Source organism: Aplidium turbinatum, chromosome 1, assembly GCF_918807975.1.
Source record: "Aplidium turbinatum chromosome 1, kaAplTurb1.1, whole genome shotgun sequence".
Taxonomy (NCBI): Eukaryota; Metazoa; Chordata; class Ascidiacea; order Aplousobranchia; family Polyclinidae; genus Aplidium; species Aplidium turbinatum.
Window position 1 is genome coordinate 36,340,485 of NC_137472.1, and position 72,089 is coordinate 36,412,573.

The 72,089-nt window shown below is 37.2% G+C and overlaps 2 protein-coding genes across 2 annotated transcripts; one reads left to right on the forward strand and one right to left on the reverse strand.

Annotated features, from left to right (window-relative positions):
* Positions 1-14,666: 14,666 nt before the first annotated feature.
* LOC145768551 (uncharacterized) lies at positions 14,667-18,183 on the reverse strand. Its single transcript, XM_082580071.1, has 4 exons — positions 18,009-18,183; positions 17,407-17,455; positions 16,499-16,605; positions 14,667-14,999 (listed from the first exon to the last, which is right to left on the reverse strand). The coding sequence occupies exons 1-4, from the start codon at positions 18,165-18,167 to the stop codon at positions 14,886-14,888; spliced, it is 429 nt and encodes a 142-aa protein (XP_082436197.1). The 5' UTR covers positions 18,168-18,183; the 3' UTR covers positions 14,667-14,885.
* Positions 18,184-21,060: 2,877 nt separating this feature from the next.
* On the forward strand, positions 21,061-48,667 carry LOC145774528 (uncharacterized). Its single transcript, XM_082585793.1, has 8 exons — positions 21,061-21,191; positions 23,155-23,309; positions 29,731-29,804; positions 34,142-34,296; positions 34,737-34,865; positions 35,736-35,833; positions 45,471-45,587; positions 47,348-48,667. The coding sequence occupies exons 1-8, from the start codon at positions 21,087-21,089 to the stop codon at positions 47,499-47,501; spliced, it is 987 nt and encodes a 328-aa protein (XP_082441919.1). The 5' UTR covers positions 21,061-21,086; the 3' UTR covers positions 47,502-48,667.
* Positions 48,668-72,089: the final 23,422 nt, after the last annotated feature.

Below are 72,089 nucleotides of genomic sequence, written 5' to 3' on the forward strand. Positions count from 1 at the left end.
TTCCTCTTTTTCTTTAGTATTTCCACATAAAAAAAAGTTTAAAAGTTTTACACAAACTTTATAATCAGGCGTTAAAAATCACATGTCAAAGTGGGGCACTGTTGGATCCTACCCGGAGCACTGTTGGATACCATATCCAACAGTGCCCCTATCAAAGTAATTGGTGTCTTTAGTTGCAATGTTGAGCCACTCTTTTTGCAATGATTAACGTAGGTGTGAAACTTGTGTTAGTACCGGTAATGTTTCACATGATGGATGTCACTGAGCTGGTCAGGTCAAGACAAAACCTTTTAAAAGTGGTACATATGCTACACAATTATCACAGACACAAAATATAACAGCAACAATTATCATAACATGTAGGACACGCTATCTGCCCGTCGTGGTGACTGTGCTTAAACGAAAAAATGCGAATAGGTTCCAAGGAACCATGCGAACACACTGAGCTGTAGTTTATAGAACGCCCAAGTTGATTTAATTAGAGCTGTAATTACCTTTTTAAAAGCTTCGGTGTTATGACCTAACTACCAATTGCAATGACAAGGAAGGTGTTCCAAGGTGGAATTCAACAGTCAATCAGTGGAAGAACATGCAATGCAGGCGATTAAAGACATCATTGATTCGGCCACATGGAAGGTATGATTAACACAAGATACAGACACAACACACTTTAGTAGGCCTATAATGACATGTGTTTCGCAAGAAATGGCTTGGTTTATGGAGCAAAATAACCAAATTTGGCAGACAAAATTACTAAACAATAGGCCCACATATAGTTCAGGCACGAAGCTTCTTCCACAGCCGAAACTTAGGCTACCAAAAACTCCCCAACACCGATAATATTGTTGATATAACATAAAATGTTGATAATCATTTTGGCACTGCATAGGATAAAACTTCCATCAACAAAAAATACATCAACCTCTTGAAAGCAACGTACGACGACTCTAAAGCACAAATCAAAACAGACATCGGAACAACCAGACGAATTGATATTATAAAAGGTGTTAAGCAAGGAGATGTCTTGTCTGCTATCCTGTTTTGCATCGTACCGGCTGCAATAATCTCAGAAACAGAAAATAAGTGTACAACTGGATTCACCATCGGCGGTCATGTAATATCCAACTTAAGCTACGCAGACGATATGGCCATTTTGAATAATTCTAAACTGAAAATGCAGGAATACCTAGATGCTCTGTCAAAAAATGCTGCTAAATTCGGCCTCCAAATAAATGTGTCCAAAACCAAATGTATGACAACCGACAAAACTAACAACACACTCAATCTCACTCTCTATGGAAAACAAATAGAACAAGTACCAGAATTCATATATCTTGGCCACCGACTATCCGCAACCAACGATGGAAAGACTGCAGTGCAACACCGAATTGGCTTAGGCTGGGCAGCATTTGAAAAGAACAAAAAGATTCTAACATCCAATAGACTCCCAATCAAACTGAAAGCAAAAATTTTCAACACCTACGTTTTACCAGTCGTGCTGTGCAGTCTAGAATGCGTAAATTGGACATCATCAACAATGAAAAAACTCACTACCTTCCAAAATCACATCATGAGAAGCATGACCAACAAAAGGTTACTTGATCACACAAAAATAGAAGATCTTCTAACTATGACAAAACTACATCCAATTGCAGCAATAATAAAATCAAAAGTTTTAAAACTGTTTGGCCACACTAAAAGATCACAATTCGGAATCAGCAAAATTTGCACAGAAGGCAAAGTAGAAGGAAAAAGAAAACGTGGCAGACAACCAAAACGATGGCAAGACAACATTCAATCATTGACCGGACTCCACTTGACGACACTGGGCGAGTTGGCTCAAAATCGCCACTCTTGGAAGCAAATAAGCCATGTTGATGCGCAATCTACCGCAGGCGGAGATAACGACTGATGATGAGTGCATATTGATTAATAGAATCTCATGGCTTCCAACATTGCTCCATCGGGGCACTGTAGGATACCTCAGGGTGGGGCACTGTTGGAACCACGGGCCTACAAGATAAAATGGCGTCAGTTTTTTTTACCGAGGCCTACGATCTGAAACGTTATTACTAAAACCTAGTCTAGTGACTGACAAAGCATGAAAAACTTGTGAAGCATCCCTGAAGCCACCGTAAAAACTGCAACAAAAAAAGTTATAAAGTTCTGAAAATTTACTTTTTACCCCCTAAAACAAACTTTCACTTCTGCCAACAACAAGCAATGACTTATTTCTGCCTAACTTAGTTTTAGCAGCTTCTACGGACTACGTGACCACGGTAATGTACGGTTGAGTGAATAATTTGTCACGGATTGCGAAAAACGATGGGAGGGGCACTGTAGGCACCCGGGCACTGTTGGGCACTCTCCCCTAAGCTATGCAAAAGGTTTTACAGATTACCATGCTACGGCCTGCTAGAAGTTAGCTGTGGCTTTTAAACGTGTTCACGGCAGCCTACTCATCATGTTCACTATGCTTCAACAGTATGCCTACCATGAATCTCTCACATTCAATACAATGCATTGAGTTTTCCAGTAAAGAAGATAATTATCAACGGAACTGATAATCCCATAGCTTTGCATGTTATTCCACACAATATGAAAGCTTCAAACAGTCCCTAACTTCAAGCAACCGCTCCATGGATTTTACCAAAAAATTACATTTTCTTAGCCTACCATCTAAGACTCTCTGTGAAGCAGCAAGTCTGTATGTCATAGGATTCTGGTTTAACTGAGCATAGAAAAGTAGGCTATCTTTAAAAGTATAATCCTCCTTTCATGCAGAGTAATAATGGTAGATCTTGGCTCGTTTCTGTTCAGCCACGTTAACGTCTCGGAATGTTTAGCTACTGAGATTTCTAGCTGCCAGTAGCGATGCTTGAAAAATCAAAAATTCTCTCTTCTCGTTGTCCTTCTCAACTTTAAATTAAGACAACCTGTTGATCAACGAAATCACAAAAGATGAATGCTTTTGTGCTATTAAAAAAACTGCAAAAATAAATACCCTGATTCAAATGGGTTTTCTATCGAGTTCTACAATGTGTTTTGGCCCGAAATAAAGAACGTGTTCATGACAACCAATACCCATTCCGAAGGAATAATAGCACTTTTGCTCAAGCCAAACAACAACCCACTATCGCCAGACAGTTACTGACCTATTACCTTCCTGAATGCTGATTATACATAATTCTCAGCAACGTAATCGCTAATCAGTAACAGATTTAAACGGCATCTTATAAATGCACTTGACGTTCGTGACCACTGACCAGTCAGGCTTCATTCCTGGTAGATATATTGGAGATAATATTTGTATATTATTTAATATAATGGATAACGCTGAACACAAACCTAGGGCCCATTCGAAACAGTATCCTTAATAGATTTTATATAGCGTTTGATACCATAGAATGTTATTTTATATTCGAATTTTTGAAAGCGTTTGAATTTGAAAACGAAGTAATAGAGACAGAGTTGAACAAAATCTTTTACGAAAATCCTACATGCGTTATTACCAACAATGGTTTTATCTCAGAAAAGTTTGACGTCCAACGAGGCCTGAGACAAGGCCTTCCTTTATTCGTTTTTATTTATTCCAAATCAACTTGAATTTCCCTTGACAACCACCTTATCAGGTGCAAATCCTTACCAGATCATGTACCAATCTGACCAGATCTTTTCCAGATCTGGACCAGATAAAGTGGTTGTCTGGGTCGGAGCCATTGTGATCAACGATGCGTTGTTTGCGTTTGGTTTGAAGAACAATCTCTGGTAAGCTACATTTTGCAAATTGCTATACAAAGACTGGTTTCCACTTAGTTTGCCAATGTTATGTTGTACAACATTATGGAATGTCGTGTAATTTGCCTTGTAGCCTACAGTAGACACTCCTGCTGCGCTTCACGCACACCGCTTTTGACCATTCTGTTACTTGCTTATGTTGAGGTGCGGTTCAGGTTGATAATCTTGTATGTCCGAAGTACTAATTCATTTGTTCACATTTATTTAGACGTTCCATTTAGTTTGTTAAAGCAAACATAATCTTGCGTTATAAATAGGCTTGACATTTTTTAGAAATGCAAATCCGGGACGCATATTGAAAACTGCAAATGAATTTAATGTAGGCCTAATACAAAAGAAATTAATGCAACTAATTAATTAATATGGACAAATTACCAATATATGTATTATGTAGGCCTATTTCACCAACGAAAACAAAAGAACTTAATGATATTTATGAGCAAATGAATCAGGCCTAATAATATTTTTCTGTGCTAAGCACCTTTTTTAAAAGTAGCCTACAGTGTTCGATTTTATCTTTTTATAAAATTCACTACATGTCAAATCAACATTAATTTTGCAAGTGAGGAGAGCTTTGACATTCTGTTCTAGCATTTGGTCTCTGAGCCAATAGTGTTTGAAAATTTGTTATAATCATGGAAATGATTTTATTTTGTAACATTTAGAGATGTATGATGACAACATGACCATTGGAGTGACCGACCTATCTTCAGAAGGTACACTAGTCAGAAGGCCCCCTAGCTAGATGGTCCACTGGTCAAAAAAGTCACCTAGACCTTCTGGCTAGTCGACCATCTGTCTATGGTAGACCATCTAACTGATGTACCTTCTGAGAACTGTCCATAAACCACCCCTTACAGGCAGGGCCTCCGAGAGAAATCAGCACTGGTCGGGAAACAATAAGAAAAATGGGCCCCATAATATTTTTTAGCAAATATACAACTAATTTGTATCTTGCGTTGCATGTTCCTGTTAAGCTGAAATTAGCCTAGCCTACTTTCCTCAGCATGAAAAGAACTTCCTTCAATGTAAAAATCAACAATAATCACTGGATTACACTTGCAGCAAAAATGCCATTGAGGCAAACTATTTTGTCTAGAAAGCTTTGTAAACCACAATACAGGCAACGAAAATAGTCAGCCAAGCTTTTAATTCAGGAGTGTCCAAACTTTTTCCCACACGGAGTTGGCCCGTGGGCTGGACTTTGGACATCCCTGATTTAATTCAACCCTTTTTGGACTTTTTGCAATGCAAAGTTACGGATCACAGCATCAAATAATAAAATTTTGCGACGTCTGAATTGATGCACAACATGTATAGTTAGGCTTTTCAATCCGTTTCGAGTCATAGGCCTACTGGAGCACAAACAATTCTTTACAAATTTCAGTAATTGCTAAAACCACGTTCTCAAAGCGCAACCGTTGGAGGTAGCTACCGGAACACAAAAAAATCATAACAAAACTATTTGGAAAAACCTTTCGAAATTTGCAATCAATAATTCCTTGTGTAGAGATTATGGGGTGGTTCGTTCTGGTTTGCAGCTGAAGTTTGCTGTGTGGCTTTCTGTCAAAAGTACCAACTCATCCAAAATGTCTTGAAAAATGTCATTGTTGTAGCCTACAAATGGTTTAAATTTGTCCCACATGCCCGCAACTGCACAACAGACATACGATGAAATTTTCATGGAATTTCAAACTCATCGACGATATGTTTGAGTTTGTTGATACATTTGTCAATTCCAACAACTATCGAATCCTTTACAATGTACGGTAGAATACATTTCCTTCGAATGATTCAGCTAGTTTAGTGGAGTTATGAAAGCGTTCTGTCCTCAGGAAAAGAAAATCATTTTCTTTTAAATTTATAATTGCCAAGGCAACTTTAGCTTGCGAGAAGCCTACTCTTCTCAGCTTTCTCTTATATAGAATACATCTTCCTTTAATGTCATTAAATTCATCAGTGAATCTTGTTTAGGACCGTAATCCACATAATGCAAAGCAGTCACAAATTTAAAACTGCTAGTTGTAGGCTACTTTAGCATTGACTTAGCTTCCGATCAAGCTCTTGTTGGTTCCAACTTGATGCATTTAAGGAACGTCTTTAGAGCTTCAATTGCAAAAGGGTAATGTAAAGCATTGGGTTTGACTGCACCACGTCTTGATTACCCTCTCGAAGTCAATTTTCTTTGCAAGATGATAGGACAGCTTTCTTTAGATTTTTCAGAATTTTTTCTCTGACTGGGCTATAACTTTAAAGATGCCACAATCTTACAGATAATCAATTAGTCCAAAAATGATAAAACATTTGAACAACGCTGTCTGTAGGCAACATTATCAATTCCAATTAGATTTAGCCAAACAATAACATCCATAAACAAAAAACTCAAATAAAGAAAAAACTCACTATACCTTCCAAAATCACATCATGTAAAGCATGACCACCAAAAGGCTACTTGACCACACGAAAACAGAAGATCTTTTAACTATGACAAAATTACATCCAATTGCAGCAATAATAAAATCAAAAGTTTTAAAACTGTTCGGCCACACAAAAAGATCACAATTCGGAATCGGCAAAGTTTGCACAGAAGGAAAAGTAGAAGAAAAAAGAAAACGTGGCAGACAACCAAAACGATGGCAAGACAACATCCAATCGTGGACCGGACTCAACTTGGCGACAATGGGAGAGCTGGCTCAAAATCGCCACTCTTGGAAGCAAATAACTCATGATGATGCGCAATCTGCTGCAGGCAGAGATGACGACTGATGATGATCCATAAACAAAAAATATACAGGATTTACTTTCTTTAATCGTGCTTGGACTGATACCTTTAATTTTCCCAGATAACTTATGTTGGATACAACATCCTATGCCTGGCCAACGCAGATTTTGAAGTTAAGGTTCAGGTGTCAAGCAAAAATAGTTCCCGCTTAGCTAAAACAGCACCAGTTTTCAAGTTGAAACTATCAATACAATCGAAACCGTTCAGTGATACAGAAATCATTTCAGTTTCAGATTTTACGTCTTGAAGCTGTTCAACATCGCCTACCATAACACGAAAATAATTTGTTCTTGATGAGAAGCATCGAGAGTGACATTTACAATGAGTGAGAAATACTTGGAACTACGCACTTCATTTAAGAATTTGTTGATTATTTAGTTGGTACATTTTTACTTTAGTACTAAAAATGGGCCCCCCTCAAAAGTGCAAAAACAAAAACTACTCGTTTTTCCTTTACAATGTTTTGCTAGGGGGGAAACTGGCCCGACTTCCCCCCCCTCTCGGAGCCACTGCTTACAGGCAGGGTTACATTCACTTTCGCCTGAATGTTTAGTGCCACTCCACTTTTTGATATATAACATCGGTTTTATCTTTTTTTCTGAACGTGGAGATTTAAGTTTATGTGAAACTTGTTTATAACTCATTCTTATTTGAATATTCATGTACTGTATTCATATTTTATCATGTTAGCAAGGTGTTAATTCTGTTTGTGGTGTGAATAAGTAGCAGGATGGCATCTTCAAGGAGAAAGTGTGAAAATGACCCTGATGTTTTTTGTTACATGTGCGGCAGTTATACTGCTCCTAACCAAAGGCAAACCATAACAAGTGTTGTGAAACAAGCATATCTTGCATACTTTAAAATTCGCCTAGGTGATCAGGACAAATCATGGGCTCCACATACTGCATGTAAAGCTTGTGGGGAAAACCTAAGACGATAGATCAATGGAAATCTTAAATCCACTCACAACATTCACGAAAATCATGCAAGCAAAAGTTTGTCCCAGACGAGAAGCGTTTCCCAAATGTGCATGTGAATTTCCTTTTTTCTGTAGAATTGAACCTATTTTTAAGTGTCTATTGTATTCAATTTCTTCAATTTTATTTTTCTTTGCTGGCACAAACATATAACGAATGACATTACAAACACACAACTGTAGCACCAACAAAAGGAAAAGATGGCAAAACCAAAAGGTTTAAAATATGCATTGGGGATTTGCACAGCCACCAAACCTACTTCTTAACACAAAAAAATAACAATGTAGCCTACTCTTGTAAAAAAAAAAAAGGACGTTGAACGTTTAGTGTTAGCAGATAAACTTTGACGAATTGGGTTCAAGTTACCAGACTTCAATAAAATTAAAAAAAATAAAACAGGTCTTGAAATACCTCAATGTTTTCATTAATATTATATTTGTATCTCTTGTGTAGACTTCAGACTTTTTCGTGATGAATATAGACTTTATCGGAGACCTTGTTGACAAAAAAGGGTTCAAATTCCATGAAACGCCATAGTCTACCAATATAGATCAGGAGTCGATTTTACCAATTTTTACTAAAACAGCATTCAGATATCATAAAATCCTGATGTGATACAAAAAATCTGATGGGATTTTTGAATTCAGCACCCAAAATATACCTTAGAATGACATTTACTATGCTAACACAAAAAGTGTGTTGGCTTGTGTAATCCGTTTCAGTTCAGTTGTTGTTTTTGGCGGGCCGCAACATGTTCTTGAAATTCGTTATTCAATTGCGCACGCTAAAAGTTAAACTTACTCCACTTAATCTTGCCATTTTTAGTTACATGTAGCCTAGCCCTACACTATAGCCTAATCTGATAGTATAATCTAGCAGATTAGTTAAGGAATTTCTAAAGAACTGGTCTGTGAGACTTGCAAGTTTCCAGGGTTTAAAGAGCTTCAACATAGTCATAACTATTCTATTTTAGTGCAAACGTTTAGCAGAAGGCCTGTCATAGTGTCCAAGCAAAAAAGTAATACAGCATTCCAGTAACTACAATAAACTGATAATCTACATCTTGTTCCTCACAATCAGATTATTGACAGCATTTCTGTCTGTTGTAGGCTACTGCATACGATTGACAATCATTAGGCCCACACAAAGGCTAATCTATAGAAAATTTTTAAGTAAAAAAATAAATAGCATGTAGCCTATATAGGACAAGGTTATAGGCCATAAGCCATCTATAATCCAAACCATTGATAAGTAATTTTTAACAAAAATACAAGTTTTTCAGCAAATAAGCTTTAAACATAATTATTTTCAATAGCTTTTAACCTTGAAGTATCTTGTTATAAAAATTCATAAAGCAACATGCAGAAATGAAAACTGTGTTTCCATCTGATAACTTTCATTGCATATTTATAGGCTATCCCCTTTCCAAATCTATAAAATGTTATATCCGGACTATGAGTTCAACATGATATCATGGAAATGCGTTTAACTGAGCACAAGCCACAAAAAGGAGATATTCGACTTGATTAAATGTGATCAATCAAGCTATCGTCGACATGAAAATGACGTGGTAGCCTATCTACTGATGCGGAGTTAATGATAAATATTCAAGTGAACAAGAGTTTCCAGAACACAATAATTCACGGTTTCGATCATCTTGGTAGACGACCAAAGTCCGTTTCTTATCATTCTAATAAATGCAAAATGAATGATTTTTACTCAAGCCAGCTCAATCATATTCAGCTAGAAGTCGATTGCGATCTGTTAGATCATCTTCAATCAACCTTATTTAAATTTCTCACACTAGGCCTAATTGATGGTTATTTTTGTTTGTTTAAAGAAGAAATCCGATAGTTTAAAAATAAAACATTTATTTGTTAAACAACTAATTAAGTAGCCTAATTGGCATTTTCGACGGTTTGTCAAGCATTGACATTGGATGCGAATATTCGGCGTTGAATGCGATTAAAGCATCTGAATAAAGTTTAGGGTTTGAAATGTTCATGTATCAATGCAACTATTTCAAACAATAAAGCAATTTTTTTCATACTTTAGTGCAACAGAAAGTCGATAAATTATTCAGATTACATCGCATTGTTTTGACTCCATTGGATCTGGTGCAGAAATTTTTCTGCACTTTGTTGCCACCATGTGGTCATCGAATAGATTTTCATTGCCCACGGTATGGATGACGAGCCACAGACCGCGAGATAAGAAGTGACCCATCATAGATTTTCAGTGACTCATTTGTCTTTTCAAAAATCACGAAATGTAAATCTATATTTCAGCAAGGAAAGAATGTTTCATTAAATATTTGTAATAAGGCTCTAATCTGTTTTAATTTAGTAGGCTACTGCCAGTGTCGTACGCAGGATTTCCTCAAGGGGGCGCATTCGAATTTTTTTTTTTCAAATCGAAATAAAGGCGAATCGAAAACACGCCTATTTGCTAATCACAACCAGTAAGATATATTGTGTAAGATTCGTCGACAAGACTCAGCTTGCATTGACGATAATTTTTTAATTTGCAGCAACTAGTTTAGGCCTCCTCGTTTAGATAGATTTTGTATTAAAAACTAAAAAATCTGATATAACACTCGACGTCGCAAATAACGTTTTACGTAGACGACGTAGTTAGCTAGCTCAACCTAATGAACCACGCGCGTTGAGGGTACGTTCAGTGGCGTACGCAGGGTTTTATTACTGGGAGAGGGGAGCGTTCGATATAGCCTAACTTTTTTTATAAAGAGTAGCCTAATGCTACTTTATAGTCTGACCAAGGTTTAAGGCTGGCCGGGCTATCTGTTGGTAACATATAAACTCTCACGGTCTTTGCGTATGTCACTGTACTTTTGGATTGAATTATTAGATATGTGAATATCAAAAGCATAATAGTAGGCCTAAACGGATAAGTGAAAACTGTAACAGCTCAATTAACAAGCAAAGTTTTCAGATTAAAGCATAAATAGAACCTCTCTGCAAAAGTTTGAAAATCGAATGCAATTTATTACGGTACTTCAAACAAAAATTATCGCACTCTGAACATATATAGCGAAAAATAAGAACTACCCTACAGGGGTGTGTGAGCACCATCTCGCCCCCCCCTCCTTTCGAAATTCACTGGCGGTCTTGACTTTTCAGTAAAGGTTCCTAAAATGTTTTACAAACCATAAATTATGACTTCGGATCAAAACTATCAAACTGACCACAATCTGTTGGGACTCTATCTTGACACATGACAATGCAAAGGGCTATGGAGTTTAACTAAAATAACTAAAATATTTTCGTTGTCATCATTTTCAGCCTGTGGTATCCCACAGCTGAAAGAAGGTCTTCCCCTTTTCTTGCCAATCTAGTCGATCGTGTGTTACTTTATACCAGTTTGTTGTTCCACATTCCAAAAAAAAAACATAAAAAGTAAGGAAAAGAATGACGCAGCGTTTGTTTTGAGAAAAAAATGAGACGCTGGGTTGAATGCGAAACAGTCCACTTCAACAAGGTAGCTACAAAAATTTAGCGAGTTGAAGTTTCCTTCCGTATGCAAGACCACCCTCCTCCTAATAAGTTTTTAAATTTAAAAAATCATCTTGAATGCAAAAGTATACGCTGAATAATCCCTAAACGCTTCTAAATGCCACTATTGAACATCTTTGTCGTTTCAATAGCATTTAATTTTGGACAAGTCTTATGCTATCATTGGGTGATTTAAGGTGTAGTGATCAACGATGAAACATTACACAAACTGAAAGGAGTGGGCCCTAAACAGCCGTGCCCAGTGGCGTAGCCAGGGGGGGGGGGGGGTGGGGTTACAACCCCCCTTTGGCACGCGTGTGACGTCACGATATTGAGAATGATGCTTTCAGTCTAAAAAAAAATTGCCTAATTTTATACAAAACTGTATTAAAAGAGTGAGTTTTGCCAATACCAAACATTCAAACATCTCAGCCAGGAATTAGCAACAAGAAAACATAGAGACTTATAGCTTTATTTCCGAAAAATGCCGAAGAAAACATGATCTTATCCTTTTGCTATGCCACTGGACAGCACCATTTTACAGTAATATTCATACTCACATTTTTGTTGAAAATGCTCTCAGAATGCACCAAATTCAAAGTAATTTTTCAAAATTTTCTGGGGGAAGCCCCCAGACCCCCCCGCCGCTGGGTGTCGTCTTAGGCGAAACCCCCCCCCTTTCAAAATTCCTGGCTACGCTACTGGCCGTGCCCCTCTATCCCTGTAGGTTACGAAGGACGGTTAATACGGCTCTGCCACCCCAAGACCACTCTTGAACAATAACATGCTTACACAACACAACCACAGCAACGATAAAACAATCAACAGTTTTTAAAGGGGAGGGGGGTATGGCTCAATGCGCCTCTCCTCACGTACGCCACTGGCTACTGCAGCTATTTGGAAAAAGAAGTCTGACAAAGCTAAGACTATAGTAGTGCATTGTTACAGCAAGTAACTGGGTGCTTATAAAGTAATAAAAATATTGTGCTTTTGATTATATTAGCAAATCATTTTACTTGTTTCTATACTTTGGTACAAATAGTGGCTGCATGAGTCTTTGGCTGTTTAGGATAGGTGCGGTCTGATTATAAAATTTAAATAAAAATCGACGTGGATGGTTGTGGCTTTCTTGCTGTTAAAACTCATGCTGAAAATGTAATCCTTGCATAGTGGAACGCCCTGCCAAAATCATATGAAACCATGAAAGATTTACAATAGCTTCGTTGACGTTTTATTTGATTCTTCATTTTTGTGCGAATCTGTAATGTTTGTTTGTGCGAAGCTCAACGAATCGTCTCAGCTCTATATGTATGAGTGCTGTATGTGTGAACCTAAAGACTACGCATTACCAGCTAAGTATCCATGATAAGACTTGCTAAGAAAATGCATCATTGTTTATTCTTAATCAAACCATAAATAACACAAGCACTTGTACGTAAACAAAAGGTTAAATGAGACTAACCTAATAGGCCAAACTAGAAAACATTAAAGCCTATATACTAGCCTTCTGTTTGTTATATTCAGTTAGCGATTTATTAAAAGTATGTAATCTCTGCAGCGTTATTCTTCCCATTAGTATCTTAGCTGGAAAGCGCAAACAATTTGTACGCTGTGGGATAGGCCTACCAGATAGATCGGTTAGCTAAACTCTTAACTTAATGAACGAACATCGGCAAGATCAAGTGGCGTAAACTCGAATCTCTGGGTATGCGCTTGAGCAACGCATTTCAAGTAGGCTACAGTTTTCAATACAGTATCACCAAGTCGATGGAATATTTTACAAACTGCAACAAGCAGAAACTTTATAGGCTACTTTGTCGATCTCGGTGACCACGACAGCGTCAGTGGTTCAAAGCCTCTGTAAGATGCGAAACCGCTATGATAAAGCTTTGAAGCTTTGTGCTCCGAAAATAAGATTCTCACAGTCAATCAATCATTGTGTTAAGAGTTTCATGACATGTAACGCTGTCTGAGTTTTTGGGTTTGTTATTTTGAATCTAGTCGTGCGTGATAAAATTATATTCTAAAAGAGAACAATTTGGTTTATAATGCAGGCTCATATTTTCAAGAATTTAAAACAGTAAGCTATGTGTCTATTTATCATGTAGCCATAAATAAAAAATACTTTACCAAATTAAAATTCTAAATTTATGAATCAATTATATTTTCAACGGTGGTATAGGCCTATGCTCTAAAAAGATAACTGTAAGCCTAGACCTGGAAATGCTTGTGGACTAAGGTTTCCAAACTTGGCTTCTTTAGAAATAATCAAAATTTTTATTCAAAACTAATTGCTGGAATTGTTAAAGAGTTTTATTTTATTTTTATTTAAATCCTCAAACCAAGTTAGTAGGTTACATGGTTGTCGAGCGTCACGAAATGAAGAACACCATTGTACCTTTTTTTAGACCTCTGCTATGTTGACGTGTATTGTTTTCTCTGTGATGGTCTGAAATAAAAACAACTGAACTGATCTACGTAGGATAGGTATTTTTTTATCATGGCTGCTTTTCCTGCACCAACTACTCCCAAACACTATAACTCTGACTAGAGGTGACCTTTGTTCCGAACATCAAACCAAGTTGCTTAAGAGTAGAGCCCTTCATTTCGGCCATCCCATTATCAAGCATATCTCATGACCTAGCTACCAGGCAATATTATATTAATTCTAAGAAAAACAATCAAACGATTTGAGAAAGAAGTGAGAGCAGATTTTCTATAAACATGATCAAAACTCCTTGAAGAAACACAAATTTTGCCATGAAAGCACAGTGGAGAATACTCTGCTTTATAAACATTTTGTAGAAAAGTGTTCCAGGCGTAGGGCTAAGTTATTACTGAAACCACAAACCGAGGCTAGCAAAAACATTGGAAACGGGTTATCCAAAGTTTTACTGAAAAGTTATTTTTATTTTGTATGAAACAAAGCAAAGCAATTAAAAAACGATTTTTTTTGTTACGGGATTAGTAGTTTACCGCCCCAAACCTAACTGCCCCTTTGATCTATCTGTTATTTTCATCGTCTTTTATACTGTACTCTCATACTTAGTTCCAAACTCCGGAAACGGGGCTGGATGAAATTGAACCTTCCCTCCTCGAGAGAATGGGTTTCCGTTTTAACTCCTTATAGACACGAGGGGGAAGGAGAATTTTGCTACGAGCCAGTGATGCAGTTGAGTAAACGATCAATCACATCAATATTTCCTTCCCACTGGAGTAATTGATTTATTTCATACGGTAAGGACTGTTTATTTCATACGGTAATGACTGTTTATTTCATACGGTAATGACTCACAGACGTTCTCTTCGCTGATAACAAGCTTACGCATTCTTATCATCCACGGCATAGCGGCCTTTCCTATGTGACAAACTTTAGTTTAAGAAATACTGAAAAGTTTGATTTTTTGTCATATGGCAGGCTGTGTGAGTCGGAGTCTTAGATCATTAAAAACATAATGCGAGCGACAGAAGATTAAGTCGATCTTGGTTCTGGAAATATTAAAATCTTAGCACGATTGACAAAACTAAATAACGCAGATGATTTTTCCCATCTGACGAAACTATTTATTGATCATGTACAACACATCCACGCAACGACAAAACTGTGGTTATTAGTTCATTGAAACAACACGAAGATGAAGGGGACTTCAAATTGGAAAATTATGAGTTATTCCAAACGCATCACAAAAGAATAATATTTTTTTCAATACTGAAATATTTAACATTTAAACTTCATGATGAAAAACATTTATATGAAACAACAGATTTCCTTTTATATGATAAAGTTTCGTAAAGAGCAGACAGAAGAGGTTGCTCTTATATGCATCTGAAGCTTCGTCCGACTCTCAAGCAAGAGGAACCATCAACACACTCGCAGTGTTGCCAAACTCGACGTCCTTTAGATTTCATGCACACGTCTCTGGCAGAACACTGGAAGAAATTTATAATCACATGTTAAGAAATATAGAAAATATTCTTAATGTTGAAATTGGCTTACAACGAGCGATGTGTGGTTTTCTAGGGGTCTACATTTGATGAAATTCCACTGTACTGTATGTGCCTAGTGCTATACCAACTAGCAATGTGCGAGTGCTATACCTTTACAGATACAATATAAGAAAAGAAGGAGCGCAAAAATTTCTCTTAGCGGTAGCCTATACCATAGAAACAATTTCATAAAAGCTGCAAGCCTGCAGAGTAGCAGCTAAGTAGGCTACAGTAAGCTGATTCTTTTCAGTTCAGTTCAGTAAGTGGCAACTAAGACCAAGGAAAGTTAATGAAGTCATATCGTATCAGTGACCCAGAACGTTTTCGAACCAATAACAGTGAAAAACTTAACTTACATCATGGAGAAGTCTTTTAGTTATAAAAAGTTATTAAAGAAGAAGTAAAGAAGAATTATAAAAAAACAGGTTTTCTGTTCTGCCGTAGGCCTAGGTCATAAAAAATAAGAACAAATTACACTGGTCTACACGATTTTTGCTCTGTGAACTTTGAAGACTGATTCAGAGTAATTTTGGGGTGCTGAATCCGAATATGACCTCAGATTTATGCTATCACGTCAGGTTTGTGAGATATGATAACAGCATATTGTTACTTTTGTCAAAAGTAGAAGATTTGACGTTGCGTTTTTTGCACATACATATTGTGCAAGATCCGGAAATCCAGGCCATGTGGTGCATAAGTAGCTGAAATACACCTACCAATTATAATTTTGATACCAATTTGTTTTCTAAGCAACATTATTAACAAGGCAGTAATAACAAGCTAAAAGGGAGGCTATAAGTGTAACTGACCCCCTCCCCCGTCAATGTTTTGCATGAAACCACAAAGATTTAAGCAAGCCTATGGCAATGCTTGTTCAGTAACCATATTTAGGCTGTTTTGGCCTGTCTAACACTTCCCTTTCGTTACAGCACTGCATATGTTGGTGGTAAACGCAACGCCAAATCTTCCACTTTTGACGAAAGTAGCAATTTGTTGTTATCATATTTCACAAACCTGACGTGATAGGATAAATCTGAGGTCAGATTCGGATTCAGCACCCCAAAGTTACTCTAAATCAGTCTTCAAAGTTCATGGAGCAAAAAAAAATTCTTTTTTTGTAGACCAGTGTTATCATTTAATTGGTGACGCTAAACTTGATGCTTTAAAAACGAAGTATTATTGTCATGTATTTCAAACAAGTAAAATCATGCTTTTTGATTGTTTTTTAATTCGTAAAAAATCTTTAACCCCTGCAACAATTTAAGTTTTTTGAAATTGCGTTGAATCCTGGCAGTCACTCTTTCATTCTTTGACCACTGTTTTATATTCAAGGTGCGAAGACATTCTTTAACGCCCTGTTCAAATAATCACTTTCACATCGATTGACTTTCGTGTGAGAGAATATACTGGTAGAATAAAAATATCCATCAATCTCAACTTACTGGCTTTCTTTGAGCTGTGACAAGATAACGACGTTTATCAACGTCAGTCGGGACGCTATTCTTCGGAAAGATAGTATCCATCCAATGTTCGCTTGTGTCATCTGTGGCTATAATCATTATTTAATGTTTAGCAAATACTTTAAATTGTTCCACTTCATTTGCTTTTAAGAAGCATTTTTAGAAACTGTAAGAACAAAGCAAAAACTGGTGCTTTAGAATCGCCATGAAAGTTTTTGGGAAGTTTTGTTATCTTGATACATTGAAGTTTTCTAAGTTACTGAAAGTATTGTGAAACACCAATGATTGGTTCAGGGATTCATTGTATAAATCCCTGGGTTGGTTGGTTTTGAATCTTTATCCTCGGACTGACAAAGCCTTGATAGGTTATTCCTGGTTGTTTCACATACTTGTCGAGGTTTTTGACGCAGGAGTGGTTAACGAGACTGACAGAGTGAAGTTTTTCGATTGTTGAATTGTTGTTGCTGGGAAATTATTCCATCCACTAGTTGTCGCTGTATTGAGAGCAGTCCTGAAATGCATTGCTCAAGCGCACACCCCGAGAGCCAAACCAGCGCCGCGTGATCTTGAGTCGGGCGCGTAACCACTGAGCTAACGGGGCAGGCGATATAACATAACATAAACGTAATTCTAAAAGTGTTGAAGTCTTTATAAGTGTACATTCTGTCTCCCTTCTTTCCGGTATATGTTTGTTATATTTGTTCCATACAACCAAAAAAGTACGTTAAACTTTTCTACCACATTTCTACTTTAGCAGTCGATTGCCACTGGATTCAATCTTGTGAAACAAGTTTTATTTAAAGTCAACAACCCACAAAAAAATGCTTTAAACGATTTGTTTAACAGACCGAACAAGATTTTAAAACGTCATTGATTTCATCACAAGTTACCCTTTTCGCTCTTTCTCGATTTGATGTCAGCTGATAGATACCCATCATCCTGTTATACAAATAATAATAATGTATTTCAAACTACACGATGCCAAATATAATAAAATGGCTTTTTTCAAGCTTTCGCTCATAACAAGATGTAAGTATGTAACTGTCAATTATTTAAAAAATAATAATAATAAAAACCTTCTAACAAACGTATGTAGCCTATTCGTGTTTTTTGTATTTTGAGTTATACCTTATATTACCTAGTGTAGCAGTGGTTCTCAAACCTTTTTAACTTACAAAGCACTATAAAAATAAAACAATTTGCATCAGATTCTTTTGAGCAGTAAATATTATTTTTCAAAGATCTTTGAATTTTCGTAACAATGAGTGTAATCGTCCTAAAGTGAATCTTTGAAAGTGAAAAGCGCAAAGCTCAAGCGACACAACATATTTTAACAGCAATTATTGGTCTGAAACCTTGTAAATCTTAAATTATTTAAATCTTTTAAAATGCACAAAATTAAATCTAACCGTAAAAAATAACAATAGTCTTGTGTTTTCCCACATAAATTTATACTAAATACACGTTAAACATTCTCAGATCTTTATTTTACCTTCATTGCAACTCCATTCAATCTTTGTCGAAGAATGTTGATAGCTTTTTCGACAAAGTCATCAGTGTTGTCGTCATTGTTAGCTTCAATGGCATTGATGACGTTGTATGGAAGAATCAAAAGAAAAAGTGCAAACACATAAAACAAAGACTTAACCATTTTTTGCAAAGAAAAGATGAAATCTTATAAATCTATGCAAAAATGACTAGTTAAAAATTGCTGCCGTGACTCTCTAAGCAATTTTTATTATTAGGCCTATGCTTTACATAAACCTGAAGTATTATGCTGTACATAAACACAAAAAATACCTTTTTTTTCTGCAAATTTTAAAAAATCTGAAATTTATAATACAGCAAGACACTTACAGTGTACAATATTCTAAACTTTTCCAGGTAACTGATTTTCTTGTTTTGTATTTATAAAACTGTTTTACATTTCTTTTTTTCACTGAAATTGCAGAAAAACTCACAGTTTGCTGCAATAGAGTAATAATCCGACTTTGCAACTCATTTATAATTTATTGAAAACCTTTGGCAAAGAAACTTCTACCATAAAGCTTATTATGTATTTATGAATTTTATTAATGAACGAATGCGCTTGTGTTTAGAAAAAAATGATTTGTTTGTGTTCAATAACGTTGGAAAAACTGCTTTTTTCAACTTGGCGTGAACTAGCCAAATATAAAATATTTGTAGGTTCATTTTAACCCAAACAACAGTGATAGGCCTATGCTTCCAAAATCACTTTTAATAAAATCTCATGTAAACAAAGAAAATATGAGATGCCAAAGGCGAGTAGATGAAAAGAAATAATCGAAAACTAAAAAATGTAAATCTAACGATAGTAATATATCCTGCAATACGAAGAAATATAAGCTGCATTAGTCCTATAATTATACTGACATTTATATTCCCAAAAGAAACTAGCCAAATCGTATTAGTTCGTTTAGAGTTACTTTCTGTTTTCTGCTTTCCTTCTATCTATAAATACCTCATTTACAGTAGATTTATTTTATTCTGACAAGCTTCTGAAAAACGTCAGATGCAAAAAACTACAGCTTCGAGCTATGAAATACCTTCTTCTCGCAATATCAAAAAAGGTTGAGGTTAATTAATATGTAAATAGTTTGGTACAGTAGCGCACCCAGAAAAAAATTTAGGGGGGGGCTAATTCAGAAATGTCGGCCGAGTGATTTGCGACAATAGTGACAGTGACAATAGGCCAAAGCCCATCCCATTTGATTATTTAAAGGCACTCACGGCTCACAACCCACCGGTTGGCGATAGCCTTCATCAGGATTTGTTCTCTCAATCAGATTACAAATTGGCCTAGTGAACCCCATACTACTAGCATCTTCAGCATCCTCATTCCTACGTCTACTCTCGCAATCTTCTATAGATCTCGACTTTTTCCTCATGTAGGCTGTGACAAAATAAAATTAGCTTTATGTTTGCCAACACAAACAAGTGCGAAAACAACAACTTGCACGAAAACAGTTCGAAACAAAACATTAATTTTGTAAACAGTAAATTTGATGTGGACGTTTTTCCTACTTCCAAAACATTCAAAATTAGTTCGTATTTTCAACTAAAGTCCCAGATGTTTTCGTCTCTCTGCTCAAATTTCGTATACAGTTTTACATGTCCGTGTGATTCGGCATTGACGTACGGTAGCCTACATCGGTGTCCATCAGACATTTAATCACGAGAGCATCTGAACTTTAAAAGTGCCATCAAAGACCATATCATGGAGTGTTCTTTTTGTACAGATCGAAAATTCTCTGCTGACTCAATTCAAATTTTTACACAAAGGCACCAAAATTCAGAAAGCAGACAAGCTTAATCAAATGCTACAACCCAAATTTAAACAAACGATTAACTTATTTGCCGGAGGCGCGTCTATTCTTTTCAACATTTAGGCTACTTGATGTAGCCTACTGTAGAGTGTAGGTATCACGTTCCCTGTGGTGCAATTTTTTTTTGTAGTTATTCATGTACTGTAGTTGCTTTTTCCTAATGTAGGCTAATTTTACCTTCAAGAAGTTAAAATTTATTGCATTTTTATAAATATTTTTAAGTTCCTGATGAGGGCTTAAGTTAAGCCGAAAACGTCCGACTGTTAAAACTATTTGTAAATATGTAAAATATATTGTTAGAATGCTCAGCCCTGTTGTATTGTTGTGTCTTATTCATATCTAACCTGTAAGAAAAAGGTAAGTTATAAATGGGGAACATACAAAAACTTCATTTTTGGTGGCCGGTTTGGGGGGGCTTGAGCCCCCTTAGCCCCATGCTGGGTGCGCTACAGGTTGGTAGAGGATTGGGTGCTTGATCCCAGAGAATTTAGACAGATTTTATCCCTTTTCGTGGCTCAATTGCCTACACGACTAATCGACTACACTGCCTTCTAGTTGAAGACGCACACTTTATATTTGACCAAAATCATTTATTAAAAACCAGGAGTCTGTAGATGTAAAGTAACAAGCTTTGAGTTAAACTTGAAGTTAAATTTCAATTATTCTTTTTATAAACACAAAAGAGTTTTAATAACTTATTTTTTGACTAAGTTGTGTATGGTCTTTTAGGCTTTTGTGTTGCATGATAAAGAAATTTCGAAAATCGGCCCGAACATTTTCAATTTGTATCTTATTGTGTAACTTCGCTACAATATAAAAAAATAATAATTTAGGCTACATGTAATTCAATTTTTATAAATCAAATTTATCGCTTGATGTAACGTGGTAGCAAATTGATTTCATCGGTCAAGTGATCAACAAAACTCCAGAAAACTTTAGTGCCAAGTAACAGTTTGCTTTCTGTGTCAAAATGCAAAATTTTCGTAGGCTATATCTTCGGTTACAATGGAATGCAACCAAGTGGCGAAAATAAAAGCATCCCAGCGCAGGCACTTGAAAATTAGCATGCCATTGAAATGAAAGCTTTGCATTTTTTGTGATATACAGGTTTTGGGGTTTTTGGTGATTTTGTGACGTCACAAAAACATTTGTCAAAAATCAACCAGATTTAAAAACAAGATGAAATCTCGTCATGCTCTCTGATCGGACGTGGACTGCTCGAAATGTTGACAGTGGCTAGAACTGGAGAGGATCTTTACAGATCAACGTATACGAGTTTATACAATAAGGTCTCAAGTGATACCAAGAAAAGAAAACAATATCATGAGGTAAAAAGTTTATTTTTATTGTTTTTTTGATGAACAATGTGCAGTAGGAAGAATCTTAACTATCCGCCCGTCAGTTCAGTAGTTACGCGCCTGGCTCAAAATCACGCGGCGCTTATTCGACTCTCGGGGTGTGCGCTTGAGCAACGCATTTCAGGACTGCTCTCTATGATTCAGCGGCACCTAATGAATAGAATAATTCCTTGGCAGCAATACTTCAACAATCGAAAAACTTCACTCTGTCAATCTCGGTAACCAGCCCTGCGTCAAGAGCCTCTACAAGTCTACAAGTATGCGAAACTACCAGAAATAACCTATCAAGGCTTTGTCAGTCCGAGGATATAGATTCAAAACAAACCAACTATGTCTCAAAATTATACTAAAATTTAAAAGCAATGTTGGACCTGTCAAAATACAGTTTTAGGTGATTTTTAAAGAGAATTTTGTCGGAAAGATAAGGTCAAATTAACCACAGCCAAACCACTAAAAGCCCAACTTTTTATTGAGTAAAAATTGATTTGTACGGCTATGCTTGCGAAATTTTACTCGAATTGCACCATGGCTGCCTAAAGATTTGTCACATTTTTGCAGAACTTTCCAAATTTTGAAAACTTTGGGCGACTGTTCAAATGAATTTTTCTAAAAATTATATTTTTACGCTTTCTTCACTTTTTTCTCCAGATGACACAATATGTTTTAACATTATCAGATGTTGAAAAACAAAGACAATTTGATTTCGAAGATTTTAGTCCAGTGGTTCTCAACCTTTTTTCTTTCGTGGCCCATTTTTGTTTGCATGAAAGCTCTGTGGCCCATTCAGTTTTTATGTAAGAAAAAAATTACAAAAATGGTTTATTAACAAAAAGCAGCGGAATATTGCCTTTGGATGTTGCTGGAATCCCCCTGTTGAATCCAGGCGTTGACGCTTGACACTGTCTTCTTTTCGTTAAAAAAAATCATATCTTCATCCTTGTAATTAGGATGAACTTTTTCTAGGTGAAGTTTCAGTTTTGATGGCCTCAATGAATGGTGACTAAGAACTTAACAACATAATACACATTGTCCTTTTTTTTCTCTGTTATCAAAGATTGATGTACGGTACACACTGAATGTAATTTTTATCAAACTTAAAGCTTCAAGTATTGTCAATTCCTCCCCAAAATAATCTACAAAATAAAATGCTGCACGTGCTAAAAAGCGGATCTACAGAAGTTCAACAAAGCTACCGCTTAGCCTATAAAGATGGCTTAATTGTAACCACAAACTAGTCTATTACAATTATATCTTAAAGTGTTGTAAAAACTGAGTTGATGTAAAACTGCATGTTGCAATAATTAGAACGATGATTGCCACTTTGTAGCTAAAAACAGCAGCATCATTCATTGCAACTAAACAAACACATAAGTGTAAAATTGACCATAGTGACAAAAATGAAACAAAATGCTTCAATTTTTTAAATTTGTCTGTGGCCCACCTCAAAATGCTTCTATGGCCCACCAGTGAGCCATGGCCCACTGGTTGAGAACCGCTGTTTTAGTCACACTGTTAATTTTTCAATAACAGTCTGATGGAGCATTTTTCAACTTATTTTTTCTCATTTGCTACTGCTTCACCAAGGTAACAAAAGGCTTTTGCATCATTGAGACAGCAAAAAATAAAAACATCTCAGAAAATATCAGTCAAACGCTAGCAGTATAGCGGTAATTAAAATGTGCAAAATGTGACAAATTAGGCCACATCTCCAGGTGGTCATGCTTGCACCTTCGACGTTTATCAATAAAAAATCTTTATTAACTTGGTTATAGCCAAACCTTTTTAGATTATTGTAGTCGCAACTAGCTGGACATCTAACAAGACAACTGATAGGTTTCCTACCTGAATGTACAGCATTAGGGAATGAGCAAACACGTTCCATGTGAACTTTCTATTTATTATCTAACTGATTGCTCTCAACATCTTAATGCAGTATCCAAGGCTGGGTGAAAGCGACTCGGGGTGCGTCACTTCAAAAGAGCATCAGGACCACATCAAAAATCGAAAATTTGTTCGACCTCCAGGACTGTCTAAGGACATTCCAGCTTGCTTGGGCTTAGGGGCTTTTGGCGACCATGGCTTGGCTAAGTGAGTGCTGCTTTCTGTATAAATTTTGGCTTTTATCAAAGACAAGTACATATATCATCTGTTGCAGTCACTTTCGCCATACTGTGGTTGGTACAGAGAAAGAATTGATTTATATACACCTGCTTTATCATGCAAATAATTAATACTCTTGGGCATTGATACTGCAGCTTTCTGCGAATTATGCTTGGAAAATAACCATCGAAGGCAACCGCAAAAATAAAAGCTGCATATAGATTGCATACGGAGTGTACGACATGTGGCTTATTTTACAAGTAATTATTGCAACAACCAGTATTCTTTAAAATCTACAATCAAGTTGTGAGCACTGATCAGCCTACAGTCAAACAGATTATTTCACTTGCACGCACGTGATGAAGCATGTGCTCTTAATATTGACATTTGTTATTTAAATCAATCTTTGATTTGAATTGTGCACTGGTCGAGAACAAAATTTTGTTTTAATCAAGTTTTGGTGAACGCTCATTTCAATAAGATTATAATAATCCTTGCATGATGGGCTGAAGTCGTGTGGCTTGGTAATTTTGAACATATGCAATGCAAAGTCATATTTAAAGCACCTGTGAATATGGTTTGGAATCTTTCAACGCTGTTCAAACAATGGAATGTTTCCCATTAATGGTCTGAAGCTTGGTTGTGGACTTCCGAAAAACTTAGTTAGGCTCCCTGAAAATCCGCCTGATCCAATTACCTTAAGCTTATATTATTACATCAGCTTATATTGTTATATTGTCCACCCCTTAGGCTCAGTGGTTAAGCAATCGACTCAAGATCATGCGGCGCTGGTTCGGCTCTCGGGGTGTGCGATTGACCAACGCATTTCAAGGAGTGCTCTCCATTCAGCGGCACCTAGTGAATGGAATAATTCTCCGGCAACAACAATTCAACAATCGGAAACTTCTACCAATCTCGGTATCCTGCGCTGCGTCAAAAACCTCTACAAGTGTGCGAAAGTACCAGGAATAACCTATCAAGGCTGTCAGTCCGAGAATAAAAGTTTAAAACCAACCATGTTTTGTAAGTTGTAAGGTTACATGCAGTGATGGGCATTATCGGCGATAATTTATCGGCGATAATTATCGGCGATAAATTTTTATCGCTTATCGTTATCGCTTAATTATTTTTTCAGTTATCGTTTATCGTTATCGCCAAAGGCAATATTTGATTATCGCCGATAATTAATCGCCGATAAATTTTATTTCGGATCAACACACAAGTGGAAAGATCATGAAAAGTAATATTTTTACTAGCCACCTACTGTAGTCAGTGTTGGGCGCGATAACTCATTTTTCAGTTAAGCGATAACGATAATCGATAAACGAAAAATGCCTAAAGCGATAACGATAAACGATAAATCAAAAAAAAGTTAAGCGATAACGATAAACGATAAATTATCGCCGATGATGTCCGATAACGATAATTTTTTTTTTTCTTGATTAGCGCTGCCTCATCCCATGCAGCATGAACTGTTTTCATCAACATGCCGAAAAATCGAACATAATATACTGTAAAGGGACAAAATATTTTGTAAGTTATGCATAAATAGAATCGCAATAGCGGCAGTGGGTATCGAATCTTCAACCTCTTGATCCAGAATCAAACCACTGAGGTAACCGCCGTGCTTATAATTATACCTTCAGATACCAGTTGGATGCTTTTATCAATTGAGTTACACTGCCGCTTATGTGCAGTAGGCAAAATAATTAAATCAAATGAAAATACCATAAAAAATTCCAAACTTTGTATTTTGCTTTCTGCTTAAAGAGTTGTTTACAGCAAAGTCAGCAATAATTGAAAAAATTTCCAAAAACGCAAAATGCTTGAAAATTTATCAGTAATCTTAAGCGTTATTGGTAGTAATAATGTGGATACTGTGAAATCCATCAAGCTTGTCAAATTAGTCGTGTTTGTTTAAGAACAATAACATAATTATCGTAATTTACTGATAATTTCAGATATTTTTTTTTTGTTTTCTTTGTGAACACCATCATTAAAGCAATGGCAGAACGCTGAGTTGTTGAGATAAGAATTACAATGTAGGCACTGTATTATTGGGAATAAAAATATTTGATTGAGGTAGGCTATGTCGCATAGGTAGGTTACAGTAAATGAGAAAGGTTATACTGTATTTAGCATAATTTTACTACGCAACTCAATCCGCCTATTGTCATGCAAAAACTACTACAAGATGCAAAAAATGTGATGTCGGTCTGCATGTTAAATGCTTCAAGCAATATCATATTCCGCAATGACTTGTTTCAGTGATGTTGTGTTACTTTGCTAATTTTCATCTTCATATTTTTTGAACTTTCATTTCAATAAAATGCTCGATGACAATAATGACATGACAAGACATGAACAAGACATTTCCCATTTATCACTTTGAGCGATAAGTAAAACGTAATAACGCTTACGCATTACGCACAAGAAACTTGTGAAGTTTGATAACGGATTTGCCTAGCGTTCTATATATAGGACGGCTTTTTTCTCAAAAAGTACAAACACAATTAGGAAAAAAATAATTGTGATGTGTTTTTTAGGTCATAATTATGCAATATTTAAATTTTCCGAAATTTTTTTTAAGTACTTTCACTTTCGGCACAAATAGGTTAACTTTTTAAGTTAAATGGCACTTATGCATTCGGTTATTATTTTTGGATTAAAGTTATATTGTCAAGCATGGCCATTGGCCACCTAAAGATATGGCCTGATTTGTCACATTTTGCAGAAATTTCCAGGTTTTTCTAACTTTGGGCAAACGTTTAAATAAATTTTTCTAAAAATTAGATTTTTACGCTTACTTTATTCTTTTCCCCAGATGACACAATAGGTCTTAACATCCTCACATGTTGAAAAACAAAGAAAATTTGATTTCGAAGATTTTAGTCAGACTGTTAATTTTCAATTACAGTCTGATTTTGCGTTTTTCAACTTACTTTTTCTCATTTGCTACTGCTTCCCCAAGGCAACAAAAAAGTTTTATACCATTAGGAAATCGCAAAAAGTAAAAACATCTCAGAAAATGTCAGTCAAACACTAGCAGTAGCTGTAATCAAAATCTGCAAAATGTGACAAATCAGGCCGCATCTCCAGGTGGCCATGCCTCAAGCTAGAAAAAAATCGATCTTACAGTCTATAACCGATCTTGTGTTGTTATTGTGTGTGAATTTTGTCTTTTAATCTAAGTTTGTGACGTAACCGCACGTCTCAAGGCAAGTTCTTGCAATTTTAGTTAATCTACTCATCTAAAGATTTAATGCGCTTAAAACAGTAAGTTTCATGTTTTGACGAGGGAGATTTTATTTTTTTACGACAATTACTAAAAACTAACACTTCCTACGAAAAAAGAAAACACAAGAATAAAATAGTTGATCGTAAGGTGGCGCGAAAGACCATGTTTCCGATGTAAAAGCGGCCTCGTATTGCGACACTTTTACAAACCACTTGCCAATTTCTTTTGCTTCGCTTCAAAGGAAGTTGTGACACCTGTGCGCTTACATTTTAATTGTAAAATTCACTCGCGATTGCCCATTGCAGCAAAACAACAAGAGACTTGTTGCACGCATTTCATTGCATTGCAATTTGCAACTCTAAAAATTATTGTGTTGTCAGGGCCGTCGCTGCAGGGGGGCGTGCCCCCTCCCCTGATAACGACTTGTGCACACACACTTCAGGCACTGAAGAAGAACTGGTTTTAATTTTAGTTTCATTAACTAGGTGGCTAGTAAAAATATTACTTTTCATGATCTTTCCACTTGTGTGTTGATCCAAAATAAAATTTATCGGCGATTAATTATCGGCGATAATCAAATATTGCCTTTGGCGATAACGATAAACGATAACTGAAAAAATAATTGAGCGATAACGATAAGCGATAAAAATTTATCGCCGATAATTATCGCCGATGAAGTATCGCCGATAATGCCCATCACTGACTGTAGTTAATGATACTAAAATTAAAACCAGTTCTTCTTCAGTGCCTGAAGTGTGTGTGCACAGGTCGTTGTCAGGGGAGAAGACACGCCCCTCTGCAGCGACGGCCCTGACAACACAATAATTCTTAGAGTTGCAAATTGCAATCCAATGAAATGCATGCAACAAGTTTTTTGTTGGAAGTGTTAGTTTTTAGTAATTGTCGTAAAAAAATAAAATCTCTCGGGTCAAAACATGAAACTTACTGTTTTAAGCGCACGAAATCTTTAGATGAGTAGATTAACTAAAATTGTAAGAACTTGCCTTGAGACGTGTACGTCGCAAACTCAGTTTAAAAAACAAAATTCATACATAATAACAACACAAGATCGGTTATAGACTATAAGATCGATTTTTTTCTAGCTTGGCGATATAACTTTAATCCAAAAATAATAACCAAATGCGTAAGTGCCATTTAACTTAAAAAGTTAACCCATTTGTGCCGAAAGTGAAAGTAGGCCTACTTAAAAAAAAATTCGGAAAATTTAAATATTGCATAATTATGACCTAAAAAATATATCACAATTATTTTTTTCCTAATTGTGTTTGTACTTTGTAAAAAAAGCCGTCCTATATATAAGACGCTCGGCAAATCCGTTATCAAATTTCACAAGTTTCTTGTGCGTAATGCTTAAGTGTTATTACATTTTACTTATTGCTCAAAGTGATAAATGGGAAATGTCTTGTTCATGTTTTGTCATGTCAATATTGTCATCGAGCATTTTATTGAAATGAAAGTTCAAAAAATATGAAGATGAAAATTAGCAAAGTAACTCAACATCACTGAAACAAGTCATTGCGGAATATGATATTGCTTGAAGCATTTGACATGCAGACCGACATCATATTTTTTGCATCTTGTAGTAGTTTTTGCATGACAATAGGCGCATCGAGTTGCGTGGTAAAATTATGCTAAATACAGTATTACCTTTCTCATTTACTTATGCGAATGCGACATAGCCTACCTCAATCAAATATTTTTATTCCCACTAATACAGTGCCTACATTGTAATTCTTACCTCAACAACTCAGCGTTCTAATAATAATAATGTTATGGTTTTATTTATTGTCGCTCTACAACAGCTAAGGTCTTTTAGCGACAGGGCTCATTTTTAATTTATATCAGGTTTACGATGTTATCACATTATCACCCGACTCATTCTCACTGCGCTGTGCAGGATAGAACACAATCGGTACCGTTTTTAAAGTCTTCGGTTTGACCCGACCTGGAATCGATCTCAGATCTACCAGCACCAGAGCCGAAGGCGAAACCACTCGGCCACTGAGCTGGTACTCAGCGTTCTGCCATTGCTTTAATGATGGTGTTCACAAAGAAAACAAAAAAAATTATCAGTAAATTACGATAATTATGTTATTGCTCTAAAACAAACACAACTAATTTGACAAGCTTGATAGATTTCACAGTATGCACATTTTTACTACCAATAACGTTTAAGATTACTGATAAATTTTCAAGCATTTGGCGTTTTTTGGAATTTTTTAAATTATTGCTGACTTTGCTGTAGCCTAAACAGCCCTTTGAGCAGAAAGCAAAATACAAAGTTTGAAATTTTTTATGGTATTTTCATTTGATTTATTCATTTTGCCTACTGCACGTAAGCGGCAGTGTAACTCAATTGATAAAAGCAGCCAACTGGTATCTGAAGGTATAATTATGAGCACGGCGGTTACCTCAGTGGTTTGATTCTGGATCAAGAGGTTGAAGATTCGATACCTACTGCCGCTGTTGCGATTCTATTCATGCATAACTTTAAAAAAGTTTTGTCCCTTTACACTACAGTAACTTATATTATGTTCGATTTTTCGTCATGTTGATGAAAACAGTTCGTGCTGCATGGAATGGGGCAGCGCTATAATCAAGAAAAAAACAATTATCGTTATCGGACATTATCGGCGATAATTTATCGCTTATCGTTATCGCTTAACTTTTTTTTGATTTATCGTTTATCGTTATCGCTTTAGGCATTTTTTGTTTATCGATTATCGTTATCGCTTAACTGAAAAATGAGTTATCGCGCCCAACACTGGTTACATGTATCCTACTTTTAATCCTTACAATAGTGTTGGCGTCCAAACCAGCTTTGATGTGTAGTTTCAACATAAATAAAAGTAATATGCCATGTTTTTTTTACTATTTTAGCCTGCATTCAAATAAATGTGAAGCTATACCGAAAATAAACTTGATTGATTTACATTTGGAGGGTGAAGTGTAGTTATGTATCACAACTATAATCTAACTTTCAACTTCTTAGTTCTAGGCCTACCGGTAGGCTACTAGTAAGTTACAAATTTTTTGAAAATTTTCCAAAGTAGAAATAGAAACATGTTGCCATTGTTAGTTTCAGTCGTTTTTCTTTAATGTTTTTCCTTCTTTGAAACCTTACTACCTTAGCCTATTCATTATTTACAGCACAGATAAAGAAATCACCAGAATGAAAGGACCAGCAGAGAGAGTGATTGGTCTTCAGCATAGGCCCTTTACAAGTATGTTGATTTTGAGAATATTTTAGCATGACTGGAGTGGTCGGAATAGAAACCACGACTTTGACTGGGCTTGGCACCGTAAGCTACGAGACGAGAAACAACGATAGGTTGTTCTTTTTTACGATCGTTTTCACTTTTTTGATGAATTTTCTTTTATTGTTTTGGATTTGATTAAAACAACGATATTTCAAAACTAAAATATTATGAAAATATTCAGATTCATCTTTATCTACAGTAAAGCTTTTTGGTATGGTTTCATTTCAAGAGAAAGATATTTCGTTAGGCTGTGAACACCCGGAGCAAAATGCATATCAAGGCTGTTCCAATTATTTTGACTCAGTGTATAAAATCAAAATATTCATTCATTTATTTGCATGTTCATTCGTGGAAGACGCAGACAAAGTATACAATTTCAGCGCAAAGCAACAATTTCAAAACATATCGTTTTGCTTCAAATTATATTTCTCTGAGCAATTCCCTAGAAATCAGCAACTTCTCAAGATATGTAGCTCCAAGCGTAGCCGACTTCAAATCAATTTTGGCAGGAATTGTTGAAATTTGAAATCGTCACAATCAATCTGCGTAGCTCGGGCGGCAGGCTACATGTTTGTTCTAAAATGGGTGAACTATTTTATTGCGTAATTCTGTTGAGGTGTTTCGACGATTACTGACCGATAGTAACCTTCAATTACGCAATCTGTTATCGTGAAGTCTGCTCCTAGAAAATTTTGTGCACATGACATTCTGGAAACTTCTTGTTGTTGACCAAAAGACTTGTTGACTAAAAGAATGAACTTTTGTGACGTAATATTACCTATAGTCTCAGGAAGCTTCTGGTCCACGTCCAAGCAAATTTGTTATAAATAGCCGTGTGATTTGTTTACAATTATTATTAGAGTTGTGCTGAGAGTTGTGTAATATGAGGATTAGAAGTTGTAATGAAAAGTATACTGAAAACGATTGTTGAGTTCCAGCCGATACAGAATAGATTGTTGGTCACAGCGGTAAACCATAATCTCTTCGTGGGAAAATTGTAACATAAGATTCCCGAATCCGTTCGTCTGTATGTAATGACCGAAAGAGAAACACTCTTTTGAAACGTCTATTCAAATTTGTATTTCTGTAAAATTAGCCACCTGGCTGTCGAAAATGAAATGCAACACGGTACACCACTAAAACTTGTCACTACAGAACAGATTACTTAGATAAAAGACGGAAATTTTATCCAGCTAGCAAGCACCAAGCAAACAGTTGAATATGCGACTGACTTCCAACAAACAATTTTACGAATGACTAGAATAATTTGCGATATCTCAAATGCACGTAGACAGTAACTGTGACGCAATAATGAAAGACATTGTCACGCAATTCAAACAGGTGTTGAAAGTCGATGATGCAATTTTTCATCAGGTGTTACGAACGATGGTGCAATATTTGGACATTTTCTAGCAATTTCCATGACGTAAGATGCCAGCTAGGTTAAGTAGACCATAACGGTTTTTATATGACGTTTGATTTGGTGAAAATTGTCCGTAACAATTGTAGCCTACAAATGGAAGTTATTGCCAATTGTAAAGTAGCTGTCGCAAGTAGTAGTGTAGGCTATATACAGGGGCGCCGGAAGCGGGGGGGCAGGGGGGGCGGCCGCCCCCCTTGCCTCCAATTTTTCTGCAGATGGAGGGGCAGGGGGGCAATGGTGCCCTTTTAAATTCATGTAAGCTACTGCACATTTTGCAATATAACAATTTCTGCTATTCGCTTCAGTACAGGCCTTAAACCTCGTTTTTTATTTCGGCAGCCATCGTGGCCTACCGGGAGCTCCTTCTCGGCGGCCAAATCTGCGTGCTTGGAGGCCAAAATACAAAATAAAAATAACGATAGCACAAGTAGGCCTAAATAGAATTAAACTTGAAACAATGCAAAAATGATCACTTAGCGTTGTTGAAGCCTGGGCGACGTCCTACAATAGAATCGTTGCACCACGCAATAACTGCTTTATCGGGATTGTAATCCAGTACTGCGGGACCATCTAACCGTCTAACGACACTCGCACGAGTGTCTCCAATGTGGCTGACTTTAAAGAAGTTAGCCACACCCCTAGAATTCTGTTGAGCAACGAAAAATAACGTTCGACATGTGTTGACGATGACGGCAAGGTAATAAAATAAGTATTTCAATGATGTGATTGACATTACTAAAAGAAGTATAATTTTTTGCAAAATATGATTAAAAAATGTTTTCCCCTCGGATGTCAACTAACCTATTTCTCCTTTTTAATGTCCGACAACAACGAATCGACATAAAAACGACAATATTGCCAGTCGATGTAAATTAGCACTTCGGATTAAGACTTTGTTAAAATAAACCTTGGAAATTACAAATAAGACTTACAGCGCTGGTGATCGCAGATGGATATATTCCATCAATAACAAATGTTCCCTCACAATGCAACAGTGGCGATTATGACGCGCTGACCTAATTTTGCGTCACTCTTTGATACTACATATTTTCGACAGTTAATCCACGATCATTCTATTGCGAAATTAAATAATTGGCTAGAAGAGACCGGCGGCCAAACTTGGCCGATTGAGGAGGTAGCACCGGCGGTCATTCAAGCACTACTTAGCGGCCATGGCCGCGGGCTGCTTTAAGGCTTGACAGTAGGTTACATCATTATGACATAACATGATGCCCTTCTTTGTATACCGGACACTTGTAGGATATCATTAGCCTACTCAATATATAGTGAGCTGATAGATTAGCATTGTCGCTATATCTTATCTTAAAACTTGAAAAAAAATTGGCCTTTTAGTAAACAAAAGTGCCCTTTTTTCGTAATCTTGCCCCCCCAGTCAAAAATCGTTCCGGCGCCCCTGGCTATATACTTGTTTTGAAATCGACGAAGCCACTTGCTGTTCAGATTTAAATTTCTTTATGTGTTGAAAGCGGTGAATCATTCGTCAGTTTAAGAATTTTTAACTATCATCTCACAAATATAACTATTCGACCATTTATTTGATTGTTTAACGTTTGATATCCCAATAAATTACTTCATTGATCTTTCCAAAGTCTCATTACGTGTAAGAACTAGAAAGAATTGTGACACACCATAGGAATAGCAGCCAACAGCCTTCTGTTTTGAACTTACACTCTAAAAAGGGTTTTATTCAGAGCTGTGGAATTGGACGAAAAATATATGACTCCGATTTCAATGTTGCCAGATTTTTTAAGGTTGCCAAGTTTTTCTATATATAATTTTTGATCTTTTTCATTTTTTTTGTAAATTAAATTTCACTAAAAGTTGTAGTCGAAATTGAAACGGCGATTTTCACAAAAACTGACAAGAACTAACAGTTCTATTTTCTGGTTGAGTTTTAGAGCGCAAAGAACAGGAAACAATATTCTGAAAAAAGATTGTAAAGGAAAATTTTATTTATCGTTTTGTATCAAGCCCGATTCGGATTCGACTCTTTCAACGACTCCGATTCCGGAAACGCCAAAATTCCCTTGACTCCGACTCCACAGCCCTGGTTTATCAGTAAACACCAGAATAAGACCATAGAATCGACAAGGAAAAAATTTCAATTTTCCTTTTTCGAAAACCACACTTTTTTTCTTATAGCTTATATGCTTTTTTTTCCTTGTTAATTGTGTAATGGTTTACCTTTTCGAAACTCGGATTTGAAACCCACAGTTTTCTTTTCTATTCAGCTCATGTTTTGCTTTCTTCCTTGTCGATTTTGTGGTCATTTTCTAGTAGGCTATGGACCAGTTTATGAGCGCAGTGAAACTTTCCATATATGAAGCTGCATGTCTTACGAAGTAGCTGATTTCATTTTTTTCGTTTTTAAACCCAGGCAAGTGTTTTCAGACAAACTTCTTCTGTCCAGTGTTTATTTATTTTTTCTACAAAAAGAATCTTTATATTTTGTCATGTAACATACAAACAAATAATGAGGCAACTGACATAAAATAAATCGATTCAATTCACATAAAACGATGAACTCATGAACTTGACATATTCACATGCGATATTCATAGCAGCCATGGAAAATGAAACTAATGCAATTTGACAGTTATTGAACTAACTGTTCAACTGTGGAATGACATTTTCCATCGACACGCCTCAACAGACCAAACCTTAGATTATAATTTTCCCTGGGTGATTTTGTCTGACTCCGTCACTGCTGTTGATATCACTTTGATTAGTGACATTCTATAAAACGATAGGTGGTGGTGGCAAACAAAAGATGATGCGATCACTTGAGGTTGTGATCACTTTTTTAATTTTAAAACGTCTTTAAATTCAGTGAGTGCCTTGCAGTGTTGTTTGATAGGAAATCCGACAACTCATTTAAAAAGAAGTTCGTTGGAGGATTTGATTCAAAAGGTTCAAATGGTCTCCACTACGCACAAAGAAGAGCAGCCTTACTGTCTCCCAGTGCCACTCTGGAAACTCCCGAACTCAACCGTGGAAGAACATGCAGACATGGTTAAGAAATAGAATATAAAAATAAATGTAATAAAATGTCTCTATATTAATGTCAAATACGAAAAGTGTGATGGGAACTTTTGCGATTAATCAGAAGATTGCAAGAAAAAAACATGGTATGATGTCAATTTGTAAAAAGAAACAAATTTTCAAACACAAAATTTCTTGATAAATTTAAAAGATAGTGACAAACAGATGAATCAGCAGCTGTAAAACAGTCTTTAATCATAGGTCACAATAAGACAGATTCTGAAAGATATAACCAGTTTTTGCTATATGTTGAATTATATCTTTTGCCGTGACCAAAATACACAAAACAAATTACAAATTATTTAAAATTTAATTGATTGTAGTGTTTCATAGGTTACTACAAAACAGGCCACATATTGTACCAAGTAGCCTAACAAGAAATTGAACTTTGCATTCGTACTTTTTTGAAGATAAGATGTGGAGAAAAGCGTTATGAAGACGGTCACGCCGAATGGCAGACTGCGACAACGCCGTGGGACAGAGTTCAGTATCGGCAAAATTACGGAATTATACCAAAAAGAGACATTGTTTTAGAAAAGGTTAGTTACTTTTTTAAAAAGAAAACGTATCACATGACGTACATGTACGTAACGTAAGCAAATAAGTTTTGTGCATAATTCAATTTTATAACTTGGCCACATTTCTCTATTGACAATATTAATTTTTTCTTATGCTATAAAATAAGCCCATGGTGCTGGTAACCTACATCAATTGTCCAACAACAACCAACTGCCAAAAAAAAGCTTGTTGTATCATACTTCACATAAATAAAATTGAATGCTTTTTTTCAATTTCGAATGAATTTAAAAACCCTTCAAGGTTAGGCTATAGGCCTACCATAAAACCTACCTTTGCGAAAACAATTTATTTAATACAAAATTACGCGACGCTGGTTCGGCTTTCGAAGTGTGCGCTTGAGCAATGCATTTTAGAACTGCTCTCCATTCAGCGGCAACTAGTGAATGAAATAATTTCCCGGCAACAACATTTCAACAATCGGAAAACTTCATTCTATCAATCTCGGTAATCGGCCCAATGTCAAAAGCTTCCACAAGTATGCGAAAGTACCAGGAATAACCTATCAAGGCTTTGTCAGACCGAGGATGAAAGTTTAAAACCAAATCATGTTTATTGCAGCAGTGCACCTACTTGCTACTTGAACGCATTGCTACTTTTAAGTTGCTTTCACGTATTGATTAAATTTAATCCCAAAAGCGAATTGAATTTTAGGATCTACAGTACATTGGGTGGTAACGGTCGGCATTGCATGAGTCATAACATTTCACATGCCTTTTAAAAAAAATCTTGACATAAATGATTTTGACTGAAACGTGTTGGATTATGTCCAACGTGATGGTGAAAATCATAAATTTTTAATATTATTATCATGTTAAATTTGTGCACCGCAGATGAAACCTGCAAAAAAGAAAAAATCTATTCCGGAAGTCAAGCCTGAGGTCAATGATAACATTTCAATTAACGAAAGGTGTGCCTGGATGGCTGACCAGTAAGTAATACTAATCCATTTAAGGAATGAACAAGATACTGTAATCCCTGCTTTTATGTGACGATTGTCTTCATCTCTCAATTGTAAACAAAGCGTTGAAATCATGGGTGCAATCTGACTGTTTCGTTGCAGTAGCATATCGTCAGACTAATAAAATAATGGCGTAACTCATTTTTTCTTGTTTTGAGATAATCGAAAAAAACTGTCTAAACGGTTGTTTTTATCGTATTTATTGTACAGTTAAACGAAAATAGCATGTCGACACAAGTACAATGAGCATGTATACTTTGATTTGCTTCATTTTGCATCCCATAATGTGCTGGGATGACTTAGGCCATTTTCCGAATGCACAGACATGACTTAGGCCATTTGATATTTTGAGTTTATCAACATGAGTTTTTTAACGGTGACATAATAACAGTAATAATACGACTAGAATTAACAGGAAAATCCGTAATAGCAACTCCAACCTAACGATTGGAGTTATGCTTCATGCTAGACTGCATATTTCGCTTAAAAACAGTTCAGAGTTGGCAAGACAAGCTGAATTATCAATGATGAGGCAAATTATCAAAAAAGAAGTGGCACCCTGTTGGTATAACATGTTTCATAGATTGGAGATCGTTGTATTTCCTCAATTTGATTGGAAGATGACTTAAAAAATAGGAATCCATGTACTGTAGTGTCGCCTAAGTTTGTTTGTGACCCATGTGGCAAATCCTCCCACTGTGCAGCCTCACATAATGGGACCTCGTACAATACCTTTCCACTGCTTTCATGATTCAGGCCTCTAAGATCATGAACCGTGAGATCTCCAGCTTTCTTTCCAGACCTGATACTCAACAAGCATCATCCATCGATTTTCATAAAATTACTGTGTTGCATCCTCTGTACATTGCTGGGATGCGGTCTGATCCAGACATTCTGGATAATAATTTCATATTCTCTCGTCCTAAAAATGTTGTTTACCAATTTTTGCTCGATAGTACTATGTGCAATGTGCATGCTATCGCACTCCATTGAGTGTGACCAGCCACGAGGTACTTCTGAGTAAGTGATGCCATGCTTACATGCAAGGGCACAGTATAGGCACTAGACACATTAGAGTTTCTATTTTGATATTCACACCGATCACTCCAAATAACTATCTCCTCCAGACCGGGGCTTCCAGAAATTACCCGTTTGAACTGATTAAACTCCAAGAAAGCGAATACTTCACTGCGTAAATCACCTTCTGTTTCATACCAAATAGAGCAATAAGTACCTTTTGATTCAAGATTGAATAGTGAAAAATTGTGTACCTGCAGCTTGGTTTTATAGTACATACTGCTTGCCTTAGTTTTGGGACACAGAAGTACAGCCTGTGAATCCATTGTCCATACGGATTTTACTGTGCTAGCGGACTCTTTGTCTTTCGTCTTCTCATCTCAAGCTTCATTCTTCAACTTAATATGGTCATCGTATTGTTCCTTGGTAATATTACTGTGTTTGAATTAAACACACACGTCGCACTGATTCTTACGTGGTATGAACAGAGCACCCGTCATCCCGTTGCAACCAGTTCCCCTGAAGCTGCACGTTTCGATTTTATTGGACCGCAGTGGACATGGAACTGGCCAAGAGAATGTGCATAGCTTTCGCATAGTCACGACCACCTTAAACAACCATACAAGCGAATGGCCTTTGTCTCAATTTAGACCAGGACCAAACAAAGCCCAATGACGATGATATCACTGTTACGGACAATTTTCATTTCAAACGTCATATAAAAACCGTTCAAGTCTACTAAATATTACGTCATGGAAGTTGCTAGAAAATGTGCCAAAATTGCACCATCGTTCATAAGACTTGTGTCAAACCTGTTTAAACCTGTTTAAACCTGTTTCAGTTTGAAACTTGTTTAAACATGAAACATTGGATCACCAGCTTTGAACACCTGTTTTGAATTGCGTGACAATGTCTTTCACTATTGCGTCACAGTACTGCATATGTGAGTTTGAGATATTGATATCTATTCTGGTCATTCGTGATTTTTTTTTTGTTTGATTATCTTTATCCTGCATTGCGGGAAAGCGGACTTGAGCGCTATGCATCGGTGTACGCCTTCCGACGTACACCTGACCCACGCTGCAGCCGACTGTAATGTCTGTTTCCGGTTGTCTACTCTACTTACGACTTAAATTTGGTACTACCTATTACTCGAAATCGATCACTGGGTAGAGGCAATTATCGTAAAGTTTCTTGTCCAGAGAAACAACAGCAAGTGCGAGTGGCTGGAGTCGAACATGCAGGCTCTCAACTGCGAGCCCAACGCGCTAACCGCTCGGCCACTGCTGGCGATAAATGGTTGCTGGCGATAAAACGTGAAATGGTTGCTTGAGAGTTAGTCGCACATTTAACTGTTTGCTTAGTGCTTGCTAGCTGGACAAAAATTCCGTCTTTATCTAAGTAGTTTGTATTGTAGTGACAGTTTTTAGAGGTGTACGGCGTTGCATCCCGATTTCGATAGCCGCGGGTTAATTTTACAGGAATACACTTTTTGAATAGACGTTTCAAGGAGTGTTTCTTTTTCGGTCATTACATACAGACGAACGGATTCGGGAATCTTACGTTACAATTTTTCCACGAAGAGATTATGGTTTACCGCTGTGACCATAAAAAATAAATACGTTGTTGTCAGTTGGAACTTAGAAGCACAAAGAATAATAAAGAAGATTGTTGTTGGTTGGTAGTCTACAGAAGCAAAAGATTAAAGCCGTTTTCTTCTCAGTTGTTGCAGAAGAATTAAAGCTTCAAGCTAAAAATTAAAGGCGTTTCTTTGTTGGTTGTGAAGAAAAAACAACATTGACATTTATTGGCAAGAAAGAAGATTGAAGACAATCCTTCTGTGCTTGAAGATTCAAGTGAACGAATCCAAGCAAGTTTTGTGGACTTTAGAACTTCATATACCCGTACAGCTACGTTATCGTGCATTTAAATTCTTTTTGTATTTTTACAGTCTTTGGAGTTAAGTTTTTTATAACTACTGTAGCCTAATACTAATTTGTGTGTTTGTGTAACTTAATTTTTTAATTGTTAAATTTAGCCCCAACATTTAATATGTCTACACTCGGTGGTGATAGGGACTCGGCCGCCGTCGACTCGACTGAGTTTAAGCCTGATGATGTTCTTTGCGGTCGGGCAAGCCATTCTGGGGAGGGACCCAGTAACGATGAGGTTAAGTCAGTTCGAGAGGCTCGGCATCTTAGAAGGGATATTTTGACTCAAATTGGGGAACTTTCTGTAGCCCTAGGTTCTTTGAGGGATAAGCAGGAACTGTTAATTTTTAGATCTAAGTTTTCTACTTTAGAAGAGGAATTACGGCATTTCCATGCACTTTTGAGTAAAATTTTTAAGTCTGCAATTCTGGCAGAACTTCGTGATAGGGTAGACCCCGAATTTAACTCGTTGAAAAATAACCTCGAACAAAAAGTAAGTGAGTTCTCAGATATGTTGGATACTGACATACATCCTGAGGATAGCGCCTCAAATGTAAGCACTAGGATGTCTGAGAGCTCGTCACGGATAGTTGCACAAATTAACCTGCAGCTGAGACGAGAGGAGCTCCAGATACAAGCTGACGCCGAAGCGAGAGCTGCTGAGGCCGCCGCGAGAGCTGAGGCCATACGAGTTGAGGCTGCCGCGAAAGCCGAAGCGAGAGCTGCTGAGTTCGCACTCAAAGACGCCCAGTTGAGGGCTGAACAACGTAAGGACGTAGCTTTAGCTGAATATCGATCAGAGGTGGGCTCCCGGCGTAGCTCTAAGAAGGGATCTTCTAGGCATTCCAGAAGTGAACATCAATCACGGTTTAATTTACATAACCTTTTCCAAACGCTTGTTCAATCTGTAAGTGGACCAGTACAATCCACATCTTTTCAAGCTGTTTCAGGAGGTCTCGGGGCCGCAGCTAAGGATTTTCCGAAGGATCTAAAACCAAGACCTGCGAATTATAACCGATCTTCTCCCCCAGAGCGTACAGGTCACGGGGCCGCTGATAGCAGTAATGCTTTGCCCCCTTCACAGTTTTCTGCACCGTTAGTTTTTGATCGCCCAGCTACACGTAATTTGGGTGGTTGTGAGAGGCGTATCGCGTCTCCTGATTTTAACGTGTGTGAGGATCGTGATCGGGCTGTGCATGTGACTGATCCCCCTCAGCCCCTTAAGGGATATAGTTTGTCTTCTCCCGCTAAATCGAGTTCTCAACAACAGGATTGCTTTTTTGAATACCAAAATAGTAGGACGTTTTTCGATAAGGCGGCCTTGATTGGTTACGATGGTGGTCACAGCGGTAAACCATAATCTCTTCTTGGGAAAATTGTAACGTAAGATTCCCAAATCCGTTCGTCTGCATGCAATGACCCAAAAATAAACACACTTTCGAAACGTCTATTCAAAAGTGTATTCCAGTAAAATTAGCCCGAGGCTATCGAAATGACTGGTGCAACGCCGTACACCTAAAAACTGTCACTACAATACAAATTACTTGGATAAAAGACGGAACCTTTGTCCAGCTAGCAAGCACTAAGCCAACAGTTAAAAGTGCGGCCAACTTTCAAACAATCATTTTACGAATGACCAGAATAGATAGCAATATCTCAAATTCACGTATGCAGTACTGTGACGCAATAATGAAAGACAATTATGAAGTCATTCCAACAGGTGTTCAAAGCTGATGTAATATTTCCTGTTTAAACAGGCCCAAACAGGCCCAAACAGGTTTGACACAATTCTTATGAACGCTGGTGCAATTTTGGCTCATGTTTTAGGAATTTCCATGACGTAATATTCAGTAGACTTGAACGGTTTTTATATGACGTTTGATTTGGTGAAAATTGTCGGGAACAGATGGTAATAATATGCCATTTATCTTCTTTAAAAATCGTGTTACGGCCTTAATGGCAGCTTCGCCTTTAAGGGGACTCGTTTGACTTTGTTGCGCAAACGATTGCTAATTTGGTTTCCGACACTCCTGGCTTGTCAGAAGAAGACAGGATAGAAATGTCGTTAGCTCGCTTGTCCCAGCGTTTTGGAGTTCGTGGAGGTCTTTTCGCCGAACCGGAAATTAGAAAGTACCGCTATGGTAGCAAATTGACTTCGATCTTTTCCAGTGATTTGAAAGAGTTTAAAGATGAATTGTCGCAGTGTCTGCTTTACGCGCAAGCTTATGGTCAGCGTGACAAATTGGAAGGACGTTTTGTTTTGGATTTGGCTAAGCGACTCCCGTTTGACGCTAAGCAGCGTTATCTTGACTTTTTAGGTGATCAGTATGGTGGTACTGATGAGCCTATTTTTCAGAGTTTGTTCGATTTTGTAGTACGGGAGGAAACGCGTAAGTCGACTGATTTTAGCATAATGCTAATGGGCGATTCTGGTGAGTCGCAGCATTTTAAAAAGTTTGGCAAAGGAAAATTGCCTTCATGTCCGGTTAGGCAGACGTCCGTAAAACCCCATGATGATGTGATGTCAGGGAGTTCGCAGTACTCGACTGCTGTTGGCGCACCGCGCGGTGGTGAGGCCAGACGTAAAAACCTACCGGCATGCATTTGTTGTTCGTCACGTGGTCAAGTTGAATATCATTTTTTGTCTAATTGTAATGAATTTTTGCGCTTGACACCTAAAGATCGGAGAGATGTTATTGTGAAAGCTGGCAAATGCTTGAATTGTTTGCGCCAGCATATGGTTAGGGACTGTAATCATGCAAACAACTGTCGTCAATGTGGACCTAACAACGATAGGAAACACTATTTTCTTCTGCATGATTTTTATTTGACATCACGTGATTCTCTGGATTCGATCAGCAAAGATGATGCTGGTGCTAGAGTTCCTGTGCGTAATGTTAAGATTGGAAATGTTAAAGCAGCCTTTAACCGAGTTACTGCTGCTCGTGTTTTGAATCCAATGACTGGCAAATCGAAGTTAGTGTATTGTCAGCATGATCCTGGTTCGCAGTTGACGTTTGTTTCGAGTGATTTGGTGTGCGAACTTGGTCTTAAACCGTACGATAAAGCGTCGTTTAAAATGGATACCCTGGCTGGTCAGAAAGCTACTTGTGCTGACCTTGTCAAACTCAACATCCAGTCGTAAGAGACAGATGAACTGTTTTGTGATATAACCTCGGTGGTTAACCCAGCTTGGGCTGACGATGTTAAAACTTTACCACATAAGCAGGATTTAAGTAGTTTCCGTCATTTTCATGACGTGAATATGTTTCATTTGAATGATTGTAGTACTGTAGATGTACTGATTGGAAACGACAACGCTTATTTGATGTTTGCTAAAGAAGAGCGTGTTGGTGAAAATCGTAGTGAACCACATGCTTTGCTCACTCCTCTCGGTTGGTTGGCTTGTGGTGGTAAGTCACCCTTAGATGAAAGCGTTGCTAACGTGTGCAGAGTGCAAACGTCTTCAGAGTCGGATGTCATCTCTAGCTTTCAGCGTAAAATTGAGTCTCGTGATATGAAAATAGCAGACCTGAATAAAGTCATTCAGGATTTGACCTTGCAAAATGAAACCTGTGAATTGTCTCGCAATGATAATTTGGCTAGAGAACTTGTTGAACCGAATATTGAGTTGAAAGATGGTCGATTTGAGATACCTGTACCGTTGAAGGAAGATATTGATTTACCTAACAATTTTGTGCTGGCGTCAGATAGAGCTGCTTCTTTAAGAAAGAAAGCTTTAAAACAACCTGAACTTCGTGATTTCCTTACTGATACCATGAAGTATCTTAAATCTAATGGTTATATCGAGCGTGCTGGTGAAGCAGGAAATGTCAAGGGATTTGAATGGTATTTACCATACTTTGTAATGTCACAATTAAAAAAGCGTATTGTTTACGATGGCAAGTCTGAATTTCGAGGAATTTGTGTTAATGATGTTATGTTTTTGTGTCCTGATTTGTTAAACCCTCTGGCAGATCTCTTGGCCAGATTTCGGCTGGGTAGATTTGGTTTCGTGGCCGATATGACCAAGTACTTTTTTCACATTTTGGACTCTGCAATACGTAAGCCCAATTTTATTGAACTGCTTACGTACACAGGCAGTGCCGTTCGGATCGTGAACGAACGCCCTTTGGTACCTTTGAGTGACGACCCTAGGGATTTTACTGTCATCACCTCTGCCTCACTTTTGACCCCATACTTAGACCCATACTGTGCTGTTGGGCAACCACATGATCGTGACCAATTAAGAAGGGATTATCGGTTCAATTTGTCACTTTCTCAGCAGTTTTGGAGTAAATGGATAAATTTTTACTTGCCAGGTCTACAGGGCCGGAAAAAATGGCAAAAAATGGCCGAGAATTTGGAGCCTGGTCAACTTGTAGTGGTAGGTTCTCTCCAAGACATTGGTAAACGTGGAAAGTATCAACTTGGGAGGGTGCATGAGGTAGTTCCACAAATTAGGAAAGGGAAGCCTGTGGTTCGTAGAGCTAAAGTTGCCGTCTGCAACTATGATGAGAGTACGGGGAAAGTGAAAGTAGACTACGTGTTGAGGGATATTTCGTGCCTCGCCCCCGTAAAGAACACCTAAGTGTTAGGGTTTGAGCCTGGTTTTGTCTGCGGTGGCCGACACTTGTCTGAGCCCAGAACAGTCGGTTATTATCGCAACCATTGTATATAGCGTCATTTTTGCGTGTACCTACTACCTATGGTACCAATTTCTTGTATCGTCGTGTTTATTCTTATTGTTGTTCATTCTTTGCATGCCCTTTGTATTTGCGTATTAACTTATACGTGAGTGATTCAAACAATTTGTGTATCATGTGTTTTTATTCATTGGCTCACAATTGTCCTTAAATTCTTTTTAGTTATGCCATGTTAGACTGTCATAACTAGGGGCGCTATGTTACGGACAATTTTCATTTCAAACGTCATATAAAAACCGTTCAAGTCTACTGAATATTACGTCATGGAAGTTGCTAGAAAATGTGCCAAAATTGCACCATCGTTCATAAGACTTGTGTCAAACCTGTTTAAACCTGTTTCAGTTTGAAACCTGTTTAAACATGAAACATTGGATCACCAGCTTTGAACACCTGTTTTGAATTGCGTGACAATGTCTTTCACTATTGCGTCACAGTACTGCATATGTGAGTTTGAGATATTGATATCTATTCTGGTCATTCGTGAAATGGTTGCTTGAGAGTTAGTCGCACATTTAACTGTTTGCTTAGTGCTTGCTAGCTGGACAAAAATTCCGTCTTTATCTAAGTAGTTTGTATTGTAGTGACAGTTTTTAGAGGTGTACGGCGTTGCATCCCGATTTTGATAGCCGCGGGCTAATTTTACAGGAATACACTCTTTGAATAGACGTTTCAAGGAGTGTTTCTTTTTCGGTCATTACAGTACATACAGACGAACGGATTCGGGAATCTTACGTTACAATTTTCCCACGAAGAGATTATGGTTTACCGCTGTGACCAATCACGAGTAACGGGAGCAAGCTTGGTAGAATTGGAACCCTCCAACCGGGTTTCACACATTGGCGGCGGATCTATGATGATCGTCTCCCAGTGCCTTTTGCCCACGTCTTCCATCATAGACTGGGCCTCCAAAGCCACATACGACATTTCCATCCACAGCCAAATTCAATTTGACGACAAACTAATGCTCGGACACGAGCTGGAGCCGACGATGTTCTCATCATGAAATACTTCACTAAAATAGGCTGTGCTCAATGATCGTATTCCTGATGATTCAGCAAGCTCTTTGTATATCCGATGAAGTTGGATTATGGTAGTTCCAGGGTACAAGAATTTTTTCTTTCTGTATGTTGTGACCTTTCTACAGTAATGGGAATCTACAGTAGGCAGGTCATTGAGAAATTTCGCCAAAAAGTGATTTTCCTCCTTTCCCATTTTAGCACATTGTCATTTACCTACACATAAAAGTCAATTCATACGTGTTGAAATCTATGTTTTCCTATGTTCTCCTTCGCCCATCAGTGAAAGTCAGAAATGATGGCGAAGAACCAGCAACGAGCTTATAAAGTTGCTAAGTGTGATATTAAGCTGAGAATTAATTAAGTATTGAACAATGGCTTTCAACAAAACCTGTCATGGGTGCAAGAAGACTCCGAGAAACGGTGCATTGAGAAGATCTAACCTGTATCACAGTGTGAGGTGATAAGTCGCACTACCAGAGTGCTAGGAAAATGAAGCTTCTCAAAGGAACAGAAAGAAAACAGATTGATTTAAGTAGGGTAGTTACTTGGAAATGGCCAAGATTACGATACATAGAATAGAAAAAAACATAATTTTTTGTGCTAAATTAATCGTCTAGACTTGTGATGAAGTGAAAGGTCTATTTCTGTACAATTTAGATCGCCGTTGTCTGACCATCTGCTCTGTTGGAGGAAAGCTTTATTTCCAGCAAACGATTAAAAAGATTTGTAAAATGGCCTAAGTCATGCGTTTCAGTTAGGCCATTTGACATTTTTACGAAAATGCCACTTTCTCGTTAACGTAAGTTTTAGAAAGTTATGTGGCCGATGCGCTACATTTTAGGGACCTACAAAACACTAATATCTCAATTTCGTCAAAAAGTGAGTTACGCCATTATTTTTTTAGTCTGACGATATGACAAATGCGACATTGCAGATGCAAAGAAAGAAAAATTCCTGGGTATGCTGGGTTCGTGCCACGGGATCCTGTGCCATGCACTTTTGACAAAGTTGCACAAGAAAAATATCAAAGTTCTGCGAGTCGAGCATACAGGTAAAGTTCTACTTTTACTGTCTTGTAAGGCTTAAAAACCTTCTTCAGTAAAATACGACTTTAGAAAATACTTTTTTGTAGCTTTGTAACTAAAACATCACCAACCAGTTTACTTGCTATCGTCTGTTCAGTGGGGATTTAGTTTTTGATGCTTACTTTTCAAATGTTACTGTGATTTTGAGGGGTGGAGAGTGGAGTAACTCTACAGGCTACTGCATCGAAAGTCAACTCTAAGCGATGACACCCTTCCGTCCAGCTATGACTGCCACCACCAAAAATGTTCAAGCTTGCTGCTATGAAAGTTTTCCATTATACGAGATCTATTCAAAAAGTATACCACTTTTTGACATGAAACACATAACAGAATGAACTTCAAACTTAAAAAAAAATCAAAATAGTCGCCTTGGTGGTCCACATACTTTTTCCAGCGCTTTTTACATTTTGAATACATCTCTTGAATTGCTCTTCCGGAACGTTTCTTAGCTCCTCCATTTACTTTTTTATAGCCTAATGTCGTTTCGTGACTAAATTCGTGTCCCTTTTTAGAGTGTTTTTAAACTTGTAGAAAAGCAATCACATGGTGCCAAGTCTGAAGAGTATGGAGCCTATAGCAAACAAGTGGCATGCGGTTTTTGACCAAAGAGATTGGATCACATTATAGGCGCTTGAGTATCATCACTTTCCCATTACTACGAACTTGACGCGCTTTTTTGGGCTTTAGAGATTCCACAAAAAATCCTCATACTTCCATTGTGACAACTTAGGTAAACTTGGTTTCTGCGTCGTTACCATAGTCTTGAACGGAAATCGAACTTCCAACTTTGATGAGAATATTGATGATAGTCTTCATAAATGTTTGGTCATGGTTTGCAGGATTCAGCATGTCTTTGGGAATTTTCTTACGCCTTTCCTTCTATTGCTTCGTCAGCAGCTTGGGAATGAATTTTGCCGACAATTTGCGCCAGTCCATATCCTAGGTTAAGATGAAATGAACTCAATCTTTGCTTATTTCTACACTACATCTGTAACGCTTTCTTGCAGGCTTGATGTTAAATGACGATCTTCGAGCAGTAATTAGCGATCCTTTTTAATCACCTTCTCGCTTCGACTTGTGGATAGCCTTCCTGAGCATAGCTTGCTCTCCACTGACATTCGGCCATCTTTAAAGCGATTAAACCATTCTTTTATTTCAGTTGAGCTTAAGGCCTCATATCCAAAAACCTGCTGCAGTTTTCAAATAGTTTCAGTTTGATTGTCACCAAGCTTTTGGTAAAACTTAATGCAATGCCTCTGTTCGTGCGTTTTGTGATTCAAATGCGGTGAAAAAATCGTCGAGCACGTGCTATAGGCCTACACCTGCATTAAATGTAGCCTACAGAAAGAATAACATGGCCGATTTGCTTGAAACGATTCACTCGTAATCTACGGAGTAGGCCTAATAGGGAAGCAGTAATCCACCAAAATTTGGCTCAGGACTCATGTAGCACTAATTTTGACAAAAAGATAAAAGGTTGGATACTTTTTAAACAGACTCGTATCTGATTTGTAACAACCTTATTTTCAAAACATCGCAGTATTTCCGATGTTTGCCAGCCATCAATGGTTTTTACGCCAAGAAGGCCTAAAAATTGAAAAAGTTACTGATGGTGAACTTTGAAGCAGAGATAATATCAAATGCTTATTTTAGATTTCTTTTTTCTTGCTTCTTATATTGCTTGTGCAACATTGAGCTGTGCCCATAACATTGTTTTATATTTCAGACCTTTTCCAAGGAATTCGCTTCCTGATTTCCACCCGATCAAGCACTTCTGTGTGGCGCCAATGTCTCGTATGATCACTCTTGTATACCCATCCAACCCTTTCAAAAAAACACCCAACACAATCCACACTAATATCAAACCTATATTTCATTAAGTATAGGCTATTTAGCCACGGCGTACTTTTTATTCCGTTATTTAGCATTGTAGCCTCCAAAAGTCTAACATGTTAATCTTTACAATAAAACGTTTTTGAAAACCAAACCAACACTAATAGCCTACCGTAATGCTGAAGATCTGCCCATAGAAAAGCATTCGCAAAGTCAAAGTCATCTTTGGGAAAAGAGTTGATTAGACATCGTGGTATTGTGTCTTTACAATCTCCTTCATTACATGCTTCGAAAAAAAAAAGTTTCCTGCGTTTTTTATCTGAATTTTATTAAGCTAGTTTCAATGTGTAGTACATAGCTTTTGCGAAAGATGAAATGAAAAAATCGGTTTTATTCTAAGTTTTATTCTTTTTAATTAACGAAATTTAGACTGGAATATTTTCAACTGTAGCCTACAAGCAAAACGTTGAAAGTCGGCTTCGTAATCTTGAAGATCTCCAAAAAACTTGTTGGCTAACAATGCTGAAGATATTCAACTGCGACTTTGATTTCATATTAGATAGGTTAGTTTACGCAAGCCTCGTATCATGGTTGTCCATTTAAGGTCATTGAAGGTTAAAGCTTATTTTTTGAGAAACTAATAAGTTATAGCACAAAGTAAACATGGATTCGAGTAAAAAATAACCCTTGTCCACTTTAACAGCCTAGAAGTTAAACGAGGACAACTGGCTATGGAAGGCTACAAACCTGCTCAAACTTTAGTTTGAAATTTTGGAGCCTGCCAAATATTATTAGACCTACGGCTCTTTGGGGCCTTTAGGTTTAAACGTTTTTTTATAACATGCGATTGTGGAACTCAACTGTTTCTGTACGGTAACCTTATTACGGTGATTATCTCGATCAGTAGCCAAGTGCTTTTACCTTCGGCTCTGAGATCAATTCCAAGTCGGGTCGCGTATTTGTAATCTGTAGGTCGCTGCAGCACAAGGATCTGCGTAGCCGAGTAGTGAGAACATCTGCGAGACGTTCGAAAGGATGTGGGTTCGACACCGCTCCAGAGCACGTGGCAGTGTCTCGGTAAAGACTCTTAATGGCAAGTCAAACTAAGAGGAGCGGCTGACTCGAAGACTATATGTCACTTCGCTGCTTCCTGTCGTCTGTTGTATCACATCTTTGATCGCAGTGTACTGTATGTTATCGCAATGGGCGCGAATAAAAGCATGATTATTATATTATTAGTGTTTTGACCGGTTGACGCTATGGGCAATTTACTCCATGAACTAGCTGGCTGTAGTCATTGTGACCCTTCCAACACTCAGCCAGATAATTGATTCTTGCTTTGAACTTGTTTGGTAATTACCAAAGAACCATGGCAGGGCAAGGAATCGAAAAAATATGTCATTGAAATTACTATTCTCTAGATCAAGCTGGCCACGACAAAACGTTCAATTAATTTACTTTCTAACGTGCGTAAGTCGCACGACTGTAATCAGCAGATTTACGCCTTGCTTTCTAATTGATGTATTCTTCTGTTGCAGCGACCTGCATATTACAAATACGCGGTCGTGTCAAACCGAAGACTTTAATGAACAAAGACAGTTAAACTAAATATCGCTAAAACTTGACAGTAATAGTATGGAGGGAATGGAGAGAAAGTTTGAGAAATGGAAAGAAGCATTTGAAACCAAGGGTATGAAGGTGAATCTTGAAAAAACAAAAGTGATGGTGAGTGGAGCAGAAGGAACAGTTGTTGAGAGCAAAGTAGATCCCTGTGGAATATGTGGCAAGAGAGTGATGAGAAATTCAATGCAATGCAAGGAATGTGGAAAGTGGATACATGCAAGATGTGCTAATGTCAAGAGAGCCGCAACAAGATTGGCGAAGTGTTTTGTTTGTGGGAAATGCAGTAAAGGAAGGAATAAAGTGGAAGGCCATGATGATGAGTTCTGCCATGGCATCGAAACAGTGACAGACTTCTGTTATCTGGGTGATCGGATAAATGGAAGTGGTGGATGTGAAGCAGCGGTGACAACAAGGGCGAGATTGGGCTGGGCAAAGTTCAGGGAATGTGGGGAAATGTTGCATGGCAGAAAATTTTCAGTAAGGATGAAAGGAAAAGTATATCGGAGCTGTGTGCGGCCTGCAATGCTATATGGTAGCGAGACATGGGTATTGAGAGAGAGTGAACTGGCAATCCTGAAAAGAACGGAAAGGTCAATGGTGAGAGCAATGTGTGGGGTGAAAACGAGAAGGGAAAAAAGGACTGAAGAATTGTTGGATATGCTAGAGATGAGAGAGACCATAGACCAACTGGCAAGGGCAAATGGAGTAAGATGGTATGGACATGTGATAAGGAGGGAGGAAGAAAGTTTTCTTAGAAAGGCACTAGATCTAAAGGTGGATGGGAAGAGGAAACGCGGTCGTCCAAGAAGAACGTGGAAACAACAAGTGAAGGATGAGTTTAAAAAAGTCGGACTGAAGGAGGAAGATGCAAGGGACAGGGTGAAATGGAGAAAAGGGATTAAGACAATTGCTGCGCGGAAACAATCGGCCACCCCCACTAGTGGGGAACAAACCGACGATGGATTATGATGATGATGATCGCAAGTGTTGGTTGTCTAAGTATTTACACATGATTGCAATCAAATATTGCTTAAACTTTTATCTCACTATCGTCTTGTCTAGTGCTAGTTTCACTTTTGTCAAACCACTTTCTTTTCTTATTTTGAAAAAAAAAACAGTTTTATTTGAGAAGATAAATGTTTTTATACAAAAACGTCACGAGTGCAGGTAGACCACAATTACACAGAATTAAACGCATAACACATGACAGAATCAAATAACATTCAAATACAGAAAAGACTACACCCTTTTCGATGACTTCTTGTAAGCGACAGGCATCAAAAGAAATCGCAGAGTTTATGACACCTGCTTCAATTAAATGCATCCATCCAGTATCCTAGTGGGTAAGGGGGACACTTGGTCTTGCGCTCCTCAATTGAGAAAAAAAATGAATTTTTTTTTGGCGTGATCACAATTCTTCTGCCTGTTTAATCCCGATTCATTAAGCTAATCTGTGGCATTGGACAAGCATATTTCCAGCTGTGGAATTAGGAGTTCAATTTTTTTTTTATGTTGTCCTTTAAAACTAAGAAAGCAATACAGTATTTGTTGCTCGTTCAACAACTAGTTAACGTTTGAAATAACTTATTGCAGTGTTTATAGAGGGAAGGTGGGGACAGTCTTGACATCTCAGACGGTTTTGGAAATTTTACTGAAAAACTAAACAAGGTCACACAAACCTTCGTCAACAATTGTATTAAATTCTTGAAATCCTTTCATAGCGGTGAAAAAAACAACAACTTAATTTCAATTCCAAAGCGAAACGTTGAAACTTCTATAGAAATCCATTGGGCCATTTTAATTTGATAAATTTGGTCAAATGCGAAGTATAGGTATTGCACAAAAAAGACGTTTTTGAGTCTTATATATCCAAAAAGCGATCAAAACCGGATAGGATTTGTCCAGATTTCTGGGCCCACTAAACCTCACCCCAAAGTATTTGCTTCGTTGATACTGTGATGCTCTCATCCACAATTGTTACCATATCCGCTATTGCACCCATGAGATGTAGGCCTACAGCGTTTAAGTGGTACAAGCTGAACGTTTGTGCTCAAAACGAGACAGTTTTGTTGCAGAGAACGCTATTTTTTGCACAAACAGCAGTAATACGGACTGCTGCATATATTTAAGTGCCGATAACACAGATGTACAGGTATAATAATTGTTTCACGTAAAACATTGCATTTTAATCGACACCTTTCTTTTTGAGCAGTTACTGAAAGACAGGGTGGATACAGCAAGTCATAGCCTTAGGGGGCAATATCAAAATTACAAAATAATATGGTTGAAAATGAAGGAAAATGAAAAAGTCCAAAAGTACCAATGAACTCATAATAGTAATGATTACACAAACCCCAAGAGATTTATCTATCTAACTTACAACTAGGGAGGGTTTGTGAACCGTTTGGGGGGTTTTCATGTTTTAGACAGCTTAAAACGCATGCTTGATTTGCACAATGACATGTCATATTACACACCAGTTTATTTTTATCTGGACAGCCATTGAGCAAACTGCAAACTTAATGTGTGTTTGAAGCCTGCTAAAAAAAACTGAACACCCAAAAACATTGTTAACCGTAGACTACGCCACTGGTTGTAACTAATAAAATAATAATAATGTCATTTAATATTGTCAATAATAATCATTAGATTATTCAAACGGCTTGACAAGTCTCGAGGGAATTTAAATACACCCCTTCAGACTAAGCTACGGTCCACAGATACAAAGAAAAAGCTGAAACCTTCACATTGAACAAATGGCCCCACATGTGAATAAGCAATTGTCTTAAAATGACAGTAAAACGAAAATGTCTTGACTTGACCTGACTTGAAAATATGACGTGGCACTTGGTGTGATTTGTTTGATCAAATGAGACAGTCACAAACTGATTGCCCGAAGGGAATGAGACAAAAAAAGTGTAGGTCTATAGACATTAGACAAGCTTGAAAATAAGTCAATAAATAACATAGTACATTATACTGTACATTACTGCACTTTGTTTTATTCGGAATTTTTTTCCTGAGCATGTGGTTGCCTAATCTCGCAGTCCACCTGTGCGCAGGTAAGTTTTCCGGGGCTGCTTTGTTTGTTGTCTGAAGATTCGTTCTTGGTCAAAATCGAGACATTTGAAGAACGGGCTGCTCCTTTTTGCGCAGAAGACTGCTCAAGAAGTTCTGAAGGTATCGCGTTGTTCTCTGCAAATTGTTGGTCAATTTCAACCACAACCCCATTAGTAGACTTCTTGCCGAGTTGTGACTTGTTCTTCCGATCCTGTTGGTACAAGTTGCTTTTGACCCTTGGTCCCAATAATGCCAGCCTCGTGTCACCGAGTAAAGGTTCCTCTGTTTTAACAAAGTAATTATTGGTTAAATGATTAGCTGTATAGTAGGTTAATTTGTTACCCACAACAACTCAAACATATGTTTTATGAAAAGTATTGTTTAACTGGTTGTGAAACATATATATTTCCAAGAAGATGCCCAATACCCATGATGCATTATTTTTTATGAAGGGTCGCAACAATTCTTTTTAATAATCTAACTTGCAACTCTAATTTAGTAAAAGCCTAGGCTACTAGGCTATGTAATCGGCTGTTGAGAGTAATTACTACTAAGCAAATATATATGTTTGTGGTCTGTGTTCTTGTCATGCGTTAAAAAATCACTTTATTTCGGGTTATTGGGAATATAGCGTTGTTTCTACAGAATATAAAGCAACATTTTCAAACATTATATCCAGTTGCCTACGTAGTGTAAACCTGACACTTACTTTTTAACTCTTCGATGTACTCAGCAACTAAATTCTCCAATTCGTTCGTATTCTCTTGGCTTGTGTTTTCCGGGAAAGATAAAGATGGATTGTTTTGCCGCTGAAAGAACATTAAGGCCCTAACCGCCAAAATGGCGTGTCCGGGGTTCTCAAATTCGACAACAGCACACAGTGACTTGCCTGGATAAAAAAAATATCTGTTTTGGTTTTCTGCACATCAATCTTTTTGTCATTGACATCTCAAAAGATTCTTTCTGTGATCATTTTTTAGAGTGAGGTGGTGGCTCGGGTTGGGTGTCAAGACTCGTGCCAAACAGTTAATGTGTTGTCTGGTAATCCAGTTCACGGAGACTATGCACACCATTTAAAACGTGCTAGATCGTGGAGTTGATGACGATTTGTTTCAATCATGCGGTCTTAAGTCTTAATCTTTTATGTTGTACACACCAAAAATTTCAGCGACACAAAAGGCTGTTCAAATATCGTATGAGACAATGTGATAGCTTCTCTCCTTTATGATTCCAAATACGAAGCTCTCCACCAACAACATAATATTCCGATATAACGTAATATGACGATATTAAAAGTTATTTTTATTTACTAAGTTATTAGAAAAACCTGAATATTCAAAGAATTTTCTTCATCAACTTGTGGAAAATTGTACAATCTTAGTTAAATGTCTGATTAAAGAAATTGTTTACACGACGTAGGTATCGCAAGTGACTGTCACAATACAAAACTATATATAACAATATAAACACATTAGCTACAGTAAATAGCCTGTTGGTTGAATGCAATCATATTATTGTACACATACCTAAGTCTTCAATTTGAGTAGCGTAATTTCGTAGTTCCGAAGGCACTTCCTTGTCTGCTGGCAAAATTCTGACCAGGTTGATCTTGCCAAAACGACGGAACAGAGACGTTAAGTTTTCGACAGAGTTATAAACTTCTGGTAAACGGACGACCTAAACATAAATCTTATATATTAGAAAGGCATACCGGTATGCTATAAGTTTGTAAGCAAAAAAATAATAACATCCAACAACCCCAGACAGCTACTTCATCTGGTCAAGATCGAGTACGGATCTGACCAGATCTCTACCAGATAAAGTGGCTGTCTGGGACGCTTGTTCAACTCTCAAAATATGCGCTTGAGCTACGCATGTCAAGAGAAACTCTCCATTTAGAGGCAGAGAATAAGTGGCATACCAGTAGACAATATTGTCGCAAAAAGTGTCCCAAAAAATCACTTGATTCATCTTTATGACAGGCCCATCAGTGATTCAAAGCTTCTACAGTAAAGGTAAGCAGAACTGCCATAATTAAGTTTTCAAAGAGGCTTTCTGGGTCAGAGTATGAAGATTTCCACAAACAAATGCACAGAACAAAAGAACATCAGGCCAAACGAACAAAATGACTTCAATCAAATAATATATTCTTGTTTTGAAAGTGAGCTCTTCCGATCATAACTACTGTGTAGTGTGTAAGTGTATAACCACTATTGGAAAGAAAATGTGGTATTCATCTCACCAAGACGATTGATATTTCTCTTGGTTTGCGCAATTCCTCCGGCAGGTTTGCTCGCCTTCTTAGGCGAGCCCCATCCAAGCTGACGACAATAGATCTAGACTGCCGCACAATAGCGCTACGAACCACTTCACATTGCTTCGTCAGCTTCTTTATTTTCTTGAACGCAGTCATCAATCTTAGACTAATGTAGCCATCTTTCTTGCAGCGGATGGTTCGTAACAGATACTTGTCGTTGGCAAGGTAATCGTTTGAGAGATAGAACTCTATTTGATTTACGATAGCTGTCATAGTGTCGTTGTTTGGCAGCCAACGACGTTCTTTTTCCCAGTATTGGGTATCTTTGGCGATAGTCCAATACTTTTCGTCGGAACTGGATGACTGAAATATACACTTTATAGTTTAAATCAAAGTACGGTAGCTGACATATTTAATTTACTTAATAGGATTACCATAACAAAGGTTTTATAAAACATAGCTAAACATAAACATAAAGTTAGCACCTAAACTTTACACAACCCTCACAATACAACTGAAAAGTGGACAAAGAGAACTGTTGAACAAGAGCTTCGCGAATCACGCCAGAAGCCAAACACGTCGACTGTGCACAGAGCACGCAAGATCAATTAAACACAACCAATCAGAAAAGGGAACTAATAGTTTTACAACATTCTCCCAAACTTTAAAATGAAAGCAATGCATACTAACAAAATCTTGACAATAACTAATAATACATTAAACGATCCACGGGGCGTCGTTCACGAGTAGATCGACGTAATGTTTCTGGTGCGACATCACTTCGCTCTTTTGTGAGATCGTCCGTAACAGTGTCAGACCGTTTATCAGTAATTGGAGAGACGGCTTCTTCGGACAAAATCGGTGTATTATTCAATTCCGATGCTCTTGGAGGAGTTTCGGTGAAGTCAGTTTGTTCGGCGACTTTACTAGTACTGGTAGTATTTTCTTCATGGGCATCTTCATCATCTGGACCACACACTTTGTCACAATTGGGTATGATCTCCAGTTTTTTCGGAAGATCCTCCATACGGTGCTAAATGCTTTGTAGCTACTGTTGAGGTTCGTCCATCTGGATATTCTACACGAGCGTAATGTGAATTAGCTTCAATTAGTTGTACTTCATCAACTAACGGGTCGTTTTTAGACTTTCGTACATAGCGTTTAAGAAGCACCGGGCCCGGAGTCGACAACCACGTAGGCATTGAATATCCACTTGTAGATCTGCGAACAAAGTTAAAAAGTCTCTCATGTGGAGTGACGTTAGTAGCTGTGCATAAGAGTGATCTCATCGAATGTAGGACATCAGGAAGTACATCCTGCCAGCACTCAGTAGGTAAGCGTTTCGACTTTAGGGCTAGTTGAATACCTTTCCAAATAACGCCATTGCATCTCTCGACTTGTCCGTTTCCAGCAGGATTGTACGGCGTGGTTCTGCTTGTGGCTACTCCTCTTTCCAACAAAAACTGTTTTAGTTCATGACTCATAAAAGAAGACCCTCGATCAGAATGTATGTAACCAGGCATTCCAAAAACGGTAAACAATGAAGTTAACGCTTCGATTACACTTTCAGTGGTCATACTGGGAGTGGGTATGGCAAATGGGAATCTAGAAAATTCGTCGATGACACACAAGAAGTATTTGTTACGATTACGAGATGGGAGAGGTCCTTTAAAATCTATACTCAAACGTTCGAATGGTTGCGTTGCTTTCACCAGGTGTCGTTCGTCTGGGCGGTGAAAACGAGGTTTGAGTTCATTACATATTCTGCAATCAGCTACAGTTTGTTTTACATTGTCAATTGAATAAGGCAGATTACGCACCTTCACGAAGTGGGCCAGTCTTGTAACTCCAGGATGATTCAAGCTATCATGTATTTTGTACAAGGTTTCACTTGAAGGAAGAGCACACGACATCCTTGAGAGAGCATCTGGAGCTACATTGTCCTTTCCTGGTTTATGCATGATGTCGAAATGGTATCCAGCCAGTTCAAGTCTCCATCGCATAATTTTGTCATTTTTGATTTTACCTTTGTGTCGTTGATCAAACATGAAAGTAACACTTTTTTGATCAGTTTTTAAAACAAAATGACGACAAGCCAGGTAATGGCGCCAATGGCGAACAGCTTCTACAATTGCCTGTGCTTCCTTTTCCACAGCTGGATGCTTTAGTTCTGAGCCTCTAAGTGTCCGTGAAAAGAAAGCAACAGGTCTTCCTTCTTGATTCAAGGTGGCAGCCAAGGCGTTCTCTGAAGCATCTGTCTCAATTTCGAAAGTTGCTTTTTCGTTTACAGCTATTACCACAGCTTCGGCAATAGTTCGTTTAAGATCTTCAAATGTTCGTTCGGCTGTTTCATCTAAAGGAAACGATTTACATTTGGTGAGTGTTTGTATACGATGAGAAAAACGGGGTATCCACCTTGAATAATAAGAAAAAAATCCCAAACAACGACTTAACTCTTTCGCATTAGTTGGCACAGGCATTTGACGTAAGGGTTCCAGTCTGTCCGGATCCGGTTTGATCTCACCTTCAGAAATTTCGTAGCCAAGTATTGGTAACTTCCTTGTGGTCCAAATACTTTTCGCTTCATTGAGAACGATTCCTTTTCTCTTGGAAACTTCCATAAACTTCCTGAGGTTCTTGTCGTGATCGTTTTGATTGTGTCCACAGATAGTTATGTTGTCTAAATATGGGTAGACCCCTTCTAAGTGTTCTTCTTTGATGATTTCAGTGATTACTCGTTGAAAACAAGCTACTCCGTTAGTGACTCCAAACGGCAGCCTTGTAAATTGGTATAACCCGCCATCTGCTTCAAACGCTGTAAATTTTCGATCTTCTATTCGAAGAGGGACTTGATGGTACGCACTAGTTAGATCGACCGTACTGAAAACTCGGTATTGAGCAATTTCATTCACTAATTCTCCCATGTTAGGCAACGGAAAAGCATCTAATAGTGTGAATTTATTTATAGTTTGTGAGTAGTCGATTGCTAACCTTTTTTTGCTGTTTTGTCCTTTGACAACCACGACTTGAGCTCTCCAAGGTGACTGACTTTCTTCGATGATTGATTCTTGCAGCAAACGAGTGGTTTCTCTGCGAATGAATGTCCGATCATCTAGAGAGTATTTTCGTGATTTCGTAGCGATGGGGTGACAGTCTGGGGTTAGATGTTTAAATGGTTCTGGGGGATTAATCTTCAAAAAGGTAAAATTGCACACAGGCACAGAAACACTGGGCTTCTTCCCTCCATAATGAAATATCACACTTTCATGTTGAGATTGAAAATCTAATCCGAGTATGACATCCGCGCATAAGGCGTCAAGAACACCGAGCTTCATACCTGGGTATACGTGGTTCTGGTAGGAGACGTCTACTGTCACATAACCCAAAAGTTCAGCGGAACATTTCGAAGACGCCAAAGCTATAGTGTTCCTTTGTGGGACCAAATTGAGATTGAGGGACTTTACGATGCGAGGGTGAATGAAACTCTCAGAACTTCCGCTGTCAAACAACGCAGAAACAGTTTTGTCGCTCAGTACAACAGGGGCCGCCGCCTTTGAAAGAGAACTAGGAACAAAACCTTTGACAGATCCCAATGTACATCTTGGTGCAGGGTACTGTTTGAAACTTGCTCCGATTGTAGAATAAGAAATGGAAGCAGATATTTTAGTTGGTTTAGTTTTCATAACATTAACACTTTTCTTTGCACGACACACATTAGCAAAATGTCCTAATTTCTGGCAATTAAAGCAATGTGCTTCTTTAGCTGGACAAACAGATCTGCAATGTCTTGCTCTCCCACAAAACATACACTGTTCCTTATTGATAGAGGCCGACAAAGTGTTTTCAGAAACATCTTCCACGACTGATTCTTCGGGATAGGTGGCATTAATAGCGTTCTGAGTTGCATAAGATTGCGAATCATTTATAGCTGCTTCTAAGGATTTTGCTTGATCCGTCATCTCACTTAAAGTAAGCGTTTTGTTTTCTAGGAGCCTCTGACGGATCCACGAAGAATGTATTCCTCTTATGAAAGCATCTCTAATATATTCGTTTTCGTATTCTTTTCCTGAGACTTGACGAAAATTGCAGTCTTTACATAACTCTTGTAATGCACGCAAGTATGCGGCAATGGTTTCGGAATTGTGTTGATTTCGAGTTGCGAGTACATGGCGAGCATATATTTCGTTTTTTGGCTGAACGAAAATTTGTTCAAGTTGAAGCTTAGCTTCCTCGTACGAAGTGGTATTGCTAATAAAGCGATACACTCGTGGAGATACATAATTGAATAAAACACTCAACTTGTTTAAATTTTCTTGGGGCAAAACCGCCAAGAAAGTCTCAAAAGTCCTTATCCAATGCTGCCATGCCCATTCTGTTTCCTTCTCGCTTGGATCAATATCCAATTTGTCTGGTCTCAACACTTTATCCATTTCTTCTATTTATCTCTTTGAAAGCTATGTTTTATAAATTGACATATTTAATTTACTTAATAGGATTACCATAACAAAGGTTTTATAAAACATAGCTAAACATAAACATAAAGTTAGCACCTAAACTTTACACAACCCTCACAATACAACTGAAAAGTGGACAAAGAGAACTGTTGAACAAGAGCTTCGCGAATCACGCCAGAAGCCAAACACGTCGACTGTGCACAGAGCACGCAAGATCAATTAAACACAACCAATCAGAAAAGGGAACTAATAGTTTTACAACAGTAGCCAATACAGAAAATACTTACAATTGTTGCAGTTGTTCAAAAGGCTGTTCAATTTCATATGTTTTAAAATTTACAGTGACGAATCGTTTAACTTTGTGTTTCCTACTTGGATTGGGAAACAAATAAAATCTTTGCACAAAATAGATTTTGCTCAACACTGAAATTGAATCGTTAAATTGAATATCTTAAGTAAAAAATACAAACCAAAAATGCAGAAACTAAACTCATGTTAACGAACATTTCGAAAAGCAAAACACTTTTCATCATCACTGCAACAAATCAAACCACAAAATTTCACCTGCGACTAAAATTTATTTTAAATGCTGTACTTCTGATGCAGTAAGGGTTAATTGAGGAATGGCCCGTTTCGGAGAGGCCGATTTGGAGAAATCCCAAGTTGGCGATTTCTTAATTTCAGCGATTTTTATTTATTTGAAGAATTTGTAGGGATCTTTTGGGTAGGCGGTTTTTGTATTCATCTCCCCATACCCATGCAAACGAGAAAGATATTGTTTCAGTGAAGTAGATGTGAATCATCTGATATCTTGCGGGCATAGGTTTTAGCAAAATCTAGCATATCTAGTAATTTTAGTTTAGACATTTTCGCTAAGACTTCATTCGCTTAACCACTTGGCCTACTGTTAATCACGAAACGCCGTTTAACAACTGTTTTATTTTTTTGCTGAGACTTTTGTTGAAACTTTTTGCTGAAACTTTATTTGATTAACTTCTATTGTAAGCTAATTCTTTGGAATACAGATGCCGCTGTGAGATTTTAGAATCTTTGAAGAAGACTTTCTCAGAAAAAGACTGTCTGCCAATTGAAATTTCTCCGAATTGAATTCTCTTGATAGTAGCAGAGCGGGGTAATTGTTGTATTAATAATGAAAACAGTATAGTTTTCGTGTCGTTTGGTAGCATGTTAGTTGCTGCATGTTGGACTCTGTATTTTTATCTAGATTGACTAAGCATTTCAACATACTTGTTGTGGAAAAACTTCTCCTTTCTCACGATCAGGTATCCCGATCTTGTTTGAAGTCCAAGGATCGCTATACAGTGATCTGTGATTAATAAATTCGATGTTGGGAGCCATGTTCCTTCTGTTATACGTAACAGGAACCAGCGGAAGACATTCAGCAGAAGTTTGGATACCACTATTGTGTTTCTTGTCGTAACCCGAAGACATTTGCTGTTGTTGACTTGGGATTTGCCAAACTTGCGTAGTTGATCCACATGCCTAAGAAACATTCACATAGAGTTATACAAAACTTCAAGTATAGTTTTTTAAAACTTTTAGAAAATATTTTAGCGATTTTAACATTAGAATCCACGAGGCCATGCTCATCAAACCTTCAAATCACGGCTCAATAGACAGTTGTTTGCCGGAGAGGTCTATTATCTACTTGACTTGTTTAATTAAATCGTCATGTTTTTTTGTGTAATCGAACTGTCATAAAATGTGCTTCATCTCCTTTGCCATGTTTAGTTCATTGTTTTACATTTCTTATTTCACATTTTTATAATTAGGCTATAATTATGTGTAAGTCCGTTCTTCAGATGCTTGACAAGGGCTACCGTGCTCTATGACCAAAAATGTTAGCAATTTATAGTTTTGCATGTTATGCTAAATGCGTGTCGTTGCTTTGTTTTATCTGCTTATGGTTCACCAAACTCGCCTCCTTACTGAAATTGTATAATTCACTGTCTCCTTCTACAAAGTCTCAATGCTACAACTAACCACTTGCTGGAAAAAGATTCTCACCAACCTAGCCATACCATAGTCACAAGCTTACCTGCAGAGCATTTCTTGCCGCAATAAGGTTACTCCACAGAATCTCTGGAGGAGGAGCCGCAGGATTAATTGGATTGTTTAACGGAAGTGATGTCACGTGGGATGGCGGAGGAATAGATGGATTATAAGGAGGAAAACTAGGTGGAGGATGTTGTACAACCACTGGATAAGGTGACTGGCAAATAGCTTGTTGTTGAGAAGAAGAAACTCTAGACTTCATATATATCAAACAAATGTGGCAAAACTGATCTCTGCACACTAAAAGAAAAAATATGAAAAATGTAAAGCTGAGAAAATTTTACTTCAAAATACAATTTCTATTTCAAACCGTTCCTATTGATTTTTTTTATTCACATTTTCTAACCCAGCTATCTTATCAACATAATAAAGTGTTGAAGTTAATGCAAAATACCAATTTTGATGGATGGGAAACGTTCACTGTCATCCCAGCCAGCAAATCATTTATTTTCAACATTGAATCAACGTCTGCAGACGTAGCAAAACGAAGCTCTGAAACGCAACATCACTTACCACCGAGCCTAGGATCGACCACATGCAAGCTCCAGTTTGTGCTGGGGTGAACACTATAGCCAGTTGCTGGGATACTTGACATAGGCTGTGCCAATGCATAGTGATTTGAAACAGGATTGATGATCTAAAAAATAGTTGTGTTTTGTTGAAACAAAGAATCAGGTAACATCAAAGACATTAGGGCTCTGTGTTTTGATTTGAAATCTGAATACAAAGAAACGTATGAAGCATTGTTGGTTCCCATCTCGCTTTCATCACGAAAGAAAAAGAAAACAATATTTCCGATGCTATGACATCAGACATCATAGATGACAAATAAAATATACAACACTCAAAGAAAAGCACTACATTGTTACAGCGTTTTACGTTGTAAAACTATAGAATTTCTTTTGGACCCCACGTTGTATTTTCGTTGAGATATTTTCTGAACTGATCGACAAAACACTTTGGTTAGCTGAACAGAAGTCTTATAGACTTATAGTATTATCAATTTTCTTTTAAAGCCAAAGTTGACTTTCAGCCTTAATTTAGTGTTGTTCAATTAACTTAATGATGAAGATTATTTAAGCTGACAAAGGAAAACATATTTTAAATTAAAAACGATGCTACACTCTGTAGTACTCCTTGGAATTTCATGTTTTGTTCTTTGAATCAGATGTCAAAAAAATAAATCAACCAGTAACTAATTCGCAACACTGTATCATTAGAAAACACAAACAACTTTGACAATTTAAAGTTTGCATTTTCGCATTGATTAACTAGTATCTAATAAAGAAGAAGTAAAAATCAGAATCTCATAAAACTCTCACGTTTGCCACCATTGGTTCTTGGTTGAAGTGTTCCATATGCGTTGTTGCAGAATTTTAACTCTCAAGAAGCTTGAAGAAAGTGAACTCTACTTTTAGAACAAGAACAAGTACTTTTGTAACCAAAATACCTTAGCCTTGACACTTGAATAAAATATCATGTATTGAAATTTGTTCTGTTACTGAAAATAACGTTGTTGTATTGTAATATTTCCAATATCGAGAAAGCTACCCAGGCAGGCCAATCCCTTATTTTTACACTGATTCAAAGTTTGCAGACTTTGAATCAATGTGCAAATGACAACTTTTTTACATTGGTTGTCTTCAGACGTTGAACCGATACAAAAAACGATTGATTTGCTATCAAGGTTGTGCTGCATAGAGAGCTCTTCGGCTATCAAAAGTTACCATTGTGACCAGGCTCTACCTTCGTCTGGAAACGTCACAACGATGTGAAAATAGTGACTTTTGCTGACTTGGTTTAATTTTAATGACATTTAATAAATCTGCATAAAGAAATATTACCACTTTAAGTTGTTTACGCAGGAGAAACTTTAATTGCGTGACATTATATCACTTAATAAATTTATTTATAAATCAAAAAATCTACGAAGGTGTTTGACATTCTAATATCCCTGCTAATGGTCTTGCCTGTCAGTGTCTAACCTCGGAAAACAGACCATTTTTTCTCGTTATCTCGCTTATCAAAGAGGAAAGTTAATAAGCAAAGCCGCAGCTACTTCATAGTTTATTTTAAGCAAGAAAGATTTAAATTTGAGAAACTTTTTTTCATCTAAAAACCTTTAAAGATAGCAAACTAGCATGTAGCCTACATAAATAAGAAATTCTAATTTCCAGGCAACATTTCAAATCAATGAGAAAACATATCGAGCCTAATGAAAAAAAATCGAGCTTAAAAAAAAGCCTAACGAAACTGAACTAAGAGCAGCAAGAGAAAAAATGTTGCAAAAGCGAAAAAATATAGTTTTTTCTCGGCTGTGGGAAGGCATGTGACCAAGTGTCACAGGGATTCGTAATTATTTCGCCGCTTGGTGTCGTTGCATGTTCCAGCTGTTGCTACTTGCTACTGTATTTATTTGTCCGTTTGCATAATGCTGAAAAGCATTCCATTGTAACACACACATTTGTCTAAACTCAAATAAAATTGTTTGTCAATATTCATCTACAAAACCGTATGAGATCACAGTTGAAAACATGCATGTGGAGCTATACAAATGCTGTGATCTCACATTTTATCAAATGGAAGCAATTCTGCAAAAAGGCTTTAGCACAGGAGATATTTTTTATGGAAGTCTTTTGCATTAAAACGCTTTCCTAATTCATTCACATGCAATTCTGACATAATGAATGTGTAGGCTGCTTGTGAAATTGAATTGAAGTATAGTCAAACAGAAATGTTGTGAAACTATCTGCTACAAACCTGCAACAAATTATCTGCCAAGCTAGTTTTGAGTAAAATTGATTTTAAAGGTATTGCAGTCGAAATTTTCTATTGCTGTCGATTGCCCATGGCAAAAATCCTTCATCAAACCCGTAGGGCTGCACCTTTAGTGAAAGAGTACATTTCTGCCACAAGATATTTAAAATGCAAGCTCAAGTCATATGCATAGCAATGGAAATGAAAAATATTAAAGTAATACAGATTTAGACTAGCCTAATTAAAGAGTTTAATTCTAAACTGTTTCTAACACAAGTACCTAAACACGCAAACTAAATGACCTGACACGATTCAATGTTATTTCTTTCTGAAATACCGAAGAAATAAATTGAACGGTTTCAGCGCAGCCATGTGCGAAAAAACATCCAAATCTCAACCAAAACATGTAAAAACAGTCCCCCTCCACATTGACAAACCACCTTCTATATCTGCGAGCTTTTGTAATAAAACAAAGCTAATCTCCCATGAAAACATTCACAGTCTGTCACAATTCGATGATTGGGACCTGAGACTGGGTCAGTGCAGATTAACCTCATTCTTGGTCATTGTTTTCCAAAGCTTAATCACGTGCCAACGGCACAAAAAAAGAAGCAGTTCTGATTCGCCACTACCAATTAGAGGTGCTTTTATTGACACAAGATTAAACTGATGGTCGCTTCGCTTAAAATTAGGTTAATCCAGAAAAAATCTGCAACAGCCACAGAAGGTACTTCACATTTAATAAATACAGATCTTGCTATAATTGATACGACGACGAGTAATGGTAGATATTGTTCACAAAGCGATACATTATACCCTTTGTCACATATTTTCCTATCACCATCGATAGCTGATTTAGACAAAATTTTGGGAAGCACCAGAGGTTGAACTAAGCAAAAAATTAAAATGACAAAGAAAATTTTTCAAAGTCTTAAGAAACTACGCTGGTACACTTACACCCCAGAATATATTAACTAGTTATCTTGTTTCAGTCGGTTTTTGTCCTTGTCAGTGTAGAAGTAAATTTTTACTGTTATTAAGCGGACAGTAAATTTTTATTGTTATTTTACTGTTATTTAGCAGTGAGCGAGAAAATTTTGCAACAAAATACAAAACAATTCTGAGCACGTGATCAAGTGCTCCCTCTGTTTCCGCTACTGTGGTTTAAATATTTTCACAGCTAGAACGCATTTACGTTAAACTGAAGTAACAACGGTAACGTTTGCTGAAATGAGCACTTTTTGGTCTTGTACAGTAGATCTCAAATAAGACAACAAAAGACCAATTAATATTCATTACTTGTAAGCTAGCTTACATACCATACTTTATTTCATCTTTTTCTTTTTACTACCACTGATGTAACTTGAAAAATGGCATGTGGTGAACTGCTTTTCCTAGTAAGGTATGAAATTGTCCTACAGTTATTCACATTTTGATTCTAATGTATCACAGTGCACTACCATTGTAGATACGCTTCTCTCCTGGTTCAAAACACTATAGTGACACCACGTTATGAACACGAGGTAATTCCACTGCTATGTTTCGTTTGCTCTGCTTTGCATTTTACGTAATTTTGTAAGCAAAAAATTACTCTATTCTAGAAAATGTTCAATTTTCATTTGATTTAAGTTAGGTCTAGAGTATTCTTGTGGCATAGTGTCATGTACAACAACAGATTCACACTACACAACTTAAACCAATGTTTCTGAAACAAAGACTGTTTCTGCATGAAATTCTGCCGAGCTCTGGCAGTTCAATCACATTTTGTGTCCCCTCTCCACATGCAGCTATAATGAGCTATGCATGAGTGAACAACACACGCGCATTGGTTCAATTTAAATGCAGGATCTTTTCGTTGCCTTTTTTATTCGCAATCGTGATTTCTTATGTTTATTGAGAGTTGTGTCTGCATTTTTAAGTCTAAATTGGTTTACTCGTTGACGAACAAATTAACAAAAAGAAAAACCTTTTTCCTATGAAGAGATAATTTTGTAAACAAGCCTTCTAACATAAACACCACGTGCTATGTGTTGAAAATGCTGTGGATCCAAGAATACAATACAAAACTAACTTACAATTTGCTCTAGTCAGAATGCCTCTAACTAACGTTATCTCTAGCTGCTGAACAGTTTTGTACTGATGTAGCACACGCGAGTGCAGCCTTGTTCTGCAGTCGGCCAAATATTTCTTGCACTTGTTGCTTTCAAAGAAATAAACGATCTTGAATGTGATTGTCTCAAGTTACCGGCTAGGTTAAATCATCACTGAGCTTACACTCTAAATAAAACAGTGCATCTGCTTCTTTTGTTCAGTTTTTTTACCCTCGATGATTTTGATTTAATATATCAGTCAATATGAATTTAATATATCAACCAATATCGCTTGCAAAGTCCCACCAATAACATAACAAGTGAATCATAACTATTATCATTTACAAACAAGCATGCTTCAAGGGTTGAAAACTACGCGAGATGTGTGATGTAGGCAGGTAACAAATAGTTTGTTTAGTTTGAAAGAATTTTGGTTTTAATGCATCATGGCTTCAACTGACGTTTAAAATAAAATTTACATTTATTTATAAATCAATTGATGTAGCTTAGATTAGTCTACTTAGCAGAAAACATAGTTTTATCTGTATATACACCTGTAGATGTGCCATCACAATTACTTCATGGATTTAATGTTTCTTTCCATTTTAAAGGTTTAGCAAAGTTGTTCAACTACATTTTCCGACGTTGGAATGCAAAGTCGTACGCTTCGACGAAACCCTTCTTGTTCTGAACAAATGACATCATCGTTGTTTGGAATAAAATTGGAACAAAGGTCGAGATTTCATGCGGTTCATTGCAAAGGAATTTAGTTCAGTGAGTTCAGAGCAAATATCAAGAATTTTCAAGAGTTCATGCTTGAATAATTTTGCTGAATATGAGAAACTTCTGCCATTAATCAAAAGCATTTGTTTTATCATAAGATAGTCATTTTCGATGACTGCAGTATATGAATTTGATTTACTGGTGACTGCTTTCACAGAAGGTTGTCGTTCTCGTTTCGTCACAAAAACAAAAACGCCAAAACAATTAGCCTACCTGTCATAATTACGGCATTGAATTCAAATCTCTAAATGCATTTTGGTTGTGACATGCAATTTTTTTTAGAAAAGTTCTGGTTCAGTGTAGAGAACTGATATCGCCTCAAGAAATAAATGCTGCTTGTTGGCTTCGCAAAGATTCATAAAAAAGGACAATTAGTGATTGCTCTAGCCATGGATTGCTGGTGAAAAATTAATTAGCTGCCCTTTGTTTGCTGGATTCATATCGCAATAATTTCAAATTTGTTAAATCCCATGCGAGAAGAATATAATCTCAAAATCAATTTTAAACGTTAGAATAATTATGTCAAATGACTTTATCATCGGAGTTGATGCCCTATAACAAAATACTTAAACCTGCGTATGGCTATGTTGTGTCAAAATGATATTAAATAACACAATATTACTATACAATATATAGTACAATATATACAATATATAAAGACTGTAATAAATATATATAAGACTATAAAATATATAGTATAAATTGTACCAGTTATTGAGCAAAACAAGATTATCAGATATTGTTGGCCCACGGATTTGGCCCGCCTGGGGAAAAGTTTGGACACCCCTGCATTAAGTGATTTGAAAAGCTGTTTGATCAGGTTGTAGCCACGTTGTGGTTCCACCAAAATTCATGTGACTTTCAAACGATTAAATTTGTTGGATATTTAGAAAGATAATTTGGAAAATTAAAAATTGTTAAGAAACCTATCGTGGCTTGCAAATTGTTCTCATTGTAACGAAAAAATGTAGTTCAGAAAGTGAAAAAACTTTACAAAGCTTTTACACAAGATGGGCTTGACTTGAAACAACTTATTTGGCTAAGGTGGTATCGTGAAATCTATGACTTGTGAACAAAACTAGCTACAAAAACTGTTTTCAAATTTGACAAAACATTGCGTGATAGAAATTTGAATATTTGTGAGTTTTTTCATTACAATTTGAAGTAATGGATATTGCGAAGCTTAGTTATTTCAATGTCCATATTTTTATTTTGTTACCCATATTCCATTTGTTTACTCACCAAATTCGGATTCGTCAGTGATCTGCCTCTAATAATCAGTGTTACACATTTTGTAGTTGACTTACGAATTTACGTTTGCTCAGCTAAAATGTTGAAATACTGTTTTTTGTCTTCTCAACGGATGTTAGAAATTGCGGAAAACGGAAAAAGAGCCTTGGTTCACTTCTTTCAAATTGCACTAATCTTGGCAGCAGACTTATCACAAAATTTGACGTACTTTTTTGGAACCACTTACGACACAGACAAACAGAACTGCTCTGAATATCCAGGAGTGACATTTCACCCCTTTTCATTAAATTATTCTTGAAAGAAAACAGTTGCACAATTCGTTTTAATCTTGTTTACAAAACGCAGTAGCCGCAATTGCTATCTTGAACAAAGAACAAAAGGGAATTTATTTTAGACTCTATTCAAATTGTTTCTTGGCATAAACCTACTTCCGAGAAGCTGTGAGCACAAACAATGGACCAATTAACCTGGCATCAAATTAGTCGTTTTTATATTAAAAGTTTGCAGACGTTGAATCAACATAAAAAACGATTAATTTGCTGTCTGGGCACATGGCCCACCAAAAAAGCTACGAAGTGTAATATGTCCCTTCGCTGCTTCCTGTTGCCAGTTGCATCTCATCTGTGATCACAGTAGGACTGTATGTTGTCGCAATGGGCCAAACATAAAACCTTATCATTATGACCTTCATCAACACGCGGCTGTGAGCAATCGTAGGACAGAGTGTGCAAAATTGCAATGCTTGGACAGCTTGTGCTACGTCAGGCTGATAGTCAAATTTTCTTGCATTTTTATGTTGAACAAAGCAGAAACTAAATCACTGATTGGTAATGGAAATTTCCATCTTGGAACTGAGATCTCCTTTGCAGGCTTATTCATTGCAGTTTTGCATTGCTTGTGGAGGTATTGAGCCACTGACGCACGCCCAATCACGAAATTAACAGTGAAGTTTTCGTTTGTTGTTGTCTCTGAATTATTTCATCCACTAGGTGCCACTTCGTAAACTTAGTAAAAACTTCATAAAAATGAAAAAGATACACGCAAAATTAACATCAACACTCGAAAACGAACTATGAAATGCTATATATGAACTAAGTTACTTTACAATACAGAAACATGGACACTGTCATCACAAATGGGACTTGAGGCATTTGAAATGTGGATTTATAGAAGAATGCTTAAAATTTCATGGAAGGATAAAATCACAAACGAAGATGTAATATCTAGAATAAAAACCAACATGGAAATTCCACAAAGAAATAAATCAAGAAAATTGAAATATTTTGACCACATGATTCGCAATAATTCTATTTAAAGACAACTACTGGAAGGAAAAATGAACGGCAAACGAAATAGGGGCAGACCACCTAGAATTTGGACTAATGATATTGAAGACTGGTCGGGACTTAATTACAAAACTGCAGTAAAAAAATCTCACAACAGGGAAACTTGGCGCCTCATTGCCTCCAACCCTCGACGAGAGGAAGAAACTTAATGATGATGAGGTGCCGCTGAATGGTAAGCTGGTCTTGAATTGGGTGGCTCAAACGGATACCCCAAAAGTCCAACCAGCGCCGCTTGTTCCTAACGTTTCTTTGTTCGTAAAGTCGTGCACTAAACCAACTGAGGAATCGGGGCGCACTATTGCTTAACACGAAATCATGCTGATTTCAATAGAGATTGGGATGGACAATATCCCCACTTCTGAAACCAATCAAAGTTATAGAACTTCTGTTATTGTGATAATAGAAAAGTGTGCTGTGCTCATTAGTTGTGGATCCACATAGTGCATGCGGATCAACATGGGAAAGAAAATGTGTAGTTATGCTCAGCAGGTGTCGCAAAAGATATAAAATAACGAAGCAACGATGAGGTGGAAAAATATGAATTCTCCTTCCTTGACAATGTGAGGTGATAAGGTGTGGCGATCTGTTACTGCGCCATTTACCATGCGCCAAATGATGTGCGTGGTCTGCGTGAACTGGATGACAATTCTGTTCTGTGGATGCTCGACACCTGCTCAAACATCCAGACCGATTCGCCGCCGTCAGACACTGCCCTCTTCCGCCAAAAAAGATTGCGTTGGGGACTTTTACGTGTGTCCATTAACCCCAGGAATTTCTAGAAATGAGCCTAGTTTTCAGTCTGGGTTCACCTCTACACCGCGTTGGACTCTTAGAGGCATCTCCATACAGATGGTGGCTGAGGAAAGTCAGCTCCCCAGACACTCCGATTACTACATAAAGACAATTGTTGCAAATAGTTAGACCACTCATTAAAAATATGCTTATTATAAATCCATTCTTTATGGAGGGAAGAGGTCGATAAATTACCCAAATTAATACTGGAATATCATCATGCTTTGAAATACATTCCATATATTCGAACCGAGAAAAGTAATAGCTAACTAAAATTTTACTCTTGTCAGGTTTGGCAGAGACATTGTACAAGAAACCAACATCACTACCAAGCTTTCCTTAAATGTGGGAACATACGAAATGTCATAACCTTTAGCAGTGATGTCACGTAGCACATGGCCATCAATTGAACTTCCCAACCAAGTTTCAGTCAGGGCACACACATCAATTTTGGAGTCAAAAATAAAGTCAGTTAAGGAAAGTGTTTTATTTTTGATTGATCTTACATTTAAACATTCAATAATAATTGAGGAGGAATGAAATTTACCAAAAGTGGGAAATGTTGAACTGGAATGAGATTAGTAAAGTTCAAGCATGGCCACCTGTAGATGCGGCCTGATTTGTCACATTTTGCAGATTTTAATTACAGCTACTGCTAGTTTTTGACTGACACTTTTTGAGATTGTTTTACTTTTTGCTGTCTCCTAATGATGTAAAAGCTTTTTGTTGCCTTTGGGAAGCAGTAGCAAATGAGAAAAAGTAAGTTGAAAAACGCTGAATCAGACTGTTATTGAAAAATTAACAATCTGTCTAAAATCTTCGAAATCAAATTTTCTTTGTTTTTTAACATCTGAGGATGTTAAAACCTATTGTGTCATCTGGCAAAATGTGACAAATCAGGCCGTATCTTTAGGTAGCCATGGTTCAAGTCATTTTGTTTTCGATGAAAAGTTATAAGTTTACTAGATAATTTTGTACATGCAACTGAAATTGGTCTTCTGAAATACTTTCCTGCTTTCTTTCCTCTCCTGGTTGGCTTAATTCTGTTGATTTTAATTTTATTTACTCATTCCAAGCTGGTTTATTTAAACTGTACTTTCTAATTGATAGATTTTTTACTTTTAACAAACTGCATCCTAAATAAGTGTATTGCTGCTTTCTTGATTTTAATTTCCAGGCTCAAGGTCTGATGCAACTATAAGATAGCGCAAAATAGAAACCAAAAGTTAAAAAATTAAGTCCAAGAATGATAGGCTATAATCCATAGACATTTTCAAAGCGTCTTCATTTATTGAAGTAATTAACTAAAAGCTCATTGAAGCATAGTCAGTGGCGTATCCAATGGCACACTTATGCTCCTCCAAAACCGAGAAAAACGAATAATTTTTTATAGAATTTTCTCACTAACTTCTCTGGTTCAACCTTTTTTTCATTGACCTAACCAGTCGCAAAAGACCCCGTGTTTTCATGAGCGTATTAATTTCTACAACTATCTACTATTGATTATTACAATTATGGCCAACTACAAACCATGCGTTATCAAAAATAAACAAAATATAAAATAAACAGTATTGGACCATGAAATACGCAAGAAGTACCCTAACCTAATCATCTTTTGTCGAAATTATCTGGGGAAATCCCCTCCGGACTTTACCAAACTATAATTATTATCCTTTGTCGAACTTCAAATGTTGCAATGACCATTTTCCATGAGAATTTTGGCTTTTTGAAGAAGCTCTTGTAAAACTTTGGTGCCTGCTTTTTTCTATAGTCGACTGAGCATGGTTTGTCGAATTAAAATCTTTGTGTAAACTTGAAGTGGTATAGGCCAGTGTTCCCAGAAGTTTTTACGGCCGCCGACCACTAATTGTGAATCTTATTTTTCTGGCACCCCAATCATATTTTTTATCTATTTTTCCATCCAACCAGTGGGAAAGCATAATCGAAAACCTAAAATAAATGGCACAGAAAGGAATCATTCTAAACATGAATTTTATCTTCGCTTTACAAATTTAAAACAACGTTGAATGATACTTGTTAACAAAGCTGACATCAATTGGACCGTGACGCGACAAATTATCGAAAGACAATTTATCGAACGACAGTTCATCGAAACGACTGTTTATCGAAACGACAGTTCATCGAA

Coding starts and splice junctions, on each gene's coding strand:
- LOC145774528 (XM_082585793.1), top strand. CDS start 21,087: ATGTTGACAGTGGCTAGAACTGGAGAGGATCTTTACAGATCAACGTAT. Junction 34,297..34,736: donor TGGAAGAACATGCAGACATG/GTTAAGAAATAG, acceptor ACTTTTTTGAAG/ATAAGATGTGGAGAAAAGCG. Junction 45,588..47,347: donor TCTGCGAGTCGAGCATACAG/GTAAAGTTCTAC, acceptor TTTATATTTCAG/ACCTTTTCCAAGGAATTCGC.
- LOC145768551 (XM_082580071.1), bottom strand. CDS start 18,167: ATGGTTAAGTCTTTGTTTTATGTGTTTGCACTTTTTCTTTTGATTCTT. Junction 17,456..18,008: donor TGAATGGAGTTGCAATGAAG/GTAAAATAAAGA, acceptor TTTGTATAACAG/GATGATGGGTATCTATCAGC. Junction 16,606..17,406: donor ATCGAGAAAGAGCGAAAAGG/GTAACTTGTGAT, acceptor TAATGATTATAG/CCACAGATGACACAAGCGAA.